The 72,089-nt window shown below is 37.8% G+C and overlaps 1 protein-coding gene and 1 non-coding gene across 2 annotated transcripts; both read left to right on the top strand.

Annotated features, from left to right (window-relative positions):
* Window positions 1-38,707: 38,707 nt before the first annotated feature.
* LOC126014703 (small nucleolar RNA SNORA51) lies at window positions 38,708-38,840 on the top strand. The gene has a single exon (XR_007497704.1). It is a non-coding gene; the product is annotated as a small nucleolar RNA SNORA51 (small nucleolar RNA).
* An 8,206-nt stretch (window positions 38,841-47,046) lies between these two features.
* Window positions 47,047-48,348, top strand: LOC126013457 (sphingolipid delta(4)-desaturase DES1-like). Its single transcript, XM_049776572.1, has one exon. The coding sequence runs from the start codon at window positions 47,083-47,085 to the stop codon at window positions 48,052-48,054; it is 972 nt and encodes a 323-aa protein (XP_049632529.1). The 5' UTR covers window positions 47,047-47,082; the 3' UTR covers window positions 48,055-48,348.
* Window positions 48,349-72,089: the final 23,741 nt, after the last annotated feature.

The raw sequence follows: 72,089 nt of genomic DNA, 5'->3' as shown, positions 1-72,089 counted from the left end.
AAAAAAAGATTATAAAATAGCTGCCATGAACTGCACACTACCATGTACTGAGCTCTCTTCCATGTGCTTCACAGTTTCATCTGCTTTTGCTTTTAATTCTCCCATTGCCTGTGTTTCAGCGAACAGCAGAACCCTGAAGCATTTTTCTGAGCTCATACAGCAGGGAGTGATGGTTAAGGAAATGAAGCCTGAGGAGATAAGGCCCTCCCCCACCACCCCTTGCAGAGTGCGGCATATCCTCCAGTTGCTTCCAGAGGAAAGAGCTCCTCTCCTCATCTTACTGTATCTTCTGGCACAATGGTTCACACATGATTCATGGAACAGATCAAAATTCTCAGAGTATATGAGCAGACATTTGGGGAGAACAACTCATACTTTCTACCTTGATCATTTATAGTTGTTCGACTGTAGAGCCACAGTCCATACTATAGGGACAGTGTCCTCTGGGTTTGTGCAAGGCAGCTCAAAATCCTGCCTTGCTCTTTTCCTCCTTGATGAAGAATCAATATGTGTTATGTTGTTCAGCCACCATAGGTGCACTAAAATAGTTGACATTTCTGTGTTGCTTAAACACTAAATAGCTCATAATTCTGCAGGTAGTTTGTAGATACTAGAGACCAACTGAAACTAAACTGCCTCCAACTAAGCTGAGCACATTAAGATAACTTAGTAGCTCATGTAATAAAGAAGATATTTGAAGGGGTATCAAGGAACCCCCTGTGTGCATCAGCAGAGTGACCCCAAACAAAGCAAGGAGTAACACCTAGTACTATAGGGTGTAACTTTAAAAAAAGGTATTTTGTTTACTTTTAGTTCATCTGTATTGATTCCGTTTTTCTAAAATAAGCACCTATTGTTTTAGCTGAAAACTAACAATAATACAATTTCATCAAATCTCGCAAGAGGTCTGTAAGGATTCTGTAAGTCTTTACTGCAAATCTATTCCTGAGTTAACCCCAAGAAGCCAAATCAATGGGTTCTGACCATCTGTGAGGAGGTTATTTCCAGCTGAACCCACATGGATTTAATTCCTCATAAGTAAAAGCATGGTGAGCAAATAAAAACAATGATATTTATAGGCTGAAGAGATACTAGTAAGGTAAAGCAACCAACCCCAGTTTGAATGTCTGGAACCATAAGTAGTTCCCTGAGCACCTTCAGGAATCACTCCCAAATACAGAATCAAAAATGGACCCTGGACAGGATAGGTGTGATCCAAAGCCCCCCTCCCAAAACAAACCACAAATTTTTAAAGTACCAATAATATCACATATATAAGAATTCATTTAAGGGCCAGAGAATTAGCACAGTGGTAGGTCGTTTGCCTTGCATGGGGCTGATTCAGAAAGGATGATGGTTCGAATCCCTGCATCCCATATTGTCCCCCTTGCTTGCCAGGAGCAATTTCTGAGCTCAGAGCCAGGAGTAACCCCTGAGCACCACCAGGTGTGACCCAAAAACCGAAAAAAAACAACACACATTTAAAACACATAACCTTTGTGTGTGATACTTTATTATTTGCAGTCTTAAGTAGGCCTAATAAACTAAAACAATATTGAAGCCGGTATTTGAACATGGAGAAATCAAAAACTCATATTTAAGTTGGTCTAATTGACTAAGAATCTTCCTTATCCTAAAAAATAAATCTAAGTTAAGTAGTTTACTATATACTTCTTTACATTTTTTCTATAAACATCATCAAGCAAAGGATTCATGTGCTAATAATCAAAGCTATTTTCTACTCCAGCTTGTACATCGGAGAATTAAGTCCATTCTACAGTGCCATCAATAATCTGAAACATAAATTATTTTCTAAACATAACATTTCAGGTGCTCTTGCTGATAAAAAAAAACTTTTATTTAAAAGAGCACCCAAGACACATATTTCAACCTGACTTTCAAACTTTAAAGTATGATCTTAAAACTACTTTGATATTGGTGCATAATATTTTTTTCTTTGTATATTTATTCATCAAGTAAAACCCCTCTTCTTTGGAATGCTATTTTCTGGGAAGAAAAATAAATGTGCCAGACAAATTTTGTCTGGCAGACTATGTCTTCATCCATTTGAGTTACTGTAACCAAAAAAAAAAAAGATTAGGTAGTTTCTGATCGGCATAAATTTATTTCTCACAGTTCTGGAAGCTGGCAAAGAATTTTATCCTGGAGAAAAGAGAAGTTTATGCTGGGTATAAGAGGCAAGGATCCCTAAGTTAAGACCAGAGATAGTATAGGGTTTAAGTCACTTCCTTGGCAACAAAGCATATGAGGACTCCTCTAAGTCTCACTGCTAAGAAGCCAGCAAAACACCTAAAGTCAGAAAAGCACCCTGTGGATCTCCAAAGTATTGTCAATTAACAAGGGGCTCTACCTTGCCTGTTGTTCTCCTGAGTTGCAAACAGCATACTCTGTGACTGAGCCCCAGGTTTCTCTTAAAGCTAACCCTAACCACAAGATCTCCAACCATGCTTAAACCCAGGTAACCAAACAGGAAATCCAGAAGAAACAAAGACAAACTGCAAAAGCACCCAAATTCACAAAGAAAATAATAACTATTTTAGATTAATAATTTAACTAGAAAATAAGTGACATATTTATCAAAAGATAGAATGAATCAAAGAATCCAGTCAAAAATGGGGGAGAGAACTGAACTAGCTCTTCTCCAAAGAAGACATACAAATAGTCAATCAGAACATCAAGAATCGCTCAGCACCACTGATGATCAGTGACCGATGCAAATCAAATAACAATGAGAGAGAAACTTTAAAGGGGTAAATGTGAGTGTGGCCAATGTGGCCACCTCTATTTGATCCCCAGCACTGCCGAGAGTTATCTGTCTACACCGAGTTAGGGATAAGCCCTGAGTACTGACATGTATGGCCCAACCACTACCACCACCATCATCATTACCCAAACGACAATGAGATATATCACACCATTGGGAATGGTCTAAAAGGTAAGAAATGGAAAGTGCTGAAGGAGATGTGGAGACAATCAAAGCCTTATTCACTATTGGTAGGATTGTCAACTGATTCAGTTTCTGGAAAGCAGTATGGAAATTTTAAAAAAAAAAAAAAGAAGTGTCATTTAATTAACAATTCCACTTTCAGTTATCTATCTCCAGAACACCAAAACACTTATTCAAATAGATTCATACACTCCTTGCGGTTGGAGCAGCAGCGCAAGCAGCAGGGTGTTTGCCTTGCGCTGCTAACCTAGGATGGACCACAGTTCAATCCCCTGGTGTTCCACATGGTCTCCTAAGCCAAAAGCGATTTCTGAGTGCATAGCCAGGATTAACCTTTGAGCGTGTGGCCCAAAAACCAAAAAAAAAAAAAAAAAAAAAAAAAGATTCATAGACTCCTGTGCCCATTGCAGTGCTCTTTATAATATCCAGGATCTGGAAATAATCCAAACACTAAATGACAATTGAATGAATAAAAAGGAAATGGCATTTAAATACAAAGGAATATACTATTAAGTCAAAAAAAAAAAGATAGGTATCTTGTCTTTGGCTACATCATGGATGGAACTGAAGTCATTCATACTAAGTCTAAAGGAGAGAGACAAATACAGGATGATTTCAGTCATACATGATAAGAAGCAAAACCAGTAAAAAGTTCTTAGACCCTGACCACAGAATTAAGACTAACAAGAGTGGAGCCGGCGAGGTGGCGCTAGAGGTAAGGTGTCTGCCTTGCAAGCGCTAGCCAAGGAAAGAATCACAGTTCAATCCCCCGGCACCCCACATGGTCCTCAAAAGCTAGGGGCAATTTCTGAGTGCATAGCCAGGAGTAACCCCTGAGCATCAAACGGGTGTGGCCTGAAAAAAAAAAAAAAGACTAACAAGAGTGGGAGGGAGTGGACTGAAGGTTCAGAAAACAGGGCCGGAGCCGTGGTGAGGAGCTGTAAGGCATCTGTCTTGCCAGCACTAGCCTAGGATGCCTGCGTCCCATATGGTCCTCCAAGCCAGGAGCAATTTCTGAGCACATAGCCAGGAGTAACCATTGAGCATCACCAGGTGTGGCCCAAAACAAACAAACAAAAAAGTGTTCAAAGAATTATTATGGAAGATTATTATAGGCACTTTGGTGGTAGGTGTGGTGTGATAGCATTGTACTCTTAAATTTATAATACTTCAGTATATGTATCTATATTTATTTTATAATCTAATATGAAGTTTATAATACTTCAGTAATAATAAAATTTTAAATAAGTAAAATCAATGTTTATCATTGCAAAAATAAACTCCAGACATATGTTTGATAAATATAAGAAAACCCGATCATCTAAATAAGGTTTATTCAAATGATCAGTTGTGTCTCCAATGACTAAAGACTACATGTAGAAACTCCCAGACGTTCGAGAAAATGTAGATATCATAAACTTAACCCAACTTGCTTCCTCTCCTTGGTCTTTAACACTTTCAGATATTCTACTTTCCTGAGGTTCTGTTTTTTATTCCCTTTTCAACCATATTATATAGCATTTTCTTTTAAATTTAACTTTTTTTTGTCTGTTTTAGAGCATAGCTTTTAATATTTGTGAATGCCGTGTAAATGCCACATTCTAGAACTAAATTATTTTTCTGGAATATTCCTTCATGCTAGTATTGTTCAGCTTAAACCATTTCCAAGTATGCTAATATTTGCCTGATTCATCCTATGGTCAAAAGAAAGTGTGAGAAATTCCACAATGCATAACTGCATTTCAGATTACAGCTTAGTCATCCTCAGAAAAGTTCCCCCACCACCCCAGCTCCTTCAAACCTAGAAAATCAAGTTTTTCTCAATACAACCAAAAGGATTCCATGACACTTACGTTATGGCTAGAGTTGAGTAAACTGGTCTAAAAAAGACCTATCTTATTACATAAAACTAATTGTATTATAACAAACTTTAAGTTTGTTTTTAAATACTAGTTAATAGTTCAACTATTAATTCCTGAAAACAATTTTCTCACAATATTTCCAGTTTAACTTTAACAATATCTGAAACTCTTTTATGTGAACTTCTTAAAAGCTAGATAACACTTTGTTTTATTAAAACCTGAAATCTTAAGCTGACTTGGACAGACATTTTCTATTTTTACTTAAAATATATTAAATTGGGGCCGGCGAGTTGGCGCTAGAGGTAAGGTGTCTGCCTTGCAAGCGCTAGCCAAGGAAAAATAGCGACCGCAGTTCGATCCCCTGGCGTCCCATTGGTCTCCCCAAGCCAGGGGCAATTTCTGAGTGCTTAGCCAGGAGTAACCCCTGAGCATCAAATGGGTGTGGCCCAAAAACAAAACAAAAAAAAAACAAAAAAAAATATATATATATATTAAATGGCCTAATCCTCCCCTAATATTGGGAGATAACAGGTTTTGGGTCACACCCGACAGCACTCAGGGGTTACTCCTGGCTCTATGCTCAGAAATAGCTCCTGGCAGGCTCAGGGGACCATATGGGATGCCGGGATTTGAACTACCGACCTTCTGCATGCAAGGCAAACACCCTACCTCCATGCTATCTCTCCGGTCCCAGGTTTTGAATTTCTTAACTAATACAAATCTAACAGTAAAATAGAAAATGTTCCTACTTTTAAGACTGTCACCAATACCTGTTAATTCCAGCACTTCATAATCCTTTGAAATCTACCACTACTTCTCAGTTACGACTACCGTTACTCCAGTAGGTAACTATTTCTCCCTTTAGATTTCTGAATCAATAGCTTTACTAGCCTATCTACCCATCAGTCTCACCCATCCATACTCCATAATCCTCAATATTAGATGGAAAAAGCTCTTTGAAATCCATTTGCAGCCCATATCTATAAGTGGAAGGATTAAATATAATTTCCTGACCTTTTATGGGTTTCCTTCATTCATACTACCAAGACATTTTTTTTAAGTATGGCAAAGTGCCCCGTAGACAATATTCTTTTCCTAGACTTATCACTAGTAGTTTAAGCCAATGATATCTAAGTAGAAATCTTGAGTGGTGCTTTTATAAAACTCTATTATCATAATAAAGTGGACAAATTGAACTGTTTTTCCTTTGCTTTCTCTCAACTCCTATCTGGAATGCATCAACAATGGCAAGAAGTATGGTAGCCATTCTAACATCATCAGGAAAAATATACCCATCAAGGTCAATAAAAGAAGTTAGGTCCCTGTTCGTATCTTTGAGCTACTACATAAAACTCAAACTTATTATATATCTCTGGCCTTACTTTCCACGTCTCTGGAGTAAAATTAACCCTAAATTATTTGAATCAGTTTCTAAAGTTTGCATTCCTTGAAGTCAAACATAATGTAACTTAAAAAGGATGTCAGGGTTAAAAACCTCAGAAAGTCCTTCTGGGTCAAATGCTACATGTTTCCAGACTTATATAAACTTTAACTCATCAAAAGGATTTGAACAGGAAGAAGAAACAGAACAGCAGTAGGGAGTTTTGCCTTGCACGAGGCCGACCCAGAACTGACAGTGGTTTGATTCCTGGCATCCTATTTGGTCTCCTGAGCCTGCCAGGGGTTATTTTTGAGTGCAGAGCCAGGAGTAACCCCTGAGCATCACCGGGTGTGACCGAAAAACAAACAAACAAACAAAAAAAAAAAAAACCCAAAGATTTGAACAAAGAAAAACCACACCATATATATCTTCCTTATAATATATCTTCCTTATAATACCAAAATGTTCATTTTCCTATATTTTGAAGTTTTGTTAATTAAATAGTTTCACAAAGTTGAGTTTATAATTATGTGCTCTTTATATAGAATTATCAATGCAACAAAAAAATATAAAGTATGTATTGCATTCAGATCTCCTTAGTGATAACCATAGGGACTTAGGGACTGGGAAAGCTTATCCAATGCCTGCTTTCAAATGTCCATCGCAAGGGCACCCCTGGGTTACTGGGGTGCTTTGCATTCTCCTTGGCTCCCCACTTTCTTGAGAGCAAGAAACATAAGAAGCTGCCTGTTCATGCCATAAAGAAGCTTCCTTTCTCAAAAATTATTTTTAAATAGGCAATAAAGTATTAGAGTAAAAAGTAATATCTAGAGTCCTTGTAATCTCAGTATATTTAGAATAATAATGAAGAAATGTGAGGCCAGGAATGTGGTTCAGCAGTAAAATGCAAGCTTCACAGGAGATCTGGGTTTGATTCTCAATGCTGCAAATAAAGAGAAATAAGAAATAAACATGAAATAATGTTGCAATGAATGAATGAATGTGGAAAATGAAGTAAGAAGATTTGATCAGACAGAATGCAGATTAATAATTGTATGCTTTAGCAGCAATGAGAATGTCAAAGTTGATTGACATAACTGACTTGTAATGATTACTTACAATAATGATAATTTAATGTTTTCTAATAGTCTTAAAATTTTTTAATGGAGATAGATTTTATGGAAAAATCGAGATGGAATAGCATAGTAGATTCACAGTGAAATATTTATCTCTTTTAAATACATAGGAATTATAAATTAAAAATATAACCATTTACTAAAAGCAGAGGAGGAGAACTACCAGAGAGAAACCAAACAGCAAGTCTGATTGAACTAACCCCCTGCTAGAAGTGGTAACCAGAAGTTGAATCCTGTAAATTTCCCAATTACAGAGGCAGCAAAGGCAAGGCTTGAAATCTTGATGGCACATAAGGAAATAGTTCTAAAGCTGTTTCCTGTAAAAACAGATTTGTACAAGCTGCAGGCTTAGAAGGACGGGAAAACTTAGAAACAGTCATAAAACCAAAAATATAGAGAAGCAACCTACTGATTCCATGACTGAATCTACAATACTCAAATTATGATTTGGGATGGACTTCCCAAACAGTATTATAAAACCTGGTGTACTTGCACTGGAGCCCAGAGATCCTGCTAGAGAAATTGAAAAATACCTGGATAAGGGTTAAGTACAAAGTAAAAATATACATGTACATAGACCTAAAACCATTTCAAATGAGTGTGAAAACTTAAATTCAAAAGACTATACAACAATCTAGTAAAATCAAATGCTTAAAATTTTTAATGGATATAAATTTTATGGAAAAATTGAGATAGAATAGTATGATTCAGTGCTTGATGAAATAATTGTATTTTTTTTTAAAGCACTGTTATCGGATCTGGGTTCTGTCACCAGGTGATCCCTTGAGCATCACAGGAACAGCTTTGGAGAACTCAGCACCCCTCAGTGGCCTGGACAACCCCAGCACATCAGAGCCTAAACAGCATGGCAACCTCTGGCCCTTGCAGGAAATGTCTTCATTTGAAGAGAAAAGGCAGTAGTATCCCTAGATTTCCTGAGCACCTCTTGGAAGTATCCCTCCACCTCAAAAAGAGACAAAGAAAAAAAAAGAAAATTAAGGCATAAATAGGCATAATTTTTTTAGTTGAAAGAAATTGTAAATAGAAGCCAAAGAGATAATACAATGGGTATTAGCTTACCTCATAGTAAGCTTACATTATGATGAAGCTTGCCTTACATCAACTGAGCTGAGTTTTAGTCCTGAGCATCCCATATCGTTCTCCAAGCACTCCAAGAGTGATCCCTGAGCACAGAGAAAGAAGAAAGTGCCAAACACTGCTGAATGTGGTCCAAAAACAAAAACAAAAACAAAAAAAAAAAAATTGGGAATAAGGGGCCGGGCGGTGGCGCTCGAGGTAAGGTGCCTACCTTACCTGCGCTAGCCTAGGAGACGGACCGCGGTTCGATCCCCCGGCATCCCATATGGTCCCCCAAGCCAGGAGCGACTTCTGAGCGCATAGCCAGGAGTAACCCTTGAGCGTCACCGGGTGTGGCCCAAAAACCAAAAAAAAAAAAAAAATTGGGAATAAAAATTATAGACAAGTAAATGTTTAAAATAAAACCCAGTGGATAAATGTTGAAATTAAAGCAAAGATTAATGAAAAACATGACCATACTTCTGATAAAATTGACCAAAAAATACAGACTAGAGAAATATTTGGGAGTGTGAGGGAATCGAAGAGAAAATACAATGGATAAGAATTGTGCCTCATCCATGGCTGAAAACCTTTAATACTGGGCACTACATATGGTTCTTCATACCCAGCACTTCCAGGGATGATCCCTGAGTATAGAGCCAGAAGTAATCCCTGACCACTGTTAGGTGCATCCACCCCATCACCACCAACAAAGAAATATTTTAGGTGGGGAAACAGAAAGATAGTACAGCTGTTAAGGCTTTTGCTTTGAATATGAAAGTTCTGTCCCTAGCATTGCATATGTTCCTTCCACACACAGACAGGAGAAATCCCTGAACACAGAGCAAGAAGTAAGTAATTCTTGAACATCAACAATGTGACCCCAAACAAAAAAATTAATATTAAAAATTAACTTAAATTTTGAAGATATTTTTTAGTAAATTCTTCATCCATACTTTCATTTTCTATCAGGTACTTTGTGCAGGGGGCGCATATATTCTAAACATTGTAGCCTGTTTAACAGAAGCCCTAGCCTCTCCTCACTGAGTGAGACAATACCCCTTATATGGGACAATAAAACATTGGTGGACATTACTAAATTTGAGTGGGATGGGGCCAGGGACATAGCTCAAAGGGCTGGAATGCATGCCTCACATGAACTAGGTCATGAGTTCCACTGCCAGCATTCCAAGATGCCAGGAATCACTGAGATTTATCAACTACTGAGGGAGAATGAGAGCCATCGTAGACCTGCTGAGCAAGTTTGGGAGGTCTGCCCTTCACCTGACCCCACACACATGTGTGTGATGTTCTGAGAGTCATGGCACTAGCACAAAAAAATAGTGAGTTTCCTTGGGGCCAGAGAGATAGCACAGCAGTAGGGCATTTACCTTGCACTTGACCAACACAGGACGGACACCCGTGCGATTCCCGGCATTCCATATGATCCCTGGAGCCTGCCAGGGGTGATTTCTGAGTGCAAAGCCAGGAGTAACCCCTGAGCACCGCTGGGGGTGACCCAAAAACAAACAAACAAACAAACAAAAAGTGAGTTTTCTTTAAATTGGAAGGAAAGCAGGTTAAAAAGAAATAAGAGCTGAGAAATGTTCATAATAAGTGCACAAATTAAAAAATGCATTCCAGGGGCCGGAGCGATAGTGCAGCTGCACAGCGTTTGCCTTGCATGTGGCTGATCCAGGACGAACCTGGGTTCGATCCCCAGCTTCCTATATGGTCCCCCAAGCCAGAAGCGATTTCTGAGCGCATAGCCAGGAGTAACCACTGAGCTCACCGGGTGCGGCCCCCCCCCCAAAAAAAAAAACAAAAAACAAAATTAAAAAATTAAAATAAATGCATTCCAAATGTGCTTGCTCCATATGAAATTAATTATATCAAAGCATAGTCAACTTTTAAAGTCAACATTAAGAATAAATGCACTAAAGAGAAAAGAAAAATTACCTGTAAAGGAAAAATAATTCGACTAATAGCAACAATATATTTCAAAAGACAAATATATAAAATAAATGAAGTAAGTTAATTTTTAATTTATAATTTTATACAACCAAATCACTAAAATTAAGAAAAATTTAAATATTTTAATGCAAAGTTTATTATTTCCTTAGGATCTAATTTAGGGGTTTTATAGCATATAAGGAATAACATTGAAAATCTACATCTATAATTCTATAGAGGTGCAATCAGTAAGTACTTGGTACTTATGAGTTGATAACATTGATATCCATGAATAAAATGTCTAAATAGTAATAACGATTAAAAATTACAATGAGCACAGTAAATGGAAAGAGCATGTTGATTAAATAACTTATATTTAGTAGATAAATGATAAAATTTTTGTCATTTTTCAAAATGCGGAAGATATTGAGTGACTATATTTTTAGAAAATATATTATTTGTTTTTATCAGAGAAAATATAGCAATAACTCTATGTAAATATTTTTATTATAAGAAATCAGTAACAGAACTGATTGTAGAAGAATTAGTGAATTTGAATCTTGATCAACAGCAATTATCCAATCTGAAAAAGAGATTGAAGATGGCTTTTATCAAAACATCATAAAATTATCAGATAAAATTAGATATGCTATCATACTTCAATAGTAATTTAATGGAAGGAGATAGACTTCTCATCCCTAGTCAGCAAGTTTTTAATAGTCAATAAATTGTTAACAGCTACTTTTTTGACAAAGAAGCCAAGATATTTTAGTGAAGAAAATGCAATTTTTTGTCTTCAACAACTATTGTTTTTAAAACATTGAATTAATACCTGTGACAATACAGAAGATAAATTCAATCAGATTCTAGATGAGGGTTAAGCTTTAAACTATAAAATTTCTGAAAGAAAACATAGAAAGAAGTCTTTGTAATCTTGGGTTAAGCAAAGGGCTCTTTAGCCACAACACTAAAAAGTATAATTTTTAAATGTTCAGTTAATTTCAAAATTGAAATTCAAAATTTAAATGTCCAATTATATTTCAAAGTAAAATTTTGAAATAACATTGAAAAAGAAGCCACAGACTAGGAAAGAATACATCCTTTTTTAGTTAGTTTTGGGGCAACACCTGCCTACACTCAGAATTTAATCTTGGTTCAGTGTTTGGGAAGTATATGACTATGCCTTGTTCAGGGATTGATTCTGGGCCATAACATGTAAAGAAAACCCCCCGTATTATCTCCATATTTTCAAATTGTATATGTTATAAAGGATTTGTATCTAAAATATGTAAAGAGGGAAGCCAGAGAGGTAGTAAAGTGGGTAAGGCTTAAATTGCATTCAGCTATTCCAGACTGAATCGTCACATTCCATATGATCTCCTGAACGTACAAGTGAATATGAATACAAGTCATTCTTGTGTGCAAGGTTAGGAGTAATCCCTGAGAATGACCAAGTATGCCCCTCAAAAAATTAAATATATATAAAAGAATGATAATTCAATGTAAGTAGACAACTCAATTTTTTGTTTGTTTGTTTTTGGGCCACAGCCGATGGAGCTCAAGAGTTACTCGTGGCAGGCAGACTCAGGGAGCAATATAGGATGCTAAGAATTGAACCCTGTTTGGATGCATGCAAGGCAAACACTCTACCCATTCTGCTATCACTCTGGCCTCAACTAAATTATTTTTAATAGACAACTGATTAATCATTTTTGAAAATACTTTGATAATGCAACATAAACATTAAATAAGACAATATTAAAACCACAATGAGGATTCCACCATCTATCCAATAGAAAGACCACATCAACTGTTGTTATAAAGAATCTGAAATGCCACTTTATTGCTGATAGTCACATAAAATAGTTGACACTTTATAAAAATGATAGACTATTATAAAGCTCTGTAGAATACTACTATGTAATTATACTCTTATAAATATATTAAATGAAAATGTAAGCATAAATCTCCACAAAAACATGTGCACCAATGTTCATAGAAGCAACAGTTATAATAAAAAAAATAATCCAAATAATAACCAGTAAGGGGGGATGAACCAAGTATTGTACAGCCATACAATGAATTATTTTGCAACAAAAAAGGCAAGAATACTAGTATATGGTACAACATGGATTAATCTCAAGTTATGCTAAATTAAAAAATTCATATATAAATACATACTGTATATAGAATTAAAGTCATAAACAAAAATACAAGAATTAAAATATGATAGAGTCTCAGGGCAAGAGTGAGCAATAGTATAGCAGGTAGGGCTTTTGCCTTGCACACTAATGACCTAGATATGATTTCTGGCATCCCTTGTGGTCCCCTGAACCTTCCAGGAGTAACTTCTGAGTACAGAGCCAGGAATAATCCCTGAGTGCCACTGGGCATGGCCCAAAAATTATATATATATAGATATATAGATATATATAATGTCTATGTATGTCTTCTACCCTCAAAATAACTTTTAAATGTAATTAGCTCAACTTTGAGATCCTGGAAATTTTATGTAGCACTAAACATAAATGTTTATATTTATATATATACATATATATATAACCATATGTAAGTGTAGTAGAGGTAAAAGGATATCCTACTTAAACTGCAACCTATGTGTTAGTGTGCAGAAATGATACCATAATCTATAGCCCAACTTGAGGAGTGACTAAGAGTTCCGTATCACATATCCAAATAGACTAGTTTTACTAAATAAGTCATTGCTTTTCAAAGTGCATAATTATGATGACTAATGTTAACATTCTTTTTTTTTTTCTTGGTTTTTGGGCCACACCCTGAGATGCTCAGGGGTTACTCCTGGCCATGCACTCAGAAATCGCTCCTGGCTTTGGGGGATCATATGGGACTCCAGGGGATTGAACCGCAATCTGTCCTAGGTTAGTGCATGCAAAGCAAACGCCCTACCATTTGCGCCACGTCTCCGGCCCCTAATGTTGACATTCTTAAAGAAAAATAAAAACTACATGCAATATTAAAGATATATCAGAGGTTGATTCTTACCATCATTATGACAAGCTGAACAGCCTAAACTGAAAATCCACTCTGAGAGGTATGTTCAACTTTCAATAACTCCATGGCTCACTCTGGTTACAATTAGCAATGGGTTTATCATCATGTATAGTTATGTGGTGCTTTCAATATTTCAATTAACCCTATATGTGTTGAGGCTGTTTTCTGTGAAAAACACTTTTTTATCTTCGATAAAGGAGCAATTGACCCATAAATGAGACCTAAGTCCACCTATTCAGGTGTCAATCTAGTGAAGAAATGTGGCATAAAAATTGCAAAGGTACATTGCAGATGATAAATTACTTGGTAGCTAATGCATTTCTTTTTAGGGGATGAGAAGAAACACAGAACTTGGACTAGAAGAAATGAATTGGAGATTATAAGGCAGGAAAGAGAGTAGTCAAAAAAAATAGTAGACAAATTGAACAAACCCCCTAAGGAAATGATATAAAAAAGAAAGGTGTTATAGTCAAAGTGGAAAACTGATTGAAGTGATCTCAGGATTCATAAATGAGAAAATAATATATAGGTGGAGGGCTGTGAGAGGGTGATTAGAGAACAGAGGAAATTTAATACCTGGCAGAGAAGAACTTAAATCCTGGATACATAAGGATTATTACAATTTTTCTTAGAAAGGGAGTGATGCACTCAGATCTTTTTGCGTGGGTGAGAGGACAGAAGAATTAGGGCTTCAGCAGGAGTCTAGACAAGAGAGAACAGAAACCAAAGTTTAGAATACTGGAGACCCACACAGAAAGTAAAAGATAAACCTCAGGCAGAAACTCTCTTCTGGGGTCCAAATGAGTAGTTGCTGGGCTGGACAGTAGTACATCAGCACTTGCATTGAATTCTGCCAAGCTAGGTCCCATCCCCAGAATCTCATATGCTTCTAAGCACCACCAGAACTAATTCCTTTTTATTTATTTTTTTTTTTTGTGGTTTTTGGGTCACACCCGGCAATGCTCAGGGGTTTTTCCTGGCTCCATGCTCAGAAATTGCCCCTGGCAGGCACGGGGGACCATATGGGACGCCGGGACGAACCGATGACCTTCTGCATGAAAGGTAAACGCCTTACCTCCATGCTATCTCTCCGGTCCCATTTTTAGTACAGAGCCAGAAGTAACCAATGAGCTGGGTATGACCCAAAACCAACCAAACAAACAAACAAAAATAAATGACTTCACAGAATCCATTTAAATATAAATTAATAGGCATTCCTTTTCAGGGACATAAATACCAGTAAATGTTCCTCATCTTCCTAAAAGAAAAAAATGCAGAGAATACTGCCAGCCTAAATTTGCACATCTTCTCAAAGTTTAGGAAGAGGCATCGCTTTCAATAAACTCCAGGGTGCAACACTGAATACAAGTATTTTACTGATAGTCACCAACGGCACAATTCTCCAAACTTCAAACATAGAGTTTGAACATAGGCTCCAAGTTTCTGAAGGGAGAAAACGGTAGGTATAAAATCTCAAAGGTTATATTTTCTGATAAATTCAAAAGACTAATGAGTTTTGAATCCTCACCTCTATTTCCTGAGATCAGCTTGCTATATTCCTGGTGTTCAGAAAGTGCTTGGGAGCTCCAAACTTTGTCATAAATGTGCTCATGGCAAGAACCATAACACAGTACAATTATAATGCAGACTTGTTTCTGTGCCATATTTATTTAAAGATTTTTATCAAAGTTACATTGGGTAACTTTGGGTCACTTGCCAATATTAGCTATTTCACTGTTCTTTCTGTAGATCACTGTTACAGTAATATGATATAAAAGGACATGTAAATGCATGCCCATTTTACAAATAACACCAAGTTTCATATAACAATGCAATTTATCAGTACTCTACCAAGATCTTGGAAGATGCTAGTGACTTTCCAACAAACACAATTTTTATATCTAAATATTGATAAGGCTGGAATTGTACCCAAAATTCCATATGTTAAATTATTAAAACCCAATACCTCAGGATAAAACTGTATTCCAATATAAGATCTTTAAAGAAGTAATGAAATTTGGGACTAGAGCAGTAGCACAATGGGTAGGGCATTTGCCTTGCATATGGCCAACTTGGGTTTGATCCCTGGCATCCTATATGGGTCCCTGAGCCTACCACGAGTGATTTCTGAGAGCAGAACCAGGAGTAATCTCTGAGCACTGGCCCTAACCCCCGCAAAAAAGGGGGGATGTAATGAAGTTAAAAATGAAGTAATCTGGGGTCAGAGAGATAGCATGGAGGTAAGGCATGCAGAAGGTCGGTGGTTCGAATCCCAGCATCTCATATAGTCCCCTGAGCCTGCCAGAAGCGATTTCTGAGCATAGAGCCAGGAGTAACCCCTGAGCGCTGCTGGGTGTGACCCAAAAACACGGGGAAAAAAATGAGGTAATCAAAGCTAGCTGTATTGCTACAACATCTCACTTGAACATACCTCCCCTAATTCCTTCTGCTGTGTTTCCTGCCTCCAGCCCATCTCAGTCTGTTTTCCTTTCCAGAGATATCACTTTCCAGAGGTAATTTTGCTACATAGAGCAGTACAAGATAATGGAAGGTATCCATGTGGACAAATCACTGGCCATGCATTATATAAATTAGAAGAAGAATGTCTAAAAAAAAAAAGGGGGGGAAATATGAGGGAGTGGTGGTAAGAGGAGGTAGAATGGTCATAGCATGATGGCATTGATCAAGAGATTCAGACATTTGCTGTGTAGAGTGAGGAGATGATACTCACCAAAACTATAAGAACCAATGCTATTGCGTACATTTGTTCCAAGTTATAAGAAATAAACTAAAAAATGAATTTGGCATTCTGACAATGACTTAATGACATCATTACAATATACAATAATGTTCACAAATTTTCTTGCTTCTATACTCTTTTCCTTCTCTTTTTATTTTTTTAAATAATTTTGCTCCCACTTACCTGAAAATAAATATATCATGATCAACTGTATCAACTACATGACGCATGGTCTTCAAATAAAGCAATTTATATTTTAAATATGATTTTGATAAGGAATAACAGAAACCTTTGGTCACTGGTGAAGGTATGCGGACACTGGTGGTGAGTTCAGTGTTAGAACATTGTGTGCTTGAGACTATTATTAACACTATTGTAAATCACAATGCTAAATATAATTCTTTTAAGTTCTCACTTCCCATCCTGTTTGGGGGAGCAATTACTAATGTCATTCAAACCAGCAATATTTTCATACGTATAAACCCTTTTTACATTGGGCCCTGTCAATATTTCCAGCCTCAAACTTCACCACTCTCCATTATAGACAACCCTTTACTATTACCCTCAATACAAATTTCAATCACATTCCTCTGTCTCTTATTACCTTGCTTATGTAAATTCCTCTGCCTAGAGGCTCTTTCCCCAACTATGAGTGAATGCCCACTCATCCAAGACTGAGTTTAACATTCTCCAGAAAAAATCTCAGACCACCCTCTTGGAAGCTGAATCACAGGCCCACATTAACATTTTTCTGTCACAATGCCTTGTCTACCAACAGCTGCTCTCCCTGAAAACAGTTCAGCTTACTTCTCTGTTCTCCCTTATAACTGCGAATGTCTCCAGTGCAAGGGCTATGTTAGCTGTGCAATCAATTCTTGTTGACTGAGTGATGTGATTGGAATACAGGATTCTTAGATTATCTCATCGATTCCATTCTATTTTTCCTTTTAACTGGACAGCTATGTAACTTTATCCCCTAGGATATTTCCAATTAAGGAATTTATTCTGTTTTGCTGGAAGTCATAGTAAATTAGACTCAAGTTTTTTAAATTATTGTTCTTGTATTTATCAACCAATTGCTACTTGGGACCAGGTCAGGCTTACTTTTGCTTGCCTGGGTTCCCTGGAATCTAGGGGCATATCTAAAATATAAGTAAATGAATGAACAAATAGATTCTATCCTCTACTGCCTAGTTTTATTATTTAGGAAGTTCCTTAGGCATTATTCTATGAAAGAGGGGAGTAATATTAATACAGAGAATCATTCTTATTTTCAAGAGAGGCATCAATGGGAAAACCAAAGAGAACAGTCCATTATTTAATTTCCACACATTTAAAGAAATGGAAAGGGGTAGAAAGAATGTTGTTAAAAATACATTCTATGAATGCTTTAATTTTTTTCCAATGTCAAAATACATGAATGAGCTGAAATACCATAGGATAAAGAATGTACTCACCTCCAGGATCACAACAACATCTGCATTGTGTTAGGACCTGGATCATTGGCAATGTAGTGACTGGTTAAACTAAATTGTTGCAACTGAGATTGATTAACCATGTCCTCTCACAAAGTGCTCTAAGTACTATGACAGTCCATGCAAAAAGCCCACATGACTGGAGTTCCACAAAGGCAACCCTTACTGTGAAGTGGAGAAATATAATCAAGTTCGGAATGAAAATGAACTTTATCTTATAATCTGTACAATTTTAAAATGGCTGGAAAGATTATTTTCTAGGCTAATAATAATAATAAGTAGTGCATACGTTTTGCCACAGGAATTTTCCAGTTGGAAATTAATGAATGAAAGCCTATTTTTCCACTAGCATTAAGCTGATTGATGGGGCATCATGCAGCAATAGGCCAATGCCAATTAATTGTGAAATATGCCAAATATGTTTTTGGGGTTTTTTGGGGTTTTTTTTTTGGTTTTTGGGTCACATCCGGCAGCACTCAGGGGTTACTCCTGGCTCTATGCTCAGAAATCACTCCTGGCAGGCTCAGGGGACCATATGGGATGCTGGGATTCGAACTACTGTCCTTCTGCATGGAAGGCAAAAAATGTTTGCTTGTTTGTTGTTTTTGTTTTTGTTTTTGTTTTTTGGAGGAGTAAGGGAGACCCTACAATCTCTGTTCACCCAATTCTCTTTTCCAAAGATTGACTTCAAAACCAATGGTGTTTCCTACTGTCCAAGTTCCCCAGTGATTAAGCCAAAAAAGAACATATAGCTGTCCTTTTTTCCTGTTTTTGCAATCTGAAAAACAGATGTACAAGTTATATTGAGATCAAGATGTAAGTTGCATAACCTTTTATAGGACATTGTTTTAATGGTTTATTTTATTATTAATGCTTATTGTTAATCCCTAACTGTACTTAATGTATAAAGTAAACTTTATCTCAAGTTCTTAAGAAAACAAAGCATTTACAAGATTTAATACATGCATGGGAAACAGTGCTATGGATGGAAAGTAAAGTATTATAAGTACTTTTCATTCCATAGGCTTAAACAGAGCCAAGCCAGTGGCTTCCAGGCAGAAACTACAGGCAAAATTTACTGAATCAAATCTGGCTTCTACACACCACTCCAAAAAATTTAACTCCTGTATAAATAAGATTCTTTTGATGGGAAATAACTGAGACAGAAATAACTCCACTTTTGGATTTCTTGCTAATTTTCCACTTATAAAAGTTCAGAAAGAAGTTAAAAAGTCCAGGATTTCCCCAGCTATCTGATAATAATCAAATTCCTGGTCACTTTATATTTCTTGAGTTTTCTCCAATAAATATTAGCTTTGCTCTAGCTGGTAGTAATCACAACAAATAGTTCTTCCCAATAATTAAAAAATAAAATAAATAGCTGTCTCTGGCTCACTCTGAAGGGGAAGAAAGTCTCTCCCAGAGATCACACAATAGATTCACTTCCAGGTGTTACTTTTTATGCTGGCTCACAGGTTGCTGTTGTTTGAAAACATGTGTACTCGCATTTCATATGTTAAAACATAACACCCCATGGGATAGTATTTGGAGGTGGGGCGATAGAAGGTCTTTACTTTATTTTATTTACTTATTTGGACCCAGCTGTGCTCAGCGTTTACTCCTGGCTCTGCATTCAGGAACAACACCTGGTGCTCTCAGGGAACTGTAAGGGGTTCCAAGGATTAAAACCAGGTCAGTTATTTATGCAAAACAAGCACCTGCATGCACCTACATGCAAAACAAGCACCTACCTGCTATACTATTGCTCTGGCCCTGAGTGCTTGTTTGGCCCTTTTGCAGTGGGTTATTTAAACAAGTTTTAAAGTACAGGTTTTGATCTTCTGAAGATAGAAAAACAAAAAACTAGGAGAAGGTTGTATGTTCTGCTTTCATGCAGGCTCTCTGATGTCAGACCATTAGCCTTCAGAACTGTGAAATAAATTTATGTTGTCCAGAGTTTACCAGCCATTAGAAATTTGTTATTGCTCCATGAGCACATTTATACACAGGTCTTTCATAAACTAAGTGATAGAAAAACAAGTCTAAATTGTTTATATTTATTTTCTTTTTATTATTTAGTACTAGACACAACAGTACTAGACATTTCAGTTTTAATAGTGTCACTGTTTTTACATTGCCCACGAACCCAGTGTCAATTTCTTTATTCAACAGTGTTCAGGCTTCCTATTTACTTCATGTTACTTATGACCCACACTGTGCTCTCCACCAAGGTATAATCAGTTCTCTCATCTAGTGCCCAGGGTTCATTATCAATGGATATCGCCTACCCTATTGATTTGTTTTTCTATATATCACAGATGAGATTACCCAATACTTGTCCTTATCCCTCTGACTTATGGCACTCAATATTATTGCCTCCAGTCCCACCCAGGCTTCCATGAATGATTTATTTCTAATAGTAACCATACAGCATTTTATTATGTACATAGATACCACAACTTCTTTAACCATCCATCTGCTGCTGGACATTTAAGTCATTTCCATATCCTAGGTATTGTACTAAATGCTGCAATCATAATTATTTTCTTAAGTGGTATTGAGTGACAAGGAATCATTCATAAGGACCAAGAGGTAAAAAAAAAAAATCACTGCTTCCCCATTTGACATTTCAATGCAGAGCTTGAAAATACAAGAATGTGCCAAGTGACAGATGAAAGGAGTTGAGTCCCTTCGACTATTTCTGACCTATACCAGTAACATCTATACCAAATGCTTTCTGTAAGGAAGAAACATCTTGCATGTTATTCTACTAAATATGAAGAAAATAATACCATAGTTTTTATGAGAAATTTTAAAGTCAAAACAAATGTATTAAATATAACTAAGCTAGAGACCAGAAAGAGAGTACAGCGGGTACACTTGCCTTGCACATGGCTGACCTGGGCTCAATTCTCAACATCGTATATGGTCCCCCAAGTAGTTCAGGAGTAAATCTTTAGTGCAGAGTCAGGAGCAACCTCTGAGCATTTCCAGTTGTGACTCCTCCCCTGGAAGAAAAAAAACTAAGCTAGGGTTTGACTGATAGTACAGCAAGGATGGCAATATCCTTGCAAGCAGTTTCTGGATTTAATCCCCAGTACCACATGTGGTCCAGGAACATCACCAAGAGTAATCCCTGAGTGCAGAACCAGAAGTAAGCCTTCAGTATTGCAAGGTGTCACTCTTTAAAAAAAAAAAAAAAAAAACTAAGTTTGGTCCATCTTGATAGCACAGTCAGTAGGGCATTTGCTTTGCACACCACTGAGTCAGGTTCGATCTCTAATATCCCATATGGTCCCCTGAGTCTGCCAGGAGTGATTACTGAGTACAGAGCCAGGAGTGACCCTTGAATGCCATCAGGTGTGGTCCAATAAAAATATATATTAATTAATTAATTAATTAAACTAAGCTTAGGGTCAAGGAGATAATTTAGTGTTCAGGATCAAATGCCTTACATACACAGAGAAATGAGGTCAATCCCCCATGCTGCTGACTCCCCGATCAGAAGTAATCTGGAAAGCCCCTAACACCTCTAGGGTTGCCTTGGTGGTCAAGCATGGCAGGCAGAGCAGCACCTTATTAATTGCTAGATAACTGAACTACAAGCCCAGTTCCAACTAGGAGGGACCCTCAAGTTTTCTGACCACTATTTGAGAGACCACAACCCTCCCCCAAATGAAAAAGGAGTAAATAAGTTCATGTACTCAGGAATTGGACTCACAGGAAATGCACAGAGTGTCAACAGGTGTTAGCAGCTTCTCCTCTGAGAAAAGAAAGAGACTATAAATTCTCTTTTGGTTGGCCGACTGATTCTATCTGGAATAGCCTTTCCTTGATTCCAAGGATTTATAACTTGGGCTTTGCTTGTGCATATGCTCTGTGTGTACATCATTGCTGAATGGCACGTATGGATTTCTATAGAAGTATCTGCTTTCTTCTAACACTTCTGTGACATTCTAAACAAGAGTCTGCATTACTGTAACTGATAGTCTCTCTCTAGCAGAAGCCTTCAATGTTGATGTGGTCCCTCCCAGAGGGTAAAGGGGACTGAAAAGATGGTGGAGACAATGACATGAGGTGGTTAACACCGCTTTATGGATAACACTCATTTATTGCTTTGCACTGAAAGCTAAGACTGGCCTCCATGTTTGCAGTTCTGGCTATAAAGTACTCTTTTTGCTATAGTTAATTGTGATGATTGGGCCGGAGAGATAGCATGGAGGTAAGGCATTTGCCTTGCATGCAGAGGATAATGGTTCAAATCCCGGCATCCCATATGGTCCCCTGAGCCTGCCAGGAGTGATTTCTGAGCATAGAGCCAGAAGTAACCCCTGAGCGCTGCCGGGTGTGACCCCCCCAAAATTGTGATGATTATTATTTATCATAACCTGGCCAGCATTGCCTAGACAAGTATTTTTTTCAACCTGCTCATCGAACTAGTGCCTATGTACAGGTGTCAAAGGTTAAAAATTTAGGGTACATGCAAAAGTAATTTTTTCTCATACTACATGATCTCCATAGATTAAAACAGTAAGAAAAAGCTGCTGAGTTCTAATAATTCATTCGGGAGAACAATCATTTTGAAAATTGAATTAAAACATTCAATAACTCATCTCTCAGTTATAGTGAGAGACTTTTCCAAGCAGAATACACACAAGAACAGTTTTAACCTTTCAATAGCACTGAGGTGAATGAAAATTCTTCAAAGTGGGTTGAGTATATTATTCCTTCTTTTATTCTATTTTTGTATCAAAATGGAGGACTGGAGAGAAGTAAAAGAGTAGAGGGTATTGAAATACACAAATCTTTATTCAGTTGGTTGAGATAGGCTTTATGAAATAAGAGTGATTTCAGGATTATAGTTAATAGCAGAAATAAAAAACCTAACATAGGGATCCCGGTTGAAGCTGATAATTCAAGAGTAAGATGTCATGATTTTTTATAATTTTTTATCCATTCAAATCAGAAGCTTGGATTTGGCCTAGAAATACCTTTTTTAATGATTCTGCAAAATCCTTCTTATGCCAAAACTCCTGACTGTCACCATTTGCTATAAATGATGTATGTCTTTTACTACAACATATTGCAACAATATCAGCAACAAGGCAAATATTTTTCTCCTAAACTCTCAAGATTCAGTTAATTTACACATCTCTCCTGAGGTTGAACCTACAGATATCTGAAAAATTCAAAGATGAAAGGAATTTAGAGAGGAATAGCATAAAAATTAGCTTTGTTTTAACTCCAAAAGATATCTTGACAAAGGAAGAAATTAATTTTAATTAAACTAAAAATTCATCAATAGAGGAAAAACTTGAAAGAAGAAAATCATCTTTTGGTCCTAAAATCTAGACTAAAAAAAATCTCAATGTCTGTAATTTGCTGTTATTCCATATACAGATTTGAAGAGTATGTTTAGCGTGAAATGTCAAAAAGGACTATGTTGAATTTGCTATTCAATCACCTTATTTTGTAGATATGAAAAAGTACAACTCTCCTAAGAGTAAACAGGATTCCACAACCACTGAGTAAGAGCTGATATCTGAGTTTTCCTTCTAAATTAATCTTTGTGCTGTATAAAAGATAGTCCTCAGAGAAAATAACTAATTGTCATCTCCTAAACACTTTTCATTGAAGAAAAAACTACTAAGCAAGGACATAGAAATTTGATCAAGTTGCTTCAATAATGTTTTCTTTTTTCCTGGGTAATGTCTTGCCCTCAGTTCATTTGATAATAAATTAATTAGTCAAACAAGTTTCTCAAACTTCCTTTAAAAACGTAGTTCACTTCTCTGAAGCAAATAAATACAAATGCACATCCATTGTTTTTTTTCAATCTCACAAGCAAAATATATTCCTCTCTCTTTCACAGAAATGTATGAAATTGAAATCTCTTCCATTAATTTTGTCAACAACTTTATACACAATCTATAGTTCACACAAAAAATAAGTTTCGTTTAATTGTCTGCTTCTACACAATTACTAAATATACATCCTCACACATACAAATTTCTAATAGTGAATGAAGAGGGGGGTATATAGTCAGAAATTCTGCAAAACTCCAAGAGGTAGGGAAATCAAAAGTTTAATAGCTTTTGCATATTGGAATTTGCTGTATCTTATGAACAAATATTTATGGAAACATAATCAAGACTTTTCAAACTTCCTGTTTCCTTTTTAACATTCTCTTCCAATGCTGTCATAATAATTTAGCATTACATGTAGTTTTTTACCTTACCTCTCATTTTAAAAACATCTGAATGTATATAAACTATAGAGAGAGATTAATATAGTTGAGTTTTTTACATTTGTTAGTTCTGATCAATGCAAACACTGAAACCACTAAAACAGCAAAATGAAGGCAGTCTATGAATTTTAATCACAGGAAATCCTGTACAGCAACCAAGGCACTGAAACTGTACAAATCGCACCATTTTTCAAATTGCTTTAACAGTTAGTCTAAGCATGTTTTTAAAAATCTCCAATAAGAGTGAAATTATGATATTTATGAAATACAAATATTAAAAGTGGCATGAATTGCATCCTCTATGTAATACAGAAATAATTTCTTTCACTATAAACTGGTGATTATATATTAGATTTTGGCTTTTCTCAAGCACTATAATTCCTTCCAAGCTTCTGTCACAAATATATGCCCTCTCCCACAATTAATTTTTTCTCTAGTTCTCATGTTTTTCTTTGAATTCATAAAAAATATCAAAAAAATATTGCTGTAAGCTAGGGAATTCATAGAAACTGACAGATAATTAAGAATGTTGAAGAAAACCTGAACCTAAGTTATTCTTCGATCTTCCATTTCATTTGTTCAGTTATTCATAATTAGTGACCCATTGGATTCTGAAATGTCCGTATTATAATAGATATGTCAATAGCTTATCTGTTTGACCATGTTGGTTGTCCCAAGAGAAATATCTGCGGAGGCACTAGAGACATAACTAGAAGGCTTAAGCACATACTTTGCATGCAGGAAGCCCACACTTGATCCCCCAAACTGCAAGGTCCACCAAGAACTACCAGAACACCAGAACTACCTGAACACAATGTTGAGAGTAGTCCCAGAACCACCAAGTGTGGCCCCCAAACAAATAATAATTAAAAAACAGTAATAAAAGTGAAAGAAAGATCTACTGAGCTAAAAGTCTTTAGCCAGGTTTATATGTTTCCTTCACTTTATACAAATTAAACTTGGCCAAGGGGACATTTCACTCCTTAAAGAGTGCTTTAACTTCTTTGCAATCTGAAGATGAATAACCCTACCTTTGTATCTAAATTCTTGCCTCTGGATCTTCCTATTTTATAACTTGATTGGTATCCTCACTTTTTAAGTTATTTATTTATTTATTTTAGTACTTTTTTTGAATTACAAGCTTTCACAGTTATAGTGTCCTCATTTTTAAATCTTAATTGACCCAGTTATTTGAACATTCATATTTTTGCTTTCCTTTTCTTTGAGGATAATTTTGTAGCCTTTGTCTTTCATTATCTATACCAATAATACTCAATCAAGATAATTTTGCACTCCTACAATTTCACTGGGAGATGTCTGAAGATAATCTTGATCATTACAAATAATGGTAGCTCAGACTTCATTTCAGAAAATTTTCATCATTGTCCCTTTATTACTATATTACATTTGTTGTATTTTACTTGAAAATGTATCATCCTTCTAATGTCTGTATCTTTGATAAATGCCCTTCAAAACTATTACCTTTCTAACATTTATGTTTGCTAAAAATTCTTTGTTTGCCTCCTGTTTTACTAATTTGTTTTTTCTCTTAGCAAGTTATTCAGTATCCATTGAATTTATTTCTTGTAAGAATTATTTTTCAGAAAAAATGCAGACATGTCAAAAACTAATCAAAACTTATAGTTCATATTTTATATATAGGAAAGTATATATAGGGAATATATGCTTTCCTTTCATAAGAAACTCTGTGTATGCCAATTATTGAGTATTGACATATAGATGTCAAGCTTGGCATATCTCAAATTGACAATACAACCTCTAGTAAAATATAGCACAAAAGAAAACTGAATCAGCTCAAACTGGTTCTGTTCAATCCTCTCTTCCTTCTTTCTTTCAAACGTTCCTCTTCTTCCTTCTTTCCTTTCTTTTGTGTGTGTGTTTTGTTTTGTTTTGTTTTTAAGGTCACACCAGAAGTGCTTAGAAATTTGCTTCTGGTTCTATGCTCAGGAATCTTTCCTGGCAGAGCTTAGAGGACCATATGCTCTGCTGATGATCAGATTGGGTTGGTTGCATGCAAAGCAAGTACACTACTCACTGTTATAACTCCTTCCTTGCTGCTGTGATTTGTTGTGTAGAATGGCGGCTATCTTACAGATACAGAAGTATCCCCAGGGGAATGCCTTCTCCATGCACAGCTTTCCACTGGCGATGGCAAAATATCAACATCAAACAAGAAAACCTTTAAAATTTTGTAGTTCTAAAACTATTCATTTACGGAAGTCAAGAAACACTTAAGAGCTGGTCAGCCTGAAGTCTCATGAATCCAATTTCCATGTTCTTTGAAAATCTTTGGTAAGGACCATTATACCTTTACATGGCAGGTGTCATGACTAATTTCAGGGGTATTCCTCTTATAGAAATGACATCATTCTAGTTATCATTGGGATTTTTTTCCTCCTTTGGTCTATCTTTCATATTTTGGTATGTCACATGTCAAAAAGATTGAAAGAATAGTGTGAATTGTAACTCTGCCTCTTGACTACCAATTTATCCAAATGCACTGTCCTATCATTCAAAATGTCCTGGAGTTCTCAAACTTCAGTATTACAATAGACACCTAGTATTTGGCCCCGGTGTTAATCTCTTCTATTTCACCCCCTTCCATTTCCTTTGCTGGGTTTGTAGTTGGTGCTAACATGTGCCCTGGGAGAAAGACAATGGACACCTAGAATTTGATTCTGGTTTTGATCTGTTCAGTTTCACCCTCTTCCATATCCCTCAGTGGGTTTGTAATTTCCAGTATTGATGTTAGCATGTGCTCTGGGAAAATGAGCTCTTTGTGGTTTATATGTCAGTCATCAGGGTTCCACAGGTTCCAGACAAAAGAGGTGAGAGAAGTCACAGGCTCACTCATTGTGACCCAGACAGCAGCAAGATGCTTTTGTCCAGCTCATTCCTTACCAGATGTGGTATGTTTTCTTTCTAATGTTAAAACCTTGTTTAAATTATCCAAATTAGGCAATCTGCTGTCATTGGATATTTTCCTTACACAACAGAAAAATTCATACACCATACCTATGCCATCAGGAATCCAGAAACATCTCACGTTCAACCCCAACAGCCAGTTACTATTCATAAAGCTGTTCAACACCCTCAGGTCACTTATGAATTCCTTAAGCTATTCAGGAATTGAACAGCTTTGAGACCTTTGGGTCCCTGTTATAGTACAGAGCCAAGTATTGTGTTACAAGTGCAAAAATTAATTATAGCAATTAGGCAGGGAGGGAGGTGTCAGACCAGTTCACAGTTCCTGGAAGAGTTAAGTTACCACACTTGGATTACACGAATATTGTTGTAGTAAACTTTAAGGCTACATTGAGACCCCAGATACCTACATATTTATTTCTTTGGTAATTATTAAATGCTGAACTGCTAAAAGAAAACACACAAAAATATACTATTTTAATTTGCATCGAGGCCCAATCAGTCCCCTCTCTGTTGTATTGCTTAATGAAAATCATCTGACATTGGTCATATTAAAATTATTTAAAATACACACTGGGCTAAAAATATGCTAATCCAAAGTGTTTTGTAATCCCTTTACAATGTAGACAATGTTTTTACCTAAGCACATTCTCTTCTTTCACATCTAGAAAAGACACAAGCTAAGCGACCAGGTGCTAAACGATTCAGGAAGTGCAACAAAAGTTCAGTGAAGAAATCAGTCCCAGGGGCATAGTAGTGGAAATGCTTTATGAAGCAGTCAGGCCTGGTGTGGAACTTTGCAAGATAGGTGAGCTATGGAGACTGGTTGGAAAGAAGTAGCACTGTGATTAGAGAAACAGCATCTACCAAGACATTGGAGCCAAGAACTATATAAGATAGTCACAAGATGCAATTCCAGATTCAACGGGCTACTCAATGAGAATAGAGTTTATGCTTAAAGAGTATAGAAAGTGCACAAATTCAGTGCATTTCAGGGGTGTCTGTGAAATGCATCTTCAATGGCAAGGCTGCACTCCCTGTGAAATGCAAACCTCAGTGAAAGGGTCACACTGAGCAGAATTGTGGGTGTGAAGACAAGTGAGGACTGAGAGATGAGCAGCTGAGGCTGGCAAGAAACAGAGTAGATCCAAAAAAAAGTTGAAGTGGATCAGGACTTGAATTTGATCAGCTGAGGAACCCGCATACTCTTTATTCACATATGAATGTGAACGTCAAGTATTTACACTTGCATAGTGTTTTAGGACTCCAAAAGTAATTGGGTAATATTCAGAAAAGAGACAATGTCAGACTAAATTAAGCTGAATGCATCGAAGGAAAATTAAGTGGAAAGTGATCAATGCAATTTTAAAAGTAATAGGGTTATAGTACTGATTAGTTAGTGAGGAGTAGGAACTTTTACTTTCATAAAACTCTTGCTCATATTATATACAATGACTTATGATATAAAGATGAATGTATAAGTAATAAATAAAAATACTTTATTCATATTTTAAAAGAAATTGAAATATTTTCATGGATACTAAGGCATTGTTCTTACTGTATATAATGGATAAATCAGCCCTAATTAAAGAAAGTAATTTGGAAGGATAGTAGAATCTCTAAAAGAACTGAAAACAGTAAAAGAGAAATGAAGGGGTAGAGTGATATTATTGCAGGTAGGGTGCTGGGGTTGTATGCATTTGATCTGAGTTTAATCCCTGGTACCATATATGATCCATATAAGGATCGCCAGGAGTTTTCCCTGAATACAGAACCAGTAGTAAGTCCTGAGCATTGCTGGGTGTTGTCCAAAAACCAGAGAGAGAAAAAGAAACCCAAGGGTGGTTAAGTAACGAAAAGTGTCTTCCTTAAAACCAGAAGCTAGTAGTGTTAGACTTAGTGCCACCGGTACTGAGTGATGTCCCAGAAGCTGTTGTTTTTGGAATCACCACCAACACAACAACTGGTGTGCTCTCCACCGGATATGTTTAAGCACCACCATTAAAATAACTGCAAGCATCAGAGTCAAGGGTGTAACTATCAGTAGCACCTGTGTGAGCACCTTAAAGTGTGGAACGCAGAGAGCACACCACCCTAGGGATAAACCACCTGAGCACCACATCTAAAGAGAGTAATCTGGTGAACACATGTACACACACAGCTTTCAAAAATAATTGGGGCCTAAGAAATAGTACAATGGGTCCAATGATTGCCTAGCATGATGCTGACTCAAGTCAATCCCCAGCATCCATATAGTCCCCTGAGCACCACCAAGAGTGATTCCTGAGTGCAGAGCCAGGAATAACCCTTAAGAATCACCAGTTATGTCTAAAAGGGAGGAGCTGGGGCAATAGTAAAGTGAGTAGGTTGCTTGTTTGACACACAGCTGACTTGGATTCATGGTTGACATCCCATATGATTTCCTGGAGACCATTAGGAGTGATTTCTGAGCACAGAGCCAGGAATAATCCCCAAATACAGCTGCACATGGCCCCCAAACAAACAAAAATGTAATGGTAGGTATATATGCAACCTCTGATCATAAAAACAAGAAAGGGATGGAAATAACTAAATAGATAAATCAAAGTGAAATTAATTACAAGAAGTGATAGTTATTTTGATTTTGTACTTTCAGATCTCAAAATGCATCCAGGAGACCTGAGTTCAATGCCCAGAACCACATAATTTACTGAGCACCACCACATTCCCCTAGCAATAGTCTTTGAACACCAACAGATTAGCCTCTAAACCAAAAACAAACAACCTCCATAAAGGTAATTTAAAACATAGCACCTGAAACTCAATAGGATTTGAAAATAAATAGCATTACTATTTTATTAAAAAAGATGCATGTAAAAACTTCCCTACAGAAAGTGGATTATGAGGAAGAGCTAGACATTAACTCGAAAGGTTTGAGTATCCACGAGTATCACACTAGAGCCAATGCCAAATAGTAATTAAAAATGCATAATTTTGCATATTAAAATATTTTCAATGCATACGTAATATATGGTAGGTTCCAGGTGCTATTCATATGTTAACAATGGATAAGCCAATTATTTTTTTGTTTTGGTTTTGGGGCCACATCCGGTTACTCTTGGCGATGCGCTGAGAAATTGCTCCTGGCTTGGGGGACCAAATGGGATGCCGGGGGATTGAACCATGATCTATCTTAGGTTAGCGCCCGGATAAGCCAATCTTGATACAAATTAAATATTATCTTGAAGTCAAAAATAATTTTAAATGGTAACGGGGTGTATAAGTTATCACATGGTTCAGGGTATAAAGAGGAAGAGCAATCAGCAGCACCTGTAGAGGTAGTAGATCTGGTCCTCTAAGGGTGGTTGCTGGTATTGAGATTGAAATTGAAGATATATTTTCTTTTCAAATAGAACTTTAGGGATGAAAGAGAGTACAAGGGGGTAAGTTTTTCTCTTGCAATAGAACAGATCCTAGTTGAAATCTCCATAACCATAAATGGTCTTCTGAGCATCTCTGGGAGTGATTTTTCTGAGCACAGAGCAAGGACTTAGCCCTAAGCACTGCCGAGTGTGAGCCCAAAACAACAATAATAATAACAATAATAATAAATGTAATAGAAATGGCATAATCATTAAAGTTGAAAATATCAACGACATCATTTTTATTCTTCTTGTGTCCTCTACAAGAACTAACCAACATACACACACAAACATAAGTTCACATATTATAAAACATTTCTAAATAGCTCTATCCAGTGACATTCTCTGAATGAAAATACACAGATTTTATGGAAGGAAACAATCCAGTAACTCATCAACCAAAAGTAAGAACAGTAACTCAGCAAAGCAAAAGTTACAGTACATTTATGGTCAAGGAATGAACAGATGAAAACTATGGATTTTTTTTTTCATCTCAAGAAAAAAGATTCTTGTTGGAAAAATACTATTTTGACTGTATATACAGTCAAAATCATTGCCCCTGGTTTTGTTGAGGCAAGTACAGATGATGGCAGTTGTATTTACTATTTATTATGAAAGGCTTCTTTTCTGTAGTAACATTTTCTTCAAGAAAATTACCACTGATGAGGCTTGCGACACATTTCCCCAGAGACTTCGGATGCTAGGTATTTCAGTGCAATTGCAGTAACCTACTCAGAAACAGATGGATTTGTGAATGATTGATGGATGAACAGTGAGGTGGTTGTTTAAGGTCAGTCATCTGAATCATGCCTTGGGAGAGTTCCCATGGAGTTACATAGGATGAAAATCTGGGCCAGTATTCACATGCCTGATTATTGAAGTAAGAACAGCTGCATTTATTTCAACATTCTCAGCCTCACACATATATACATGCCAGTGAAGCTTAAAGGTTAAAATGTAAGAGGAAAATCACAAGTGGGATAATAAGAAAGTAGAACTGCAGGGAGAAGGAGGGGAGAAACTCTAGAAAACAAAACACAGGCCTCGGCTAGGCAAGAAGATTAGATTGAATAAATTACTAATACATACTACAGAGAACAAGGAAAGAAAATGTGAAAAGTTGTGAGATGTAGAGGAAGAAATGAGAAGTTCTAATATGAGTCAGGTAAAATTTCAAGAATAAAATATAGGGGTGAAGGGAAAGTACAGTGGGTAGGGTAGTTGCCTTGCATACTGCCAACTCAGTTCAATCCCTGGCACCATATATGTTCCCTGAGCTCCACCAGGATTAATCCCTGATCACAAAACCAGAAGTCATCCCTGACTACAGCAAGTATGGCCCAAATGCAAAAAAGAAAAAAAGTATTCGTAAGACCTAGTGTAGCAGGGTAAGGTGCTTGCCTTGCAAGACTGACCTGGACTCAATCCCCAGCATCACATCTGCCATGAGTAACTCCTGAGAACAGAGATAGGAGTAAGTCCTGAACACTGCTGTGCATGACCCAATAGGAAAAAAAGAAAAAGAAAAAATATAAAAATGTAAAATGAAATAAGAGAAAAAATTGAATCAGAGAAACAGTGCAGTGGTAGGGTACCTCGCTTATACAGTCATACCCATGTTCTATCCCTGGCATCACATATGGTTTCATGAGCCCTGCCAGAGTGATTCCTGAGCAGTGCTAGGTGTGTCCTCAAAAAATAGTAATAAAAAAAATAGTAATAAAGAATAGATCTATTACATTGTACATAGATAAGGATGTGATTGTTGAGTATTTTCTTCTATAATCAGCTATGTGTTAATGCACAGAGAATACTAAGAGTATTAACAAAAGTAAAGTACAATTATTTTTAATTATTGAACTAGGGGATCTGGAGAGAGAGTACAGTGATTAAGTTTCTTGTCTTGTATGAAGCCTACCCAGGTTCAATCTCTGACATTACATATAGTCCCCTGTGCCCACAAGTATGATTTCTGAGTTTCAAGCCAAGAGTAAACCCTGACCATCACCATGTGTGTCCTCCAAAAATATTCAAAGTAGTATCAACTTTAAGGACAGAGAAAATATCTCAGAAACATCTTTTTTTTAATTTTTTTATTTTGAATTATGAGAACAAAAGATGCAAAGAAAGAGGACAAGGTAAAGTTACAGTGGAAGGACAATCACCCATAACATAATTCTCAGAAGAAGTCCCCTTGCTGATATCTTAACTTTGAACTTTCAGCCAAAGAAAGTTAAGATAAATAAAACAGAATCCATGTGCAATTACTTTTTCCCTCAAGTCCCCAGATTGTAGCACATTATAATATTTCTTAACAGCACACAAGGAAATTTAAAGCCATAAAATTTACGTAACTCCTTAAACATTAGAGGCATAGTATTTTTTACATTTCCATGTACATACATATTAGCTAAGTTAACCTCAAATTTTAAGTGGGTACGTTTTAAGGATTAGAGTCAAAGGAGTAAAAACAGTAAAAACGGTGTTAGAGTGGCAATTGTTGTTTGCATAGGCCCACCAAAATATGAGAGGCATGGAAAGGAATAACCTTGGCCTAAATACAAAGAGATCCTACCCCTGAAGTTTCCTGGCATAAGACCAGCTCTAGGCCTCAGGCAAGTTTTCGTCCGATCCAAGACATTGTCCGTAGTGCCAACACACTTTTCACACAGTCTCTGTTGTTGATATCATGTTTCTGTATTAAAGATTCTGGAATCTGCATGTCCTACATTGAAGTCATGATGTGGAGTGTCTTCTCGTTTCACCTCACCATGAAAGGGCAATGCAGGAAGCCCTGTCCTGTAAGCAGGTTGTTGTTGTTAAGTCTTCTCAGTGTTAAGGGAAGTCTCTTTTCAGCAGGACGATGTCTGAGCAGTGGTAGGGTCTTCCGTGGTAGAGGATTGCTTCCAGGTGATGTTATAGACAAACCTCACAATTAAGGGGCAATACAGCAAGCCCTGTCCAGTAAGCAGGTCATTGTTCTTGTTGTCTTCTCAGTGTTAAGGGGTGTCTCTTTTGAGTAGATCGATGTCAGAGCAGCTGTAGGGTCTTCGCTGGTACAGGAATGCCTCCAGGTGATGTTATAGACAACCTTGGATGAGAAACATCTTAAGAAAACCTAGACCATCCATAATTAGTCAGCAGACTTCTTGAGCTCACTAGTAGGATAGCTTCAAGAAAAACAAGAGCTTATACTCTCATAGAAAATGAAGAACATGAATATCTTCATTTTCTTCAAGGGTGAAATGGTGTATCAAACAAAAGTTCTCTTTGCAAAAAGAAATTATAATCAGGATATTTAGGTAATTTGAAAACCTGAGAAACCCCTAGTGGGAAAACTTGTTAAAAAGAGGGAAGGAAGGAAGGAAGGAAGGAAGGAAGGAAGGAAGGAAGGAAGGAAGGAAGGAAGGAAGGAAGGAAGGAAGGAAGGAAGGAAGGAAGGAAGGAAGGAAGGAAGGAAGGAAGGAAGGAAGGAAGGAAGGAAATTTAATTAGATAAACTCAATAGTGAAGAGAAGGGTAGTTTCATTCTTTACTAAGAAACAAAGTAGGCTAGAGGGCCAAGACAGAGGTCATGATGGTTGTCTTGTATATGGTTGACCCCAGTTCTACTACCCCAGCACCACCTGATTCTCTAGAATGTTTGGCAGAGGCCTGAAGGAACCTAAGCGTCTCCAGATTTGGCTTTGGAACACAGATCCAAAAAGCAATAAATGAATAAAACAGAGAAAGAAACATTTATTGTAGTATATATTTCTAAACAGTAGAATATAATCAATGATAAAAACAATATATATAATCAATAATATAAATGCTGAAAGTGTGTAGAGACTAAGATGGGATAGTATGGGATGAAGGCAGAAGGCAGGACTTAGTTTGACCTTAATCTTCTGTCCAATATCCATGTGATCTTGGGCAAATACTTAAGCTGAACTTTGCTTTCCAAAGCAACAGAATTGAGACAAAAAAAATGTCATTATCTTGCTACTTCATTATCATTAAATTATTGCTTATTGTGAGAGTCTGAAATAAAATATGTAACATAATTAAATGCTTGTATCAGTACCTGACATGTAGAGAAATGATTATTAATGTGGTGGAGGAAGCTATGGCAGTTTTTATATTGTGAAACCTCTTGAATTTGAGAAATGAATGAGTCAAAATAAAACAGTAAGAAGGTCAAGAAAAACAGAGGGAAATGAACAAAACCTAAGGGACCAAACCAGGCAGATGAGGTTTAAGGGGCCTCGGGTGAAACACAGGAAGACTGGCTAGGGAATGCTTATTTCCTTGGTATCCATTTCCTCCTAGTTTTTCATGTCCCTCCAGGATATCTTGCTGGAAGTCAACAGTTACCATGAGAGAACATCTGTATCCAAAAACAGCTGTATATGCATTTGTCTCAGTAAAAAAAAAAAATACTTTTCAAAGTTTGGACATTAATGCTGTGTGTCACCGGTAATATCATAAGAAATCCAGAGAGAAAAATGTGATCTGTGCAATTAGCAGCCCTCGGGCAATAAAGTTTCTCTTTTAGAGAATGTCAAAATACTGATGCTGGAAGCAGAGTCCCTTGCCAGAGCAAATACCTAAATTCACATTGTTTCTGGCTACACAATTCAGACACATAAACACATATGCATATATATACATATACATATACTATGGCACAAATTATGCCCCTGATCCATATACATACACACCTTCCAAATATTTGCATTCAAATATATACCACATGCACACCAAAAGCATCACATATACATCACATACAGGAACCTTTGTATACAAGTCATAGACGTGTGCACATCAAATACATGTTCTCACAATAAATTAATGTATATATCATATGAGTGCATGGTTCGTAGTCATGCATTTCATCATTTATGCACAAAGTTCAAAAATGTGCATACATGGCATATTTGTGCAAAATGTCTGTTTATATAAAAATCCACCTATGTATGTTGGTGGCACATGTACATAGCACAGACATTTACACAATGCACATGAAAAACATGTCTACAATTATGTGAACATAGCCATTAACAATTAAATATCATTACTCTCAGATTTGCTTTAATTCTATGTTTACATTTCTTGTACTCTTCCCAATTTTGTTGTTGTTATTTGGGGTGGAGGGGCACCCCGGGTGGTGCTCAGGTCTTACTCCTGGCACTAACTAAGCTCAAGAATCACTCCTGAGTGGTATAGGGATGCCAAGAATCAAACCCAGGTTGGCCATCTGCAAGGCAAGCACCCTATCTACTGTATTTCAGCTCTGACCCCTCTTACCAATTTATAAACATGAAAATCAGCCTAATCAATGTTGAATTTATTTTTAGAAATTAAGTATATTCTTAAGGGGTTATATTATTCAAATAGTATGCTATCATTGAATCTATCTTGAGTAATGAATTCATTTGTGCACCTTGAGAATATGGTGATTGTAATTTTATAACTATAAAATATGCTCTCTCTAAACAGACAATGAAACGTTGTATTACATTATTATGTTATGCTTATGGTAAAAATATAGTTATGTAATAAAAAACACATTTTTATGTAAACCATTGAATACTATTAAATTTGAATAGGAAATCTTTGGCACAAAGAAATCAACACTTGTAGAACATACCACAACATCTTTCTGAATTAACTGATTGTTTTTATGCTCATATACAGCATTCCTTGCTTTTCTAAGATTTTTCCAAGCCAATCATAAAACTAAAATAGTTGAACTTTTTGCCTCTTTTTACTACTTCTCTTGGTAGTATAGTTGAATACAAAGCTACATATAGATTTTTGCTATATTTCCCTGGATTTTGTGTGGGAAAACTTGTTCAAATGCATGTACTGGCAAGAGGGGAGGTGGAAAATGATTGAGTAATCCAGAGGGTCAGCCCTCTTAAGAGAGTATATAGTCTTGGAAACCTTTGTTTAAATTTCTGAACAATTTATAAAATGTGTAGAAGATTGGAAGGTTGCATCTATGCCAAGAGTCTTTCTCCTAACAAAAGAATACTTATATGGAATTAATAAATTTAACTATAATGTTACATAAAAGGAGAAGTAGCTCATCAAACACAAAATGAAATCTAAGAGTTGAATGTAAAACATCAATTGAGAACTTTCTTTTTAAAAAAGCCCTCAAGAGGCAATAGTCTTAAGAATTAAGATACTTGGCCTGCATGTTGCCAACCCCAGGTCTATCCATGACACCACATAGTCTCCCCTAGGACCACTGAGTGGGTCAGGTAATCTCCACACTTGGCTTATGAAACCATTTCAATGCCTAGTCAATTTACAGATTCATGCCTATAGATTTCTCTAATAGCTAAATCAATTTTTTTCTAAATTTATTGTGGTGAAGTTTCAGGATTTTCTTTCCAATTTGTTCCCATCTTTCACAAAAAATAAACAGTAAATAACTCCTGCATTCCCATACAAACCCTCATATACAACATATATAAGTGTAGAGGTGACCCAGACCTTTGCAAAACATATAAATAATATATTTTAGATCAATGAAACAGATTCACCAAGTAACAATGTCATTAGACTTATTATAATTTTTTTTTTGGTTTTTGGGCCACACCTGGAGACACTCAGGGGCTACTCCTGGCTATGTGCTCAGAAATCGCTCCTGGCTTGGGGGACCATATGGGATGCCGGGGAATGGAACCGCAGTCTGTCTTAGGCTAGCACTGGCAATGCAGACGCCTTACCACTTGCGCCACTGCTCTGGCCCCATTATAAAAATATTTTTTAATCTTGCTAAAAATGTTTTAGGTCATTTACTATGATAGAATTGTCCATTAGTGTAACAATATATGCCAAGATTCAAGGAATATATTTATTCCTTTGGGATATTAAGAAGCTTCAAAGAGGTCTACTCCAAAAACCATCATAACTATGACAGTATCTAAATGTTTTAAAGAAGTTTATTCCCAAATAGCAACCACATATGGGCAACTTAAAAACAAAGGACATCACGGTGCTTGAGTTCCACCAGTTTCTACTCTGACTTGGAGAGGAACAGGGGGAGGGAATTAGGTGGGGGGGGGGGAGAGCGGCAATCAAACCAAACAAGTTCAAAAGAAAACCTTTCTGCTTCCAGTGACTGGCTGCCCTCCCAATTATTAATGAAGAAAGACTCCCTTTTTTTCATTTCCTAATGATGTCCACAGCAAACTGGCTACGTACAACAGAGTATTTAAGTGAACTATTTCAAGGGCATTCATCATAAGTGGATACAGAGAGAACAGACTCCTGTTTCAGTTTCAAGGTTTAAATGTCAAACACCTGGAGACATAATTACTCAACCTTAAAATCATTCTCTGCGTTCATGGTTCTGGTTCAGAGCAAGTCAAACTAGTAAGTAAAGTTCAAGATGCTGTTTGGGCTGGGGGACGAAGAGTACAGATGGAGTGTGGGAGGGCAACAAGGAGAGGTCTGTGATTATGTTCTTAACCCAAAAGCACACTTGCTCCATTACATTATAGCAAGGATTCACATACTGAAAAGCTATATTCATATGTAACTTGGATGGGAAGAACAATGGACCCCCTATGTGCAGAAAGTGCTCTGACTGAAAAGTAATATTATCAAAAAATTTGCATGAAGGATTATTTAGTAAAACCAGAATTCCTTAGCATCAACAAACTTCTAGAACAGGAAAGACATTTGCCCTTTATTTCAAATGCACTTAAAAAAGACAGTCCTCGTCCTAATTGTTTTACCTCTCCAAGTAATATTCTTCCATCATGGATCACTGTGTTCCTTAACAAATTCTGAATATAAGTAAAGAAATAATGCAAAATGGAGAATAAGAGTCATCAGAATCATTCCATGTACTTTCAGATGTTCCTGATTTTAAAATGCTTCAGAATTCTGAAGGACAGAACTCAGATACCCCTGAATATATTGATACTATGCTCAGCTGACCAAATTCTCAATTGCCTAAACTCCTTAGTATCTTCTAACACAAAATTTCAACTGTGAAATTGAGTCATTTGCATTTCTATTGATCATGTGGCAGAATTTTTGTTGTGCTTGTATAATAATTCTAACTGGAAAACAGTCCAGAGAAGCTGGAGGCATCCTTTTTAATACATTGAGGGTAGCTCATTACATTCAACTGCCTTGCACTGGAAGATGTGGGTGTGACTAAGAATAAATGGGAGAAAAGTCCAAATGAAGTTGTTCATTAAAAAATGGTGACCTGGGCCCAGAGAGATAACACAGCGGCGTTTGCCTTGCAAGCAGCCGATCCAGGACCAAAGGTGGTTGGTTCGAATCCCGGTGTCCCATACGGTCCCCCGTGCCTGCCAGGAGCTATTTCTGAGCAGACAGCCAGGAGTAACCCCTGAGCACCGCCGGGTGTGGCCCAAAAGCCAAAAAAACAAAAACAATGGTGACCATGGGGAGGAAGGACACTTGGGATATTGGCCATGGGAATGTTGCAGTAGTTAAATCAAAAAGAAAAGAAAAGATAAGGCCTCACAATTCTTACCACAGGCTGTGTTCTTTACACTGACTGTATAGAAAGAGGAGGTACAGTAAATGCACCCCATATACACCTCAACTCAGGTCTTTTGCCTGGTCTGTATTGTGAATTGGGGGACAAAAAAATTGGTGACCAGGGGCTAGAGAGATAGCATGGAGGTAAGGCATTTCCCTTGCATGCAGAAGGACGGTGGTTTGAATCCCGGCATACCATAAGGTCCCCGGAGCCTGCCAGGAGCAATTTCTGAGCGTAGAGCCAGGAGTAACCCCTGAGCGCTGCAGGGTGTGACCCAAAAAAAAAAAATTTAAAAATGGTGACCAGCAAATCAAACTGGAAGCATTCCTAGACCTACAATTTTATCTAACCATAAAGATTCTAAATGCTAATAAATATATCTGCATATGTATTCAAGATACTTATAAATTCCTTTTGCTTATTTAAAAATATCTAACCAAACATGTGCATTCTTTTTCTGAACCCCACAGAAAACCAATTTGAGATTATTCTCTGTAAGGCAGGTGCTTTCTTCTTTTACCATTCTTACTACAAAAAAAAAAAATTTAAAGTGGTAAGTAATTGCTTAAAGTTTTAGTCAAGCATAGTTGCCTTAAGAATTCAATGTCGGGCCCGGAGAGATAGCACAGCGGCGTTTGCCTTGCAAGCAGCGAATCCAGGATCAAAGGTGGTTGGTTCGAATCCCGGTGTCCCATATGGTCCCCCGTGCCTGCCAGGAGCTATTTCTGAGCAGACAGCCAGGACTAACCCCTGAGCACCACTGGGTGTGACCCAAAAACCAAAAAAAAAAAAAAAAAAAAAAAAAAAAGAATTCAATGTCACGTTCTCAATTAGTAAGGATTGCAAATAAGAATGAGAGAAGTCTGTAAATGTAAATTTCAACCATGTTAGGAAGCAAGGAGTAACTTCTAATTTTGAAGTTAAAGACCCAATTGAAAGCTAAAATCAGTTTGTCTACAGAACAAAGTGATCTTCGGTTAATCTTTATACTTCCACTATTTTGGTTTTATACAATTTTCTTCATGTTAGAATAGCCATTCCCCTCCTAACTTCAAAAGAACACAATTTCATTACAATCAATTCATTTTTTCCCAAATTGCATGTGATCAGCCAGATTAGTGGGAATCCTGAGGATATATGTGACATCAATGAAAAACTGGCCAATATCAAACTATCTAATTGCAAAATACTTAGAGTGCTTTTGCATAAGAGAAATGCTAAATGGTCAGAAGATTAGCAGCCAAAGCAGGAAATTTACACATACATACACCCACAATACACACACACACACACACACACACACACACACACACACACACACACAATATTGTATCACCTCCTAAAACTTCAGATTCTTGTAAGGAGAATCAAGGGAAAGTAATAATCATTTAAAGCCTTGCTAAATCACTTGGAAAGTACTGACCCTTTTTCTACATCATCATTTGTTAATAAATAAATAAATAAATAAATAAAGATTAGGTCAAGCTCTTGCCTCACATGTTTAAAGTCCCAAATTTCAACCAAGTCACACACAAAAAGAAAGAAATGAAAGGGAAATAACTGACCCAAAATTAACTTTGTTTGGTACTGAAAAATTAATGATTACTAGAGTGGATTCTAAGGTAATTTTCTCTCTGAGATATAATAGAATTCATTTTAGAATAAGGTAATATTACTATCCACTGGAATATAGATATAGCCACATGAGATTGATTATATAAAAACTCCTTAATAAAAAAAAATATTTTGCTGGTCCCAACAGATAGTATAATGGGGATGGTGTTTGCCTTGCATGCAGCCAAGCAGGTTCTACCCTAGGCACCACTATGGTCCCATGTGTCCATCAGGAGTAACTCCGGAGCACAGAAGAGGGAGTAAGCCCTGTACACTGTTGGGTGTGGCCCCAAAACAAAACAAAAATTTGCAATTCTTTAATGAGTACTAGTGGGTGAATGAATGGATTTTTGCAAATGAAAAAACAAGGTTCAGAAAAGCAAGGCATTTTTCCCAATCACTGAGCTAAGTCAGCAACTGGAAAGAACTAGAAACTGCACTCACCAGCATGTCTTTATCCCTTTCAAGCCTGTGTTTCTCTCTGGATCAAGGACCTATAGAAACTTCCAGCAAGTTGCAGAACTTCTGTGCATGCAAAGTACAGCTTCCTTTCCCTGCACTGGCTTACCTTTTATAGAATAAATCTAAGACAGATGCGAACAACGGGATAACTTAAGTGATAAAAATAAATTAGTTTTGAACTAAATGCAAAGCATGATCAATATAAACCTGATTTATCAATAAATTTTAAATAGAGCTGTTCCTGGCCTTGAAAAAAAATTATTTAAAGAGACAAGAAATACATGCAGAAACAGTTTCTGCAGTGGGCAAAATATATAAAATTCTTGTAGAGAGATCAGGAGAGGGAGGGTCTAGATAAGAACTGTTTGTCAGTTTATAGTGGTCAAGAAAGTATCTTTGTAGGGAAAGTAGGACAAGGCTTTGGGGAAATGGGTAGGTTTTGCTGAGAGAAGGAAGGGAAGAGGGCATGGAAGGCTAAGAAATTTCCTGGAGTCCGATTGTGCAAAGTTTGTCTACAAGTAGCTTTTATAGATAGAGCATATTTATACACAGGAACTACTGGGACCAAAACTTGAAGAATGCTGAATAGCAAGTGAAGGCCTTGGGGCTGTGGACTTTAAGCAGCCAGGGAATGACACAATACATCGGAGGTTTTTAGGATGATCAAGATGAGCAGAAGCACCTAGACTCAGAGAAATGTCACAAGGACAACTTAAGTAGGGAAATGACAGTCCGAATGAGAGATGGAACAAAATGAGTATTCAAACTTATTCAGGATAAAACATAGAAATTGGGTGAAATGGAGAAAACAAGAATTACCCAGGGATTTCTTCCAGACTTCATGACTAATAAAACAGTAGTTTGAAAAACAACAACAGGAAGCCGGAGCAGTGGTGCAAGCTGTAAGGCGTCTACCTTGCAAGCACTAACCTAGGACAGACTGAGGTTCAATCCCAAGGAGTCCCCAAGCCAGGAGTGATTTCTGAGCACATAGCCAGGAGTAACCCCTGAGTGTCAGCGGGTGTGGCCCAAAAACAACAACAACAACAACAAAAAGAAAACAACAATAGAAAATTTCTGGGGAAAAAAAAGAAAAAGAACAGGTTTTCTCTACAACTAGAGAAGTTTTGGCTAATTGAGAGGTAAGTGGTATGTCTGAACTGAAAAAACTCAGTGCAAAGTTGGAAACTATGAGAGGAAATGGAAAGCAAGTTATGATGTCATCCATCTTTGCTGCTAAAAAGATCCTGGCCAAGGCTGGGAAGAGAAGGTCTCCAAGAGCAGTATAGGAACTGAGAGACCTGGGAAAGGACCAAAAGAGACCAAAAGACAATTAGGAGAAAATGGAGCTGCAGAAATCCAGAGGCATGCCAGTTCTAGAAGGAAAAGTAAGCCATGCATGACTGCTGAAATAATAAGTGGCCTCAGGGCCAGAGAGACAACTCAAAAAGCTGGACCTTGTGCCTGGTAAGTTGAGGTACTAGGTTTGATTTCTGGTACCACCTGGTTAGTCAGTCTCCTGGACTGGAGCTGCACGGAGTTGAGTATTTCTAAAAGTGATTCCCAGAATCCCTTGAACACTGTTTGAGCCCCCAGACACCACCATATCTCCCCCCCCCCCCCCGCAAAAAAAAAAAAAAAAAGCAAAGTAGCCTCTCTATCCTGTTCCTCACAGAAAGCCAGATTAGTGCTTGTTTTCAAATCTTTTGACTAGCACCATCACTGAGCTCCCACTGGACAGGGTGAGAGGGCCTTTAAAGCAGATGACAGCATCAGCTTCTACAAATGTCCTAAGACGAGGATAAAGTTCATGGAAATGATTTTCCCATGTCTTAATCTTTAGGTATTTGAGAGCCATATTGCATAGCAAGAGGAAAAGAAACCTACTGTTTGGGGACATTGTCATGTTGTACCAAACCTAGCCTAGAAACTGTCATAGAGGTACAGACAGCACAAACCACTTCAGGATGCCTGGAGAACCAAACTTAGAGCTTTATTTATTTCAAGGCATGTTGTTTTTGTTGTTTTTTTGTTTTTTGGGGGGGTGTTTGCTTGGTTGGTTGGCTGGATTTTTTTGTTGTTATTGTTAGTTGTTTAGTTTTTGCGGGGGAGGGTGGTGGAGAAGAAGGGGAAAGTTTCCAGTTAAAATGTTAAAAATGTCAACATTTGATTGATTAGAGTTTTCCTGGCTTAACCAGTAAGTTGATTTGAACGGTTCACCTGTTAATACAGTAAAACACATGTTAAAGATTACAAATTGTTTAACAAGTTTTGATAAACAAGTCCCCTGGTGGTCCCAAATTTTTGAGAAGCAGATGGGAGAGGAACAATTTTATAGAATCTCCTTCATAGCCGCACAAAGTCGCAGAGGTCTAAAGTAGGTATTAGTGCAAATAAGGGACATTCTCAGACAATAAAGAGACACAATTGCCTCTGTTAGCACAACAATTAATTTTGTTTGCAGAGTACCAGTCAGTCTATTTGTTACCAGGAATGTGCTAATTATTCTTGCTAATTACATGCAAAACATTCATTATCACCTATAAGTGGAACCGGACCCCTCAGGTTTCAGTGACAAATTAATTACTGTGTTTTCCTTATGAATGTATTTCTAGTTGGTTCCTGGTATTCTCTGTAAAATAAATGCTTTCGCAGCTGCTTCTCTCTCAGAGCACTCATTAAAATGGAAAGTCGGTTTGCAGAGCTATATCAGTTTCTTTCCCAGTTCTATATGGGCGGAGGTCCTGAAAGTCTCCCACTCCAATCACGGATTTCTAAATGCTGAAGCCTGGCAAAATGCACGCAGCTGAGTTTCATTAGGAGCCGGGTACAGATCTGCACCAGTAGCTACTCACCAAACCTCAGGAAGAAGGCACTGTGCCAGTAGCTGGGGAGAATAGAATCCTATGCCCGATACACAGCCCTACATCCTTTGGACTAGCCTTTCCAAAGGTCAGAGTGACATTTTGTAATCTGGTCCAAATCTGGGGCCATTGAGTTTTATCCCTTGCCTCTACACCAAATTTGGATCCCAATTCATCGCAAAATCAATCTGGAAGTGCCAATTTACATCTATGGTCTTCCACTTTAGAATAACCCAACTGTAGGAATGCACTTCCTTTTATTCTACATGTAAATTACATTGAAAAGGGTAGGATTTATACATATCTGACTTTTCCTTCACCCTAGTTTATTCTTTCTTTGCTATTCTAAAAAATCGGTCCTCTTCTTCCCTTTCTCTCTTTCTTGCATTTTCTTTCCACAGTGGGAACAAAATAAAAACGTACAGAATGAGAGCCTTTGCGTCCAGTCTTTGAATGAGCCTTGGCCTGTTCTGTCCATCTAGAATCAATAGCCCGGGATTAGCGCTCACTTGCTCTTTTCACCACTTAATCTCACTTTCTAAAAAGTATTTAAGTCAAGTACATTTGAGGTGAAAGGTTTGCATTTGAAGGGAAATGCAGACAAGCAGTACTGCTACCATCTCCATATCCCCTAAAAGCCCTTCTAGTCAGGGCACTGTCTTCAAATCCTAATGGATCTGGATTGAAGGAGAGCCTGCATTATGCATGAGAGAATTTACCAATATTTTAATCAATTACGTTCATGAACTGTCTAGCCCTGAAGGCACATTTGACCAAAAGAAAAGAAACACTAAAGCAGGTTTATATTCTCCCCGAGTGTATGTTTATTCATTCTAAAGCTTCTTCCAGGTCTCTGTGAATTTATTTGCCTTGGCTCTTTGGAGATGCATGTGCCTTCTGTCTGTCAAATTTGGTCTATTTCTATAACAGTTCTGCAACACAGATGCAAACAGTAGCTCTTGAACATAAATAATATCGAAAGGACCTTTTCATGGTCACATCCTTTACCCTTCCTACCATTTTCCATTTAAAACTGTATTTGGAAACAGAAAACTGTAGAAAGCTAAGTAATCCTTTACTTGAAGTATACATAAATTTCGCACTCTCTAAATGATCTCTTGTAATTGTTTTACCAGAATTTATATTTGGACTTATGACTTCCATGTTTTAGAAAGGAAGTAGTTCGAAGTTCTCATTTCTTAATTTAGGGTATCACATTTCTTTTTGTTTTGGCTTGTTTTCTATGAGTTTCCTTGATTTTGTCCTCTCTTTGTCTGAAATGTGTATGTTTAGATAAAACTGCATGTCCTATGACCATGCAACCAGAAAGTACCCATAAAATTCAAATCATGAGACTACTTCTGCCTGCTTTTTTGCTTGATTAATGAAGAGAGGACACAGAGCTAACATAATGTAATCTTCCTGGTAAGTAAAGACTGGCTCACCCTTCTTTTTGTGTTTTGGCTTTGGGGCCATACCCACTGGTACTTAGAGGTTACTCCAGACTCTGTGCATGCCAGACAAGCCCCATGCCCTCTTTCTCTCCAGCCCCTCTAGTCTTCCTTTTCTTCCTTTCCTGACCCTTTTTCTCCTGTTCTGCATGGCTACTTCGTTTAAGTTCTGCTTCTCCTGCCTTTCTTAAATCCCATCACTTTCCTTCACTCATTTTACTGTGTTAAGCTGGCTTTTATTATATAACAATTATGTAGTATTCTTGTTTACATTATCATATTCCTATTATTTCCAGGATTTGATAATATTATGAAATCATTCAGGTTAAAGTTTCAATGTCAATGTATGATTTCAATTCATATCAACTTTTAGATCAGGAAAGGAGTTCTACAGTTCTTTTAACACCAAGGGAGGAAGAGCTAAAGTGGTAAAGAGCAATAAAGGAGCAACATGCTGATGGAATTATTTTGGAAGTGAAAGGCAACCCCTGTAAATCCAACCAAATCATATATGATGTGTGACTACTTAGTCAGCTAAGCAGGAAGTCCCACCCTTGTTGATCTCTCTTCTTAAAGCCCATAAGAGAAGTGCCCTCCCTCAAAAATACTCTGAAAGGACTTTCTATACTTATTCTGAGGTTGTTCAACCAACAATTTAACAATACTCTTTTTTAATTATAATTTCTTTAAATATAAACCATGTTATCATAAGGGTAATTATCATGGAATATGGGAAATGAGGCTGGAAAACTTCTGTATTATGAACTAAATAAACTCTTAACAAGAAAGCCTGAGAGCATATACATAGGGATTAAGGAAACTTTGAGTTTGCACTCAATTTATACTAATTCCATGGCAAGTTCTAGTTTCTACATGAGTTAAATATGAGAACACTACACAATGATATAAAGACTAAAGGTGGGAAATATCTGATTTGTACTGCCCTATTCTCCTAAGAAGTCCATGTATCCTATGGAGTCCTACATTTCTCCTAACTCCTCAGAATTTTAAGGAAATTAAGCAGCCCAATATGACTGCCTAAAAATGGAAGACCTAGGTGTTCAATAATTCTCTCAGTAGCCATCATTTTTCCTCTTCCATCAGTAACCTTAGGTGGTTTTCAAATGATTTGCTGCTCACTTAACTCAAAAAGCATTTATTATGTAAATAAAGAGGTGTGAATCTTTGAGTTCATTTTAAGAACAATTATGAAGCTACCCAGCTATCCAGGGCATTACTTACTGAAAAGTATCTCAAGGATATCTCTTTCCCTCAGATCAGCGGAATAGGCTTCAGTTCTCAGAGAACATTCCCCAGACATACAAACACTAATTTTTGACAAAGGAGCAAGAAATCCTAAGTGGAGCAGGGAAAATCTCTTCAACAAGTGGTGCTGGTAGAACTGGTTAGCCATTTGCAAAAAAGCGAACATAGACCCCCAGTTAACACCATGTACAAAGGTAAAATCCAAATGGATTAAAGACCTTGATATCAGACCTGATACATAAGGTATATAGAGCAACACATAGATAAAACACTCCATGACATTGAGACTAAAGGCATATTCAAGGAGGAAACTGCACTTTCCAAACAAATGGAAACAGAGATAAACAAATGGAAATATATTAAGCTGAGAAGCTTCTGCACCTCAAAAGAAATAGTGCCCAGAATACAAGTGCCATCCACCATGTGGGAGAAACTATTCATCCAACACCCATCAGATAAGGGGCTAATATCCAAAATATACAAGGCACTGACAGAACTTTACAAGAAAAAAACATCTAATCCCATCAAAAAATGGGGAGAAGAAATGAACAGACACTTTGATAAAAAAAAAAAAAAAGAAAGAAAGAAATACAGGACACGAGCCGGGAACAGCCGCCTCGGTGGGTGCTGCTGCTGCTGGTGCTGCTTGTGTCTGAGGAGCCGCCGGGAAGGAGCCAGAAGCGGCCGCCGCCATGGGGAACCGCGTCCCGCGGGAGGACTTCGAGTGGGTCTACACCGACGAGCCGCACGCTACGCGGCGCCGGGAGATCCTGGAAAAGCATCCAGAGATAAAGTCCTTAATGAAACCTGATCCCAACTTGATTTGGATTATAACTAGGATGGTCCTCACCCAGTTGCTCGCATTTTACTTAGTGAAGGACCTAGACTGGAAATGGCTCATGTTCTGGACGTATGCCTTCGGCAGCTGCATGAACCACTCATTGACTCTAGCCATCCACGAGTTGTCCCACAACAGTGCCTTTGGCAACGCTAAGCCTATGCAGAACCGCTGGTTTGGAATAATTGCTAATCTTCCTATAGGCGTCCCATATTCAATTTCGTTTAAGAGGTACCACATAGATCATCATCGATATCTTGGTGGGAATGGCATTGATGTGGACATTCCAACCGATTTTGAAGGCTGGTTCTTCTGTACCACTTTCAGAAAGCTCATTTGGGTCATTCTTCAGCCTCTCTTTTATGCTTTCCGACCACTCTTCATCAACCCCAAACCTATTACTCACCTGGAAGTAATCAATATTACCATCCAGTTCACTTTTGACATTATCATTTACTATGTTTTTGGAATTAAATCCTTAATCTACATGTTGTCAGCAACCTTAATCGGTCTAGGTTTGCACCCGATTTCTGGACATTTTATTGCAGAACACTACATGTTCTTAAAGGGACATGAAACATACTCCTATTACGGGCCTCTGAACCTACTCACCTTCAATGTGGGCTACCATAATGAGCACCATGACTTCCCTAACATTCCTGGAAAAAGCCTTCCGCTGGTGAGGAAAATAGCAGCTGAATACTACGACAACCTCCCCCATTACAATTCCTGGATCAGAGTGCTTTATGATTTTGTGACAGATGATACAATAAGCCCCTTCTCAAGAGTAAAGAGGCACCAAAAAGGAAAGGTGGAGCTGGAGTGAATGGAGTTCTGCTTAATAAAGCAGAAGGTTTTTGCATTAAAAAAGACCAGTGATCGTTAGCTGCGGTTTCTATGTACGCGCTCTCGTATCTTTCCAGCTTAATATGACTTAAAACATGCAGTCAGTCTGACTCAGTTTTCAGCTTTCCAAGCAAGAAATATTTTCTTTGTTTTACCATTGTGGAGGTTATTTTTACCCTATTATAACAATAAGCTTTTAAAAAATGATTTCTGTTGTATTATTTTCGCTATGAGGTTTTACTATATTAAAATAGCTAATAAACTGAGCGATTAATCACTATAGTAAAAAAAAAAAAAAGAAATACAAATGGCCAAAAGGCACATGAAAAAAATGCTCCTCATCACTAATCATCAGGGAGATGCAAATCAAAACAACGATGAGATACCATCTCACACCACAGAGATTGGCACATATCACAAAGAACGAGAACAATCAGTGCTGGCGGGGATGGGGAGAGAAAGGAACTCTTATCGACTGCTGGTGGGAATGTCATCTAGTCCAAACTCTATGGAAAGTGATATGGAGATTCCTCCAAAAACTGGAAATTGAGCTCCCATTCGACAGAGCTATTCCACTCCTAGGGATATACCCTAGGAACACAAGAATACAATACAAAAACCCCTTCCTCAGACCTATATTTATTGCAGCACTATTCATAATAGCCAGGCTCTGGAAACAACCAAGATGCCCTTCAACAGATGAATGGCTAAAGAAACTGTGGTACATATACACAATGGAATATTATGCAGCCGTCAGGAGAGATGAAGTTATGAAATTTTCCTATACATGGATGTACATGGAATCTATCATGCTGAGTGAAATAAGTCAGAGGTAGAGAGAGAGAGAGAGAGAGAGAAAGAGAGAGAGAGAGATGCAGAATAGTCTCACTCATCTATGGGTTTTAAGAAAAATAAAAGTCATTTTTGCAACAATCCTCAGAGACAATGAGAGGAGGGCTGGAACTTCCAGTTCACTTCATAAAGTTCACCACAAAGAGTGGTGAGTGCAGTTATAGAAATAACTACACTGAGAACTACCATAACCATGTGAATGAATGAGGGAACTGGAAAGCCTGTCTAGAGTACAGGTGGGGGTGAGGTGGGATGGAGGGAGATTTGTGACATTGGTGGTGGGAATGTTGCACTGGTGAAGGGGGTGTTCTTTACATGACTGAAACCTAATCACAATCATATTTGTAATCAAGATGCTTAAATAAAGATATTATAAATAAAAAAGGATGTCTCTTTATGAGCTGAATCTGTCATTCTACTGTCAGATAGGCAGAGTTGGTACATGTATGTGGGACTAGACACTTAGCTGATGGCCAAAAAAGTGCTGAATTTTAACTGTATATGCTTTAAGTTGCAGAGAGAAAAAAGGAACTTAATGGAATGGATGTAGATTCTCTGAGCTTAGGCAGGTTAAGAAAGCACCCAAGATACAGTGCAGAACTTACAGAACTTTTGGTTTAAGTAACTCCTATAGGAATTCTCTCTGCTACAATGATCCTTACTGAAAAAAGAATGAATTAAACTTGAAAAGGAGGATTCACTGATGGAAAGGCTAGCACACACAAAAAAAAAATTAAACAAAAATGTGTGGCTTAGGAATAAACTAGACATAAAATAGAGATAGAATAAAAAAAAACTCTGAGATCTTTTTCTTATTTATTTTGTCCTGGTATCAAAACTACAGATCCAGCTCTCAGACACCACCATGGAAAAGAAGGTGTAACCCTTTGCCATCACCCTCAATGCTCTATCCAGAAATGTGTGCTGCTGTGCTCCATCATCTTCCTCCTCATTAGTATAGTGGTGAGTTGCTGCATGTCATTCAGAAAACTGGGGTTTGATTCTGCAATGGGGAAGTGAACTACACCTTTTCTTGTAAAAGATAAAAAAAAAGAAAGAAAAAGAAATGTGTACTCCTGGCAACAGATAAAACAGCAGTGAAAGGTTGAATAAAACTTTGCCCTAGAACTGAACATTGCCATGCAGGACCATTCTTAACCAAAACTCACTTCCTCTCTATATCTGGAGCTAAATAAACTAGCCCTTGCTACCACCACCACCATTTTTTTTCTTTTATTGACTTTTTGGGCCACACCAGTGGTATTCAGAGATATATACCTCTCCTTTCAGGAATCACTTATGGCAGTACTTGGCAGACTAATTGTCAATAAACAATCCAGTATGATGTGGCTGTGTTTTTAAAAAGTGTGTGTGTCCACAGAGATTGGCACATATCACAAAGAATGAAAACAAGCAGTGTTGGCAGGGATGTGGAGAGAAAGGAACTCTTATCCACTGCTAGTGGAAATGCCATCTAGTTCAACCCTTCTGGAAAGCGATATGGAGATTTCTCAAAAAACTGGAAATTGAGCTCCCATATGATCCATCTATACCACTTTTAGGAATATACCCTAGGAACACAAAAATACAATACAAAAATCCCTTCCTTACACCTATATTTATTGCAGCACTACTTACCATAGCAAGACTCTGGAAACAACCAAGATGCTCTTCAACAGATAAATGGCTAAAGAAACTGTGGTATATATACACAATGAAATATTATGCAGCCATCAGGAGAGATGAAGTCATGAAATTTACCTATACATGGATGTACATGGAAACTATTATGCTGAGTGAAATAAGTCAGAGAGAGAGAGAAATACGCAGAATGGTCTCACTCACCTATGGGTTTTAAGAAAAATAAAGATATTCTTGCAATAATTTTTAGAGACAAAAGAGAGGAGGGCTGGACGTTACAGCCCACCTCATGCACCTCACCATAGCGAGTGATACATTTAGTTAGAGAAATAACTACATTGCGAACTATCCTAACAATGAGAATGTATGAGGGAACTAGAAAGCCTGTCTAGAGTACAGGTGGGGGTGGGGTGGAGAGGAGGGATATTCAGGACATTGGTGGTGAGAATGTTGCACTGGTGATGGGGGTGTCCTCTTATATGACTGAAACCCAAACACAATCATGTTTGTAACCAAGGTGTTTAAATAAAAAATATTATTAAACAAAAAGTGTGTGTGTGAAGAGCTTTCTTCATTCAGAGATGCCATTGGTTTGGCACTCAGTGGAACAGACATGGGGTAGTATAGATGAGTAGAATGATAGCTAGTGATCCCCTGAATTTATAAAATACCAACGCTATCTGAAAAGAAACTAATCACTTTTTGGTAGAGACCAATCAAAACACAAATGCAGCTATTGCTGGGGGGGGGTGGCAGAAGGAATCTAATGTTTTAATCTGTTGCTTAGTTTAGGTTCTTTTGGGGGAAGGGGGCACACTCAGCTGGCTCTGCACTTAATGATTACTCCTGGCAGACTTAGAGAACTATATGAAGTGCCTGATATCCAACCTAGGCCAGCGACATACAAGGCAAGTGCCCTTCCCACTATACTATCACTCACTCTTTTATTAGTTTTTTTTTAATTTTTTTAATTTTGGGGCCACACCCAGCATCACTCAGAAGTTGTTCCTGTCTCTGCGCTCAGAAATAGTTCCTGGCAGGGTTGGGGGACTATCTGAGATGCAAGGATTGAACCCAGGTCCATCCTGGGTTGTCTGCATGCAAGGCAAATGTCCTACCACTGTGCTATCTCTCAGATCCTTCCCCCCTTTTTTTTTCAGTTCTTGATGATATTTCTGGATTCCCCTAGTTGAAGAGCATCTCCATACCAGTGGTGTGAATGACCAACCAGAAGGGCCAGAATGAGAATTCTAATCTGGAGGCTGACTGACCTTTAGTCTCTCTAGGGGACGTCCATGTCTACTAACAATCCAGCCACCTTCTATTACTTCTGTCATAAAGTCATGGATTAAGACACATATTTCATTTCTATCTTGTAATTTTCAAATCCATTCATTGAGAAGATTACAGAAAGTCTAAACACCATGAAAGGTCTTTCTTGGAAATGGTGTCAGGACTGAATTTCTGTCTCCTCTGCCCAACCAACCTCTCAGAGCAAGTAGATCACTTTAAAAGCACTGTTTCTCTGCCTCATTACCAAAAACAGAAAAATATTTAATCTGCTACTTTTTCTACAATTTAACCCAAGATTTTAATGATCTGAATCATGGGTTGCTAAAAGAAAAAAAAAAGACTCAAATTCATTTTTGAAATGTTTATTGACAATTACCTTTGGGATCTATTGATTTTAATTTATTGATTTGTGAATTAGGAATCATTCAGGCTAGAAAATAGAAAATTGTCCCAAAGAGCCATACAAAGCAACAGGGCTGCTAGGTAAATATACATTATATTGGCATTATGAGGAACTTTTGAAGCAGGTTGAGTAACTACTGGCAAGTTCTGTTTGGCTTGTTTTTGGCTTTCTTAAAAAAAAATCTACTAAGGTATTCAAAGCACCTCAGAATAAGGCCTCTTTGCTTAATTAGCATGAGACACCACATACATTAATTTAGCACAAAACACCGTGACCATCATTTTGAGATACAAACCAGCATGGAGTAGGTGACTGATAAACAGTTGAGATTTTTCCTCACAGTTCTGTAGAAAGAAAGTCTATAACCAGGATAGTAGCATGGCCAAGCTTGGAGAGACCCCACTTCTAGACTACTGACTATTGACTCCCTATTTATCTTCCTGGTGGAAAGAGGTTAAGAAAAAAAATGAAAGAAATAAAAAGGTAAGAACTTTCTAGGGACCCTTACAAAGAACACTAATCCCATTAGTGAGAGCCTTACCTATAATATGAGGTTCAGTTCTCAACATGTTAAGTTTAGAGATAGGTTCCACTTCTTAATTCAACTCAAATGGATGTAATTGCAATATAACTTTACTGGGAAGGAGACCACATTACAACAAACCATTCAATGAATATAAAGGGTGGAGGGAGGGTACATTCCACATTAGACAGTAGTTTGGGAGGAAGCTGACAAATAGCAGTAGGATCTGGGGAATTTCTCATAACTGTCCATTAGCAGGCACGATGTAGATTGGGATTTGTCACCTGAATGGGTCCCTGGCAATGCTTGCTGAAGAAGGCTCCAAGATCCAGAAGGTATCTAAAAATTGATCCAACTCAATAAGAAAATTTATGTATTATCAGAACCACCTGTCCTGTAATTAAAATAGTTAAGTTTAGATGAGTTCTCTCACTTAATTAGGTCTTTATTTGTTCTTACCTTTCATGTGACTGCTCATATTGATAACATAAGTCACTCTAGACTGTCTCTCCATTGTATCAATAGGATGCCACTTCCTTTCAACAGCCCTGCATTTTTTAAAAGGCATGGACATGATAACAACATACAAAACAATTTTTATCTCTTAGGATCATTATATCCCTGCGCACCCAACAAATCTTATAACTGAATCAGACTCGAGTCCCAACCTTCACAAAGAGGATTAGGATTTCAATCTATGAGAGTTTGGTTTGTTGTTGTTGTTGTTGTTGTTGTTGTTGTTTTGGCAGGGGGGAGCAAATCCATGAAAACACTGTGAAATTTAATAATACTCTCCCCCAACCTGGACAGCGCTCAATATGTATCAGCCATTTAAAAAATTATTTGGAGATAAAAGACTCATAGCAGTTCATGCTCAGAGGTTAGTCCTGGCTCTACTCTTGAGAGTTGAATCTTCACAAACAGGCATTGCTGGGGATTGAACTGGGATTGGCTACATGCAAAACAAGTTCCTTCCATACTATACTGTATTGTACGATATCATACCATACTATACCACATCATACTATACTACACTTCACTATGTTACACGTACTATTGGCCGTATTACCCTGTGCTAATGATTATCAGGACCAGATACAAGCCTCTCTCCTTAGCAAAAGCCTGACCCTTGAGGGCTGCCCCAGACCCACAGCCTCCTGTGATTTACTCTTTGACTCACTCGAGTCCTCGTTGGCATCTGTTAAAAGAGAAGTTCCTGACCCTGAGCTATAAATAATAAATACCCTTATCACTTACAGATTTGTCTTATGATCTTCCAAGGTTATTCTGATCCTGAAGAATAAAAAGCAAAAAGAATGACATATTTTTTGCTCAGAACAACTTAATGAGATTACAAAAGTCCCTAAATTTTGGGAGGGCTGGGTTAAGGTTTGCATCACACACTCAATGGTATTCAAGACCTATGCCTGGCATTGTGCTCAGGGACCATTGCTGATGAAGTTCAGGAGCCCATGTGCTATGCCACGGATGGACGCATGGGCATATTCCTCTGTACTATCTTTCTGGCCTATGATTGCTAAAGTTTTCAAAGGGTTTTCAAAACATAGTGGAGGTGGAGAGAGGTCACATTAAGATCTGGAAACCTAAATATAGAGCTTGACTGTTAGGTTGAGCAGAAGCAGGGCAGAAGACTGAAGTCAGCTTGTCTGTGGACAACTAACTCTTCCAGAATAAGACAGACTGAGGTGAAATCAAGCCATTTCAGGCGAGAAATTTCCCATGCATTTGGTTCTGAGATAGGTCCCTTAAGCAAATAGCTTAGAAAGCAATGTACAGCCTCAAAACTCCTGTCTTGGGACCAAGAAGATGGTACCATGATAAAGGGCACATACCTTTCTTGCACAAGAACCTGAGTTTGATTCACTGAAATGCTTGGCTGCAAGCAGCCTTGTACCCCTCCACCCCCCACATCTAAGCCCAAGAAGCATAGCCTCACTGGCCCTGGGTTTTGAACTGTTCAGTCAGGTTGACTGAGCACTGCCTTGGAGGCCCCCCAAATACTATCTTGCAGAGACTCTTGAAGTAAACCTGTTGCCTGAGATCATTCCTAGATACAAGCCAGCTGACAACACAGCATGGAAAAGACCAAGTTCATTAAAATAATCACCAGAAAGATGAAGGGGTCTTGTTCATGAGGAAACAAGGTAGATTTTCAGCAATTAGGCAAGTCAGGACAATGAAGAGAAAATGATGAGAGAGAAATCTCTTTCACAGCTAATTTACTGCCAGTATCAGCCTCTAGCAATGATCTAGCCCTAGCCCATAGCAGCAGCAGCAGCAGCAGCAGCACTTACAAACCACCATTTCTGTGTTGTGCAAAGCCTATTCAAATGCCAAGGCACAAGGAATGTTTGAAAAGTTTCACTGCTGGCCATGGAGTCCAAAAGAGCTGAGTTCAGAGGAACTGTAGAGATTGTCATTAGAAGTTCTCACTGTATAAGTAAAGAAATTGAGGCTCCGAGGGCAGTTTCTTGGTTCTATTCAGCTACTTAATGTAGACCTGAGACAAAACCACCTTTTCTATCACCTGCTGTCTTGGTCTTACAATTTCTGAAACAATGCATAGCATGTCACTCAAGGAAACAGAAAACTTGATGTTTTGAATTAAAAAATAACATTTCTTTAGAGATGGAAATCTAAATAAGAGGAAAAGTAGGTAGAATGGGCTTATTCCTCCTTATTAATTGATAAGACAGACTCATCTAAAAAATACATATCATTTGTAATGTTAGTCTTCTACTGTGCTATTCTTTACACATTGCTTTCTATTCTCAGAGTAGAAAATGTTTCAAATATTTAACAAATGAAGCTAATTATTCAAAAATAGTGGAACTCTAAGATAATGCCTAAGAGGATTTTTTTTAGCATTTCTTTGTTTCTGATGTAAATCCCAGAAAGATGAAATAGCTGATAGGTTTGGAATTAAAGAAAGAATTCCTGCCTTTATTTTCAGTCCTGCACATGAGTTAGGAAATAAGTTAATTATTAAGCTAGTTTCATTTTTCAGAAGTCAATGTAGTTATTTCTTCTTTATTCCACATGTAGACTTTACTTAGGAGGAGAGCTGTCATTCTATTTGAAGAACTGTTTGCTTGAGCTCAGAATTACCCCAGGGCTATGTATTATTGATAAAGTCATTTTCTTATATAGTCATCACATCGCATTAACAACATTTCACAGGATTCCTTCTGTAACCTTCACAGGTTTTCTTTGACAAAGGTGCCTGCAGTCCATGTTTCCTAGAAAAAGCAACCTTATTCTTGATGGGCTCACTTTTATATCCCAAGCCCAATGAAATTGAGGAGACTTTCTCACAGGAAACAGACAATTGAGGTTACTTGTAGCTATAAGGCCTGCAACATTTTAAGACTCCTGTGCTTATCTGCATACATTTGCATGTATTTAAAGCACCTCCATTCAGAAGTATAAAGGTCCACTTTATAGAGGAGAATAAGGAGCATATGACTGAGAGGCAACACAAAGACTTATTGGTCTCAGCGTTCATTTATGTTCTGATGACAAAGGGGTCAGCTAAGGATCTTTATCTCCAACATGCTTCAGTAAGGCAGTCTTGTGCTTTACTTTTTCCTTTTTTTATTGTTGAAGCCTGGTTGGTTGGTTTTGGACTTGTTTTTACTTTTTTGTGTCATGTGTGTCTTGGGGGTTTATTTGAACAGTGGAAGAAGAAAAAAAAAAGCTATGCCCGTTAACATGAGGTGAGAAAAATGCACAGTGTACTATACAGGATACTCAGGAATCTCTCAAGTGTTTGAATAAACACATACCACACCAATTAAAAAAAAAGAAAGAAAGAAAAGAAAGAGCTGGTTTAGCAAAAAGACAAACATAGTCTTTTGAGACTGTCCAATGGGCAGGCCCGTCCGCGTGCATTCCTGGAGCCTGGGCTGGCAGGAATACTTCCTTTCAGCCTAATGGGCCCGGAGCCCCATGCTTTGTCTGCTGATTAACTGCTCTGTTCATTGACCAAACCACTAATTGCATGTTCCTTATAGTTACCCTACATTACTGTAAGAATTAATGAGACACAATTACAGCTCCCAGAAATCTCAGGCCTCGCCAACTACAGAGCACTCCAAGCGAATTAGAACTCTCGAAGAGAAAAGAGGGAGAAAACTTGTCAATTGTTCACAGGAAGTGGAATGTGGGTTTTGGGGGTTGTTGCTTAAAAAATGTCTGTCTTTATTTGAAGTTATTTCATAATTAGATGGGGTAGGTGATGTGAAAGTAAGCAGAAAGAGGGATGGAGGAAGGAGTTGAGAACTCAGTTTTTCATGAGATATTATGGTAGAGGCAGAGGAGTATAATTCGTATATAAGAAAGACTGAGGAAACTGAATGAACACAAAATCAATGCTTTGAGTAGTCCATAAAATCAATTGTTTAAATTGAGCATGTATTACACAGAAACAAATTGTAAATGTTTTACAATTTTAGTCTTATCTTCCTCCATATAAATGGTATTTTTTTTCCAGCTTAAGCACAATTCTCAGTTGTATTATCTGAGTTCATGAAATTTTGTGTTCATTATATCCTATGCGTGGATCATTTGTCAAAATTAGTGGAAGAATTGTAAATGATCAAAGAGGGGAAGTTTTTAACTAGATAGCAAGGGAAAATAGTTTTTCTGCAACCAAATCTTTCAAATAGAAATATATATAATTTGAATATTGAAATAGTTCCAGGATGCTTAAAATGGCAATGACTCTCTTCTGTTGGGTTTGCTTATCTTCGTTTTATTTGTATAGTAGCTTGTTCTCATCTAGTTCTATTATGTTTATTTCAAGACCAATCTGAAAATAAGTCTTTGTAAATCAAATTTGTGCCTAAAAGGGCAGTGATATAATATTTATGTTTGCCTACATAGATAAGCATGACTAGAAGCTAAATGGAGAAAAAGGAAAAGATAAAGTGAAAGAGGAAAAATAGCTAATTAGATATAAAAATTAAGTTTAAATTCCCAAGACTGAACAGAATGAATTCTCTTCAAATACCAACTAAATATAGAACCTGTACTTTATATATTAATTCAATGTAAATGAAAGCATAAAAAAAGAATCTTATCACTTCAAGTACAAATCCAAAGGCAATATACATATATTATATACATAAGAGAAATTACTTAAGGCAAGATCTGAAAACCAGTGGGATTGTTTTCAAGGCAGACAGACAAGCCCCTTTGGAATTGATAGAATGTTTGGAAAGACTTAAACAACTTTTCAGCACCACAGAAAATTCCAGCTATATAGACATACATCTAGAAGTTCGAGATATATGTCTGTATCTCTTGTCTCTGAAATAGAAGAGAAGGTATATGTGTGTTAATTTAGAATCTTGCTGTAGAAAATGATGGCAGGCTTGAGTTAGCACCTGATGCTCTTTCTTCAGCTATTCCTGTGCTTCTCAGAAGAGCAAACTCTCTACACATCCCATTCATTCGATCAAGGCTGTGCTTATTTCCTATCTCCTTCCTCTCTGTGGAATTCTCTCACCCTCCCCATCTTTCAAGTCTTATCCTCAATTCAAGGCCAGCTCCTTTGCATACCTACCTCCCAACCCCATCCTCCCATCAAAGGAAATTTTTCTCTCTTCTGACATCCCAAGGCACCTATTGCTTGTACCAACTCGTACCAAACATTTGTCACTTAATCATATGCAGTATCAACTTTTCTGCAAATAAATGCCTGGGTCTCTGTCTAGACTGTGAATTCCTTGAGGAAAGGTGAGATAATTTAATCTACCCCTCCCTCTACCGCTGCCCTCCACCCCGTGGCATTGAGCTGAATTTTATGTACATGAGTGAAGTAAAATGAACATTTTAGGAATATGAGAGTCTAGGAACAAATGAACCAATACAGACAAAAAGCAACAAGAAGTAAAATGTATATTTAAAAAAAAAACAAGAATGATTAAACATGTTAAGTAAAGTGTATATAAGTAGAAGTTTGGACCAGGGTCTTGATAGAACAAGACCCAAAGTCTTCCTATATCCTCATTCTTAGAATGTATTATAGTGGAAGGAAATATTTAAATGATTTTGAGTGGGGAAAGTCTCTCTGTGTGTCTTTCTCTCTTTCTCTCTCTCTCACTCTAGGGGAGCAGAAATGACCCAGATACTGGAGTAGCAGTAGGAAGAGGAGTCCTTCTTGCCATTTGCTTTTTCATGAATTTGTGTAACCAAGAGGCAGATTCTATTGTGGAGATAGAGGAATGGGGTACACAGCTGCAAGGGAACTGAGCATGTACACAAAAGGAGAGGTAAGACAGGTCACCTCAAACTTTTGGCCACGGAAAAACAGACTCCTACATATATTGAATTTCATTTTTTAATCATTTTAATTGATTTATGAACAACTGTAATTTATGATGCAGTGCTGGAGTTATAGTAAGAAACTGAAGTACAGGCTTAAATAAGAAGCATAGCTCCATAGTCATAGCATACTATCAAGCAATTTTTTCTCAAGACACTATTATAGAAAAAAATAGTTATTGATCTTGGGCCCAGAATTTTGTTCAGTAGCTGAAGCCTTGGATTTGAACCTTAAAAAAATTTTAGAGTTATTTTTCTGGGTCATGATATCATTATCCTGAAGGAATTTCAATAAAGAAAAGACAAAGCAAGTAGATGGATGGAGAGAAAGAAAGAAAGAAAGAAAGAAAGAAAGAAAGAAAGAAAGAAAGAAAGAAAGAAAGAAAGAAAGAAAGAAAGAAAGAAAGAAAGAAAGAAAGAAAGAAAGAAAGAAAGAAAGAAAGAAAGAAAGAAAGAAAGAAAGAAAGAAAGAAAGAAAGAAAGAAAGAAAGAAAGAAAGAAAGAAAGAAAGAAAGAAAGAAAGAAAGAAAGAAAGAAAGAAAGAAAGAAAGAAAGAAAGAAAGAAAGAAAGAAAGAAAGAAAGAAAGAAAGAAAGAAAGAAAGAAAGAAAGAAAGAAAGAAAGAAAGAAGGAAGGAAGGAAGGAAGGAAGGAAGGAAGGAAGGAAGGAAGGAAGGAAGGAAGGAAGGAAGGAAGGAAGGTAGGAAGAAAGAAAGAAAGAAAGAAAGAAAGAAAGAAAGAAAGAAAGAAAGAAAGAAAGAAAGAAAGAAAGAAAGAAAGAAAGAAAGAAAGAGAAAAAGAAAGAGAGAGAAAAAGAAAGAAGAAAGAAAGAGGGAAAGAAAGAAAGAAAGAAAGAAAGAGGGAAAGAAAGAAAGAAAGAAAGAGGGAAAGAAAGAGGGAAGGAAGGAAGGAAGGAAGGAAGGAAGGAAGGAAGGAAGGAAGGAAGGAAGGAAGGAAGGAAGGAAGGTAAACAATAACTAGGGGTGTCTAACAAATGAATAAAGGTTTAAATTGATCCATGCTTTTTAAAGAAGAATTTGGTTGGGGGCCGGCGAGGTGGCGCTAGAGGTAAGGTGTCTGCCTTGCAAGCGCTAACCAAGGTAGGACTGTGGTTCGATCCCCCGGCGTCCCATATGGTCCCCCCAAGCCAGGGGCAATTTCTGAGCACTTAGCCACGAGTAACCCCTGAGCATCAAATAGGTGTGACCCGAAAAAAAAAAGTAAAAACATGTATACTCCTTAATTTAGCAGTTCTATTTAATGAATTTTCCTAAGGAAATGCTCTTAAAGAAGTCTCTGTCCACTTCCCATTTTTTATGTTTGTTTTGTTTTAATTTTTGTTGTTGTTATTGATCTTTGTGAGTTCTTTATATACCCTGATTATCAACTCGTTGTCTGATGTGTTGAATGAAAATATTTTCTCCTTTCAGCAAGGTTTTAGTTTTAGCCCATGCTTCTTTTGACATGCAAAAAGTCTTAAATTTGATGTAGTTTTATTTGTTTAATTTTAATCTGTTCCCTTTGTCAATGCCATTGTATCATTGAAGATACCTTTGAGATCCAGGCCAAAAATGAATAAGGATTTCTCTGAGAAAAACCAATAGATAGACAACAGATGGATAAAAATGTTCATAACCTTTTATTATTAAAGAAATCCAAATCAAGACAACAATGAGATACCATCTCACACCAGTGAGAATAGCACATCTTGCCAGAGAGAAAGCATAGAGGTAGGCATTTGCCTTTCATGCAGAAGGACAGTGGTTTGAATCCTGGCATCCCATATGGTCCCCTGTGTCTGCCAGGGGCAATTTCTGAGCATAGAGCCAGGAATAACCCCTAAACTCTGCCGGGTGTGACCCAAAAACAAACAAAAAAAAAACTGCTAGTAACAATATGTGTGTTAGTGGGGTTATGATGAAAAAGGAACTCTCATCCACTGCTGGTAGGAATGTTGCCTGGTTCAACCTTTATGAAAAACAGTATAAAGATATCTCAGTAAATGAATAATTGAGCTTCCAAATGGCCCATCAATTCCACTTTGGGGTATCAACCCACAAGACCAACAACATTGATTCTAAAGAACATATGCATACCATTTTTATTGTGTCACTTAGCACAATAACCAATATATTAAGTCAAAATAGGTATGCAATGATCAATAAGTTGATAATAAAGATGTGTTATGTATACACATATACACACAATGGAATACTACACAATTATAAGGAATGGTGAAATAATGCAATTTGCTGCAACTTAGTTGGGACTAAGAGATATATTAAGTGAAGCAAGCACAAGACAAGCACAGGATGATCTCACTTATATGTGGTATACACATAAGTAGACAAGGAAAAGCAGTGTTTTAAATGAAGATGAATATATCACCTTTGCTCCCTGATGGAGAAGGAAAGAGAAAAGAAATTGTGTGTGAAAAGAAACATATGGAAAGCAGAAGTCAAGGGTGTCTGAGTGTATCTGTGTTATAAACATAGCTAAATATCAAAATCACAGAGTCAACACAGAAAAATGTCCTACACTTCAACAACTAAACTTAAAAATGTGCCTCTCAAAGTGACAGGCTAGTTGGGAAGAGAGTTAGAGAGAATCTGGGAACATTGGTGAAAAGAATCGAGCTCCCATATAACCCAGCTATACCACTCCTAGGAATATACCCTAGGAACACAAAAATACAATACAAAAATCCCTTCCTTACACCTATAGTCATTGCAGCACTATTTACCATAGCAAGACTCTGGAAACAGCCAAGATACCCTTCAACAGATGAATGGCTAAAGAAACTGTGGTACATATACACAATGGAATATTATGCAGCTGTCAGGAGAGATGAAGTCATGAAATTTTCCTATACATGGATGTACATGGAATTTCTTATGTTGAGTAAAATAAGTCAGAGAGAGAGAGAAAGATGCAGAATGGTCTCACTCATCTATGTTTTTTTTGTTGTTGTTGTTTTTGTTTTGGTTTTTGGGTCACACCTGGCGGTGCTCAGGGGTTACTCCTGGCTGTCTGCTCAGAAATAGCTCCTGGCAGGCACGGGGGACCATATGGGACACTGGGATTCGAACCAACCACCTTTGGTCCTAGATCGGCTGCTTGCAAGGCAAACACCGCTGTGCTATCTCTCTGGGCCCTCATCTATGGGTTTTAAGAAAAATGAAAGACTTTCTTGCAATAATAACTTTCAGACACAAAAGAGAAAAGAGCTGGAAGTTACAGCTCACCTCATGAAGCTCACCACAAGCAGGGATGAGTTTAGTTAGAGAAATAACTAAGCTTTGAACTATCCTAATAATGAGAATGTACAAGGGAAATAGAAAGCCTGTTTAGAGTACAGGCGAGGATTGGGTTGGGAGGAGGGAAATTTGGGACATTGGTGATGGGAATGTTACACTGGTGATGGGTGGTGTTCTTTACATGACTGAAACCCAAACACAATCATGTATGTAATAAATTTGTTTAAATAAAAAAAAGAAGATGACATAGGTGGTGGGACTGGAATTGGAACATAGTATGCCTAAAACTCAAGTATGAATAACTTTGTAAATCATGCTTTAAAAGAAATACAATAAATAGTTATATTTATTGGTGCACAAATAAAATTATAAAGAAAGTCTAGTCTAGAGTGATAGAACAGTGCATAAAGCATTTGCCTTGTACACAGTCAACTTCAATTTGATTCCCCAAGCCCCATGTGATCACTGAGTCCTGCCAGGATTAATTTTTGAGCACAGTGCCAGGAGTAAGCACTGAGCAATGCCTAGATGGCAAAAAAATTTTTTTGAAAAAAAGTGTTCATAATATATAATAATAATATGATAATAAGTGTTCATAATAAAGTGTACATAATATATAATATTATATCATTATATATAATACAACATATATAATGATATAATTATAATATGTAATTTTTCTAGACATTGCTTATAAGAGTAAAAAATTTAAACAATAGTTAACAATTAAAAAGTGGTTAAAGGACCAGTTAGAGTGATAGTACAGCATGCAATATGCATAAAGCCAACCCAATTTAGATCTGCAATGTCCTGTATGGTCCTTTAGCACTGCCAGTAGTGACCTCTGAATGCAGAAGCAGGAGTAAGCCCTGAACATTGCCTAATATGGCTCAAAAAGAGAATAAAAGAAAAATAAATTGGTAAAATAAAAAAATTTAAATCTTATGGCCCTAGCAATTTGGTAAACAATAAAATAATAAGCATTATATTTTTATTAATCTATCACATAGATTACACAAAATGTATAAAGAGGTTGATCAGAATGAATTATATATTAATATATTTATAACAATTATGATTGTGATTACAACAAATAGAAGAAAGTTCATAACATATAAATACTATTTAACAGTAGTACATTAGTAGGAAAAAATTAGAAAAGCCTGTTGTTTCTATGTTACACATTCCTGTCTTTGATTTAACTTATAATAAACATATATAATTTGTGTAATCAAAAAGTTAAAATATAAAAAGCAAGAGCTTGAACTCCTTTGAAGTCCCTTTCCAGTCAAGGTCAGTGATTCTACTGTTAGGACACATGAGAATTTTTCTTCCCTGAGATGAATACTAAACACTACAAGCACATACATATAAACTGCTCAGACACCTCTTCAAGTTCTCTGGGTTTTAATCCACTGATGTCCAAGTTTCTTAGTAGACAATTCTTTTTTTTTTCTTAGTAGACAATTCTATCATGCTTTATATTTAGAAATATTTTAGAAGAGATTTGTGGTACAAAAATCATCTCATAAAGTCTTATTAACATTAAATTTTAATAACCACTTGGGAGGAAACTCCCAAGTGGCGCTTAAGAGATCGGAGGACCCATTGGGTGGTTCTTAGCGAACCCAAAAGCAGTTCAAAGCAAGGACTCAAGGATGCATTTCTACCCTATCCCTGCAATGCCAGGACCACTGTTGGGATTGGGGACCACCTAGCAATGGTTAAAGGACCGTGTGGTGCCGATAGACGAGCATTTAAACTGGAATCTATCAAAGTATATGCCCTAACCCCGGGTACCCACTCTCTAGTCCTAACTCAAACATTTTAAGATAAGCTATTTATTAAGTTTTTAATATTTCCCATGCACTTGTTAGTTTCGCATTTTATCTTAATATTTTTCTTCTATTTTTTTTTTGTTGTTGTTGTTGTTGTTCCCTCTCCTCTTTACTTCTTTGTAGTTTATGTTGTTGTGATGATTGGGGCCTCCACACATGCCTAACTATGGTGCTCTCTGGAGATTGCACATCCTGTTGTAGTGTTGTAACATTCAGCAGTGCTGCACACTAAGGTTTGTGTTCATTTTGTGGTTTTATTTATCTCTGCAGTGTTTTGCACATAAGCTATAGAAGAGAATTCACTAGGCACAGTGGTTGGCAACCTTTTTTTTTCAACTGAGCCATATCTCGCCAAAACCACGATTGAAATTTATTTTGAGAGCCACACAAGGTACGCACTGACAGAGACTAGGAGCAGAGTCCTGACTCCTGGAGCGGCCGCCCGGCACACAGAAGAGCCAAATTAAAAGTGTAAAGAGCCGCATGTGGCTCGCGTGCCGCAGGTTGCCGACCACTGCTAGGGGGTAAAGCAGAGCTCACACAGTGCTCACCAGAAATCACACTTTCTGGCCCTGATCTTTAGTTGTAATGCTTATTAGCAGGTTATAATTCTCTCTGAGATGCACGCACCTGGTTACAGCACAACTGGAAATTACTTATGGCTCCAGGGATCACAGATAGCATAACATGCTGGTTTCAAACAGAGCAGACTGCTCTGTACATGGCACATGTGAGACACCAGGAATTGAAAATCATGACCATACTCTTGGGAAGCAGACACTCTAAATCACTATGTTATTCCTTTGTATCTAGTGTCATCACACCCACCTCTTCCACCGTTTATTTTATTTTGGGGGAGCGGCCACACCCGGTGACGCTCAGGGGTTACTCCTGGCTACACACTCAGAAATCGCTTCTGACTTGGGGGACCATATGGGAAGCCAGGGGATCGAACCGTGTGGTCCGTCCTGGGTCAGTCGTGTGCAAGGCAAAAGGCCTACCACTGTGCCATCAATCCAGCCCTCTCTTCCACCATTTACATGATTCAGCTTCACAGCTCCTGAAGCATGTAGCTACATATGAAGCCATGTGAAACAACATACCACCTCCCCCAGTTTCAAAGAACTAATAGACCAGCAGATTATAGCAAATTTGATGAGAAAATTACATCAAAGCCCAACAAACTCAATGAGTGAAACAATAGCGCAGAAGGCTCAACCAGGGCCAACCAACTCAGTAATGCCTCAGACAATGACTTTAGGAAGCCATTGAAAGATGCAACCATTTTCACAAATTGACTTTAATAGATCTATTTTCTGATAATGCCCATTTGCCACTCTGTTGTAGTAAGCAATATGTAGTAGATTGGTTAAATGCCTGCTAAAGGGGTTGGCTTTAGGAGTGGGAGGGAAATTGGGGATATTGATTGAGGGAAGATCACACCAGTGGTGTTGGAACATTGTATGCTTCAAACAACTGTAATACAAATAAATTTTAAGTAACAATTTTATAATAAATAAAGTTTAAAAATCTACAACAGAGCTAGAGCAAAAGTGAAGAAGTAAGGCCCTTGTCTTGCACATAACCAACCCAGGTTATATGCCTTGCACCATATATGGTCCCCTGATTCCAGCCAGGAATAATCCCTGAGTAAAGAGCCAGGATTAAACCCTGAGAACTGCCAGATATGACTTCAAAACAAATAAAAATTATGGTAATTCCATTTAATTTAAAGATATCTGTAAATACCAAGAAGGGATATGCTATGATCACTCAAAGGTATTTCAATTTCAAAATACAGCACATAACTTGAGAATAAAATAATGAGAATGACTAGTGTAACAAGCAAATCTATATCTAGCTGAACTCTCCATAGTATAATATCAATTTTAAGACATGTTCTGAAAAATTTCAGTTGGCCTCCTTTTTCCCACACCATTCCTCAGCATAATGTGAAGGTTGACATCGGTTTATCTTTAGCCCATTTTTGAAAGATATTAGAGAATAAGATTTCTGATTTTAAAACCTGCATATAATGAGCATGAATATTATTACTCCATCCTCACTAGTTAAAAGCATAACCCAAAAACAGTAACTTCTTAGATCTGTCCAAGAAGTTACAATACAGAACACCACTGTCTCCAAAACTTCAAGATAAGAGCCAAAGAGGTAGGGTGCTAGCCTCGGATTCAACTAACTATGGCTCTGTTCTCTGTACCCCAGATGGTCCTCCTAGAACTGCCAAAAGTGATTCCTGAGTACAGAGAACAAACTAAGTCCTGAACACCACCAAGTTTGGTCCCCAAAATAAGAAATAAATAACTACATATATAATAAATATATAAATACATAAATAAATAACCACTGAAACTGGAAGACAGACAATAGCTTCAGAGGCACAGTTACAATAGCAGAAATTCAGCAATTGAAACAAAGCCAACCCTGGAACTACTGATGGTGCTTGAGGGACCATATGGGATGCTAGAAATCAAACCTGGGTCAGCTGCATGCAAGACACCTATCCATTGTACTATTTCTTCAGTAACTAAATTAATGTATTTGTTCTTAAGCCTGACACCTTTGGACAGTTGTGGGCAACCATAAACTCTTTTTAAATTCTCTCTCTTGAAGGTTAAAAATATAATTCAGAAGTTGAGGCATATGCCTCAAACTGGCTGGCCCCAATTTAATCCCTGACACCACATTATTCCTGGAACATTGTCAGATGCAGACCTGGAGTCTCCGGATCACAGCTAGATGTTGTCTTGGAGTTCCCAAGCAATGCTGGGTAGTTCAAGTAACAGCATTGAATCATAAAAGCCTAGAATTGAATGAACAGCCTGGTTTAAGATATATGGGGTGGTAGGGGCCTCTAGGGTTCTGAAGCAGTGCTTAAGGAGACAACCTGCTCCCCCAATGCACCTTTCTTTTTTTTTTTTTTTTTTTTTTTGGTTTTTGGGCCACACCCTGTGACGCTCAGGGGTTACTCCTGGCTATGCGCTCAGAAGTTGCTCCTGGCTTCTTGGGGGACCATATGGGACGCCGGGGGATCGAACCGCGGTCCGTCCTAGGCTAGCGCAGGCAAGGCAGGCACCTTACCTCCAGCGCCACCTCCCGGCCCCGCAATGCACCTTTCTTTAACCAACTTTTCTCTTGCCCAATTCTAATTCTTACCACCGTATCAATTTGCTAGAGATAAAGCATGCTACATTTATCCACTGGGTAAATTTGGTATAGTTTTAGGTAATTCTTAATCCTACATCTCTTTTTTTTTTTTTTTTTTTTTTTGGTTTTTCGGGTCACACCCGTTTGATGCTCAGGGGTTACTCCTGGCTACAAGCTCAGAAATTGCCCCTGGCTTGGGGGGAACCATATGGGACGCCGGGGGATCGAACCATGGTCCTTTCCTTGGCTAGCGCTTGCAAGGCAGACACCTTACCTCTAGCGCCACCTCGCCGGCCCCAATCCTACATCTCTTAAGCCATATGAAATTGACTCTGTTGACCCATTTTTAATAATAATATATGTGACTCATTTTCATATTGGCAATGAGATACCATATTGATCACACTGCTCCATCTATTTTTCTTTGAATAAAGCTTCTACATACCATATGGCTGGTCACATTTAAGCCATTTACCCTCTTCAAAGCATAATATTGATTCAATGTAATTCTAATTATTTCAATAATATTTTTCAAAGACAGAAAAGTTCCCACTAACATTTGTATGGAACCACAATCCTTAATAGCAAAAACAACTCAGAAAAATAGAAGGCATTTTCTCTGACTTTAAATTATACTATAAAGCAACAGTAATCAAAACATGTTGTACTGCCCCCCCCCCAAAAAAAGGGCCCGGAGAGATAGCACAGCGGCGTTTGCCTTGCAAGCAGCCGATCCAGTACCAAAGGTTGTTGGTTCGAATCCCGGTGTCCCATATGTGCCCCCATGCCTACCAGGAGCTATTCTGAGCAGACAGCCAGGAGTAACCCCTGAGCACTGCTGGGTGTGCCCCCCCCCCCAAAAAAAAACATGTTGTACTGGAATAAAAAGAGATACACAAGCCAATGGAATAGAAGTCAGAAAGTAAAAATTTGTTCTGATCCATCCCTTACATATGGGTAGTAGAGGAGAACAAAAGAGGCAAGGATATGAATTAGTGAAAGAAAAGCATTGTCAACAAATGGTGCTGACAAAGCTGGTCAGAAAAGTTAGTTCAGAGGCCGGAGAGAAAGCATGGAGGTAAGGCCTTTGCCTTTCGTGCCGAAGGTCATTGGTTTGAATCCCAGCATCCCATATGGTTCCCCGAGCCTGCCAGGAACAATTTCTGAGTGTGGAGCCAGGAGTAACCTCTGAGTGCTGCTGGGTGTGACCCAAAAACCAACAAAAAGAAAAGTTAGTTCAAAATGGAATTAAGTAGTAGATTTACATATTGGACTTTTATCTATAAGACACAATGAAGAAACAGGATAAACACTCCATCATATTAGCTTCAGAGGTGATTCAGTAATTTTACCCCAGTGACTAGAAAAATAAAAGCAAAAATGAACAAGTAGTATTGCATCAAAGTAAAAAACTACTGCAAATAGGTCCAAAAATTAATTAAAATACTGTTGTTTCAACCCACTTTACATAAATCTGTAGTATTGAATCATTATAAATTTGAGCTAACTTATCCATTTTGAAAATAATCAACAGGTAAATAGATTATAATATATATCCACATATATGCAGTGGAATAATATGCAGCTGCAAGGAATGATGAAATCATACAATTCACTGCAACTTGGATGGAACTGAAGGATATCGTGTTAAATGACTTAATCTAGAAGTACAAGCATAGTATGTTATCACTTAAATGTAGTACATGGGAAAACTGGACAAGGAGTTTCAAGGTATTAAAGAAGGGATTACTTGATCACCCTTGACCCCTGAATATAGGAAGAAGAACATAAAGAGAAGAAATTTGAAGGAGGCTAACAAGAAGATATGGACTGTAAGTAACAGGAGCAAGGGGCAAGGGCCGCAGGTAAATGGGTGGTGTAAAGGAATGGTATAACTCTATCCCAAAGTACAGAGTCAGCAACACCAAAAGCAGGAGCTCCAAATCATACCAACAAACCTAAAAATGTGCTTATCAAGGAGGAAAGCTGGCAGGGGGGAAAAAAAAGAGAGAAAGAAAGAACCTGGGAACACTGAAAGAGCAAAGTTGACACTTGTGGTATGCCTAAAATTCAACTATAATTCACTTTGTAACTCATAGTGACTTAATTTTAAAAATGGGTAAAGTGAAAAAATTACAATTGAATCTCCAGTAACAGCAGAGATAATTGGAGATATTATTAGTGGTAGTTATTTTCTTGATTATTTTTTTTACTTGTGGTATTTTTTTTTCTATTCTTATCTTTTAAAAAATGTTGGTAGCGATTAGTATCCTAGTCACTTGAGGTGTAGAAGTTTCTCAGTATAATGTAGTGCCACTTGTTTATCTCTGCTTCCACTTGTTTGGACAGTGGTGTTTCCTCTTAGAAGATAAGATGTCATCTCTGTCTGCCTGAAACTGTGCTTCTGAACTTCCGAAGGTTTCCTCAGGGGCCTAGGGAGCGCACCCCCAAAAACACTGCATTCTGAAGCTGGTGAGTGCCTGCATTGTGGGGCCGCGGAATCGCTTTGCCCTGCCCTGCCTTTGTTTACTCTGAGGACTTCGGGGAAAACTCCTATCTCTGTCTGCCTGAAACTGTGCATCTGAACTTCCGAAGGTTTCCTCAGGGGCCTAGGGAGCGCACCCCCAAAAACACTGCATTTTGAAGCTGGTGAGTGCGTGCATTCTGGGGCCGCGGAATCGCTTTGCCCTGCCCTGCCTTTGTTCACTCTGAGGACTTCGGGGGAAAACTCCTATCTCTGTCTGCCTGAAACTGTGCTTCTGAACTTCCGAAGGTTTCCTCAGGGGCCTAGGGAGCGCACCCCCAAAAAACACTGCATTCTGAAGCTGGTGAGTGCCTGCATTGTGGGGCCGCGGAATCGCTTTGCCCTGCCCTGCCTTTGTTTACTCTGAGGACTTCGGGGAAAACTCCTATCTCTGTCTGCCTGAAACTGTGCTTCTGAACTTCCGAAGGTTTCCTCAGGGGCCTAGAGAGCGCACCCCCAAAAAAACACTGCATTCTGAAGCTGGTGAGTGCCTGCATTGTGGGGCCGCGGAATCGCTTTGCCCTGCCCTGCCTTTGTTTACTCTGAGGACTTCGGGGAAAACTCCTATCTCTGTCTGCCTGAAACTGTGCTTCTGAACTTCCGAAGGTTTCCTCAGGGGCCTAGGGAGTGCACCCCTAAAAAACTGCATTTTGAAGCTGGTGAGCAGCTGCATTCTGGGGCTGCGGGATCGCTCTACCTTGCCCTGCCTTTGTTCACTCTGAGGACTTGCAACTAGAGGCAACAGAAGCGCTCAGCCGCTTCGCTTCCCTTTGCAGCCGCGAACTCTTCCTAATCAATGAACCCCACCACAACACGCAGGAAAAACCACACTACAAGCGTGACAATGGGGAAAACTCGCAGGCAAACACCATCCATAGAGAATGAAGACGAAAGCTCAGTTGATCTAATAAATTACAACCACCTGATTAACCTTTCAGATAAGGAGTTTAGAGTAGAAATATGGAATATGTTTGTAGACCTCAAAAAGAGCATAGATCGATCTGAAGAGAACACAAAAACAGAAATCAGAAAACTCCAAACTGAAATAACAGATCTGAAAAATACGGTTGCTCAACTGAAAACCACAATGGATAGCCTCGCCAACAGGGTATCAGCAGCTGAGGAGAGAATCGGAGTACTGGAAGATGAGATGCAGAAAAGCTCAACACAACAGAAGAAATTGGAAAAGAACATTAAGACAAACGAACAGGCAATGGAAAATGTACTCAAGGCATGCGAAGAGATGAAAATAGAAGTCTTTGATAAACTCAACAGAAACAACATAAGAATCATTGGAGTCCCAGAAACCCAGGAAGGAGAGCTCCAAGAAGAATCAACTGTCAAAGACATCATCAAAGAGATACTCCCAGAGTTAAAGCCTACATGCAATCAAATACTGCATGCCCGGAAGAATACCAGCTAAAAGAGACCCAAAGAAAAACACACCAAGACACATCCTCGTTACAATGACAAATCCCATAGATAGGGATAGAATACTGAAAGCAGCAAGATCAAAAGGGAAATTACATTCAAAGGAGCATCCCTAGACTTACAGCAGACATGTTCACAAGAAACTCTCAAGGCCAAGAAGACAGTGGTTGGACTATTGTGACAAGATTGAATGAAAATGAATGCCTCCCCAGAATACTGCACCCAGCCCGACTCACATTCAGGTTTTGGAGGAAGAATACACAGCTTCACGGATAAACAACAGCTCAGAAACTTCACAGAAGATAAACCAGCCTTAAAGGAAAAACTGACAGGTCTACTCTAAGACAAGAGAGACAACAAACACAGCAAACTTATCTACAAAGATGACATTAAATCCTATGACAATCATCTCCCTCAATGTCAACTGGACTAAATTCACCAATTAAAAGACACAGAGTGGCAAAATGGGTCAAAAAGATGAATCCAACCTTCTGCTGCCTACAAGAAACACATCTGAATAGTCAGAACAAACATAGACTCAAAATCAAAGGTTGGAAGAAAATTATCCAAGCAAACAACACCCTGAAAAAAAGCTGGGGTGGCCATATTAATATCAGATGACACCAACTTTATACTCAGAAAAGTGGTAAGGGACAAAGATGGACACTATGTACTAATCAAGGGATATGTGCAACAGGAAGAAATCAGACTATTAAACATATATGCACCCAATGAGAGGACC

This window comes from Suncus etruscus, chromosome 7 (genome assembly GCF_024139225.1).
Source record: "Suncus etruscus isolate mSunEtr1 chromosome 7, mSunEtr1.pri.cur, whole genome shotgun sequence".
Taxonomy (NCBI): domain Eukaryota; kingdom Metazoa; phylum Chordata; class Mammalia; order Eulipotyphla; family Soricidae; genus Suncus; species Suncus etruscus.
Note: the sequence above shows the minus strand (reverse complement) of the source record. Positions and strands in the feature narration are given on the sequence as shown.

Coding starts and splice junctions, on each gene's coding strand:
- LOC126013457 (XM_049776572.1), top strand. CDS start 47,083: ATGGGGAACCGCGTCCCGCGGGAGGACTTCGAGTGGGTCTACACCGAC.